The sequence below is a fragment of the Oncorhynchus masou genome, chromosome 10, assembly GCF_036934945.1.
Source record: "Oncorhynchus masou masou isolate Uvic2021 chromosome 10, UVic_Omas_1.1, whole genome shotgun sequence".
Lineage (NCBI taxonomy): Eukaryota > Metazoa > Chordata > Actinopteri > Salmoniformes > Salmonidae > Oncorhynchus > Oncorhynchus masou.
The window spans coordinates 47,142,524-47,214,612 of NC_088221.1; the positions used below are offsets into that span (position 1 = coordinate 47,142,524).

General features: G+C 41.7%; 3 protein-coding genes and 1 pseudogene across 3 annotated transcripts; 2 read left to right on the plus strand and 2 right to left on the minus strand.

Moving 5' to 3' along the window:
• Positions 1-7,048: 7,048 nt before the first annotated feature.
• On the minus strand, positions 7,049-8,069 carry LOC135546882 (trace amine-associated receptor 13c-like). The gene has a single exon (XM_064975444.1). It carries the CDS (start codon positions 8,009-8,011, stop codon positions 7,049-7,051), a length of 963 nt encoding a protein of 320 aa, XP_064831516.1. The 5' UTR covers positions 8,012-8,069.
• A 15,168-nt stretch (positions 8,070-23,237) lies between these two features.
• On the plus strand, positions 23,238-24,200 carry LOC135546883 (trace amine-associated receptor 8c-like). Its single transcript, XM_064975445.1, has one exon. The coding sequence runs from the start codon at positions 23,238-23,240 to the stop codon at positions 24,198-24,200; it is 963 nt and encodes a 320-aa protein (XP_064831517.1).
• A 22,235-nt stretch (positions 24,201-46,435) lies between these two features.
• Positions 46,436-51,052, plus strand: LOC135546885 (trace amine-associated receptor 3-like; annotated as a pseudogene).
• Positions 51,053-53,993: 2,941 nt separating this feature from the next.
• LOC135546886 (trace amine-associated receptor 6-like) lies at positions 53,994-54,828 on the minus strand. The gene is made up of 2 exons (XM_064975446.1): positions 54,172-54,828; positions 53,994-54,005 (listed from the first exon to the last, which is right to left on the minus strand). Exons 1-2 carry the CDS (start codon positions 54,826-54,828, stop codon positions 53,994-53,996), a joined length of 669 nt encoding a protein of 222 aa, XP_064831518.1.
• Positions 54,829-72,089: the final 17,261 nt, after the last annotated feature.

Genomic DNA, 72,089 nt, shown 5'->3' on the forward strand with positions numbered 1-72,089 from the left:
ATTGCCATCTTCGCAGCCGATGTGAGTACGACCTTTAAACAGATCAACATTCACAAGGCCACAGGGCCAGACGGATCACGAGGATGTGTACTGCAAGCATTGGTAACCAACTGGCAAGTGTCTTCACTGACATTTTCATCTTCTTCCTGTCCGAGTCTGTAATGCCAACATGTTTAAGCAAACCACCGTAGTTCCTGTGCCCAAGAACACTAAGGTAACCTGCCTAAATGACTAACAACCCGTAGCACTCTTGTCTGTAGCCATGAAGTGCTTTGAATAGCTGGTCATGTCTCACATCAACATCATTATCCCAGAAACCCTAGACCCACACCAATTTGCCTTCCGCTCCAACAGATCCAAAGATAATGCAATCTCTATTGCACTTCACACTGCCCTTTCACACCTGGACAAAAGGAACACCTATGAGAATGCTATTCATTAACTACAGTTCAGTGTTCCACACAATAGTGCCCTCAAAGCTCTTCACTAAGCTAAGAACCCTGGGACTAAACACCTCCCTCTGCAACTGGATCCTGGACTTCCTGATGGGATGCCAACAGGTTGTAAAGGCAGGTAACAACACATCCACCACACTGATCCTCAACACAAAGGCCTCTCAGGGGTGCGTGCTCAGTCCCCTCCTCTACTCCCCTTTCACTCATGACTGCACAGCTTGGTATGACTCCAGCACCATTAAGTAGGCCTGACCACCGACAACAAAGAGACAGCATATAGGGAGGAGGTCAGTCTGTGTGATTAAAGGACAACAGCCTCTCCCTCAACGTTATCAAGACAAAGAAGATGATTGTGGACTACAGGAAAAAGAGGACCGAGCACACCCCCATTGTCATCGACTGGGCTGCAGTGGAGCAGGTTGAGAGCTTCAAGTTCCTTGGTGGCCACGTCACCAACAAACTAACATGGTCCAAGCACGCCAAGACAGTCATGAAGAGGGCACGACAAAACCTATTTTCCCCCTCAGGTGACTGAAAATATTTGGCATGAGTCCTCAGATCCTCCAAACGGTTCTACAGCTGCACCATAGAGAGCATCACTGCCAGGTATGGCAACTTCTTAGCCTCTGACCGCAAGGCACTACAGAGGGTAGTGCGAACGGCCCAGTACATCACTGGGGCCAAGGTTCCTGCCATTCAGGACCTCTATACCAGGAGGTGTCAGAGGAAGGCCCTAAAACATGTCAGACTCCAGCCACCCTAGTAATAGACTGTTTCCTCTGCTACCGCAGGGCAAGCGGTACTGTAGCACCAAGTCTTGGTCCAAGAGGCTTCTAAACAGCTTCTAATCTCAAGCCATAAGACTCATGAACATCTAATCAAATAGCTACCCAGACTATTTGCATTGTCCCCCCCCCCCCTTTTACACCGCTGCTACTCTCTGTTGTTATCATCTATGCATAGTGACTTTAATTACTCTACCTACATGTACATACTGTATTACCTCAACTAACCGGTACCACCCTGTCTCGTTATTGTTATTTTACTGCAAGTTATAAATACTTGTTACTTTTATTGATACTTTTACTTATTCTTATACTTATTCTTCTTGTTACTTTTTGTTATTTCATATTCATATTTTTTTAACTGTATTGTTGGTTATGAGCTTGTAATTAAGCATATCACTGTAATGTCTACACATGTTGTATTCGGGGGATGTGACTAATAAAATTTGATTTGACATTCCAAATATTGTAAATTGAAACCTAGCTGTGAACCTAATGTCTCATTTTGTCTACCCGCAGGGAGACTGGTGTCAGGCTGGAGCGGCAGCTGCCACGGCTGTGTAGAGAAACATCTGTTCTCCAACATGTCCGTCCTGCAGCCAGTGGAGCAGCTTTCTCTGGCACAGTAGGAAATGAAGATCCAGTGGAAACCAAGGCTCCTCCTGGTCCCACAGCCCTCAGCATGTCCCTGTACAAGTTCCACAAGACCAACCGCAGACTGTTGCTGTCCCAGTAGGTGCAACTGGAACCACTCTAAAACATTTCCTGTAAAATGTACAGTAACTTACAGGAAGCAATTAGCCAGTAAGTTACTGTAATTTATTTTACAGTACAGTGACTGTAATCAATTTTATGGTAATACAAATGTTACTGTAGCCTACTTTACAGTATATTACTGGATTTGCCTATGTAGCTTCATATTACCCAGTGTTCTTTGCAAGTTTTCATTTTTACATTTTGGTCATTTAGCGGACGCTCTTGTCCTTAGTAACATACAGTCAGTGCATTCAACCAAGATTGATAACAAATAACGCATATCAGTCATAGAAAGTAAAACATTTCTGTAACCATTACTGATAATGTTGTTTTCGTTAATTAAGGATATTGTGGTTTTCAAAATAATTGTAATTACAACACTATCTTATGATATACAGTGTACTTGGAAAGTATTCAGACCTCTTGACTTTGTCCACATTTTATTAAGTGCCCCATGGTGGCTGTGGGGTTATAGTATGGGCAGGCATAAGCTACGGCAACAAACCAATTCCATTTTATCGATGACAATTTGAATGCACAGAGATACAGTACGAGATCCTGAGGCCCATTTTAGTTCCATTCATCCGCCGCCATCGCCTCATGTTTCAGCATGATAATTCACACCCCCATGTCGCAATGATCTGTGCACAACTCCTGGAAGCTGAAAATGTCCTAGTTCTTCAGTGGCCTCATACTCCCCAGACATGTCACATATTGATCAGTTTGGTATGCTCTGGAATGATGTGTACGGGAGCATGTTCCAGTTCCAGACAATATCCAACAGCCATTGATAAGGAGTGGAACAACATTCCACAGGACCTTATATTTCACATTTATTTAACTAGTCAAGCCAGTTAAGAACAAATTCTTATTTACAGTGACGGCCTACACCAGCCAAACCTGTGCCAATTGTTCACCGCCCTATGGGACTCCCTGGCAGACATATCAGTGTGGATGACGGATCACCACCTCAAGCTGAACCTCGGCAAGACGGAGCTGCTCTTCCTCCCGGGGAAGGACTGCCCGTTCCATGATCTCGCCATCACGGTTGACAACTCCATTGTGTCCTCCTCCCAGAGCGCTAAGAACCTTGGCGTGATCCTGGACAACACCCTGTCGTTCTCAACCAACATCATGGCGGTGGCCCGTTCCTGTAGGTTCATGCTCTACAACATCCGCAGAGTACGACCCTGCCTCACACAGGAAGCGGCGCAGGTCCTAATCCAGGCACTTGTCATCTCCCGTCTGGATTACTGCACCGCTGTTGGCTGGGCTCCCTGCCTGTGCCATTAAACCCCTACAACTCATCCAGAACGCCGCAGCCCGTCTGGTGTTCAACCTTCCCAAGTTCTCTCACGTCACCCCGCTCCTCCGCTCTCTCCACTGGCTTCCAGTTGAAGCTCGCATCCGCTACAAGACCATGGTGCTTGCCTACGGAGCTGTGAGGGGAACGGCACCGCAGTACCTCCAGGCTCTGATCAGGCCCTACACCCAAGCAAGGGCACTGCGTTCATCCACCTCTGGCCTGCTCGCCTCCCTACCATTGAGGAAGTACAGTTCCCGCTCAGCCCAGTCAAAACTGTTCGCTGCTCTGGCCCCCCAATGGTGGAACAAACTCCCTCACGACGCCAGGACAGCGGAGTCAATCACCACCTTCCGGAGACACCTGAAACCCCACCTCTTCAAGGAATACCTAGGATAGGATAAGTAATCCTTCTCACCACCCCCCTTAATGATTTAGATGCACTATTGTAAAGTGGCTGTTCCACTGGATGTCAGAAGGTGAATTCACCAATTTGTAAGTCGCTCTGGATAAGAGCGTCTGCTAAATGTTGTGATACAGCCTGGATTCGAACCAGGGTGTCTGTAGTGACACTTCTAGCACTGAGATGCAATGCACCACTCGAGAGCCCAATCAACACTGCAAAGGAGATGTTTTTCCCTGCATGAGGCAAATTGTGTTACATGAGATACTGACTCTTTTTCTGATCCACCCCTCTGCTTGTACACTTCATGACCAAAATAATGTGGATTCCTGCCTGTCCAACATCTCATTCCAAAATCATGGGCATTAATGTGGAGCTAGTCCTCCTTTGCAGCTATTACACACTCCACTCTTCTGGGAAGGCTTTCCACTAGATGTTGGAACATTGCTGCGGGGACTTGCTTCCATTCAGCCACAAGTTAATTTGGCCATTGATGTTGGGCGATTAGGCCTGGTTTTCAGTCGGCGTTCCAATTCATCCCAAATGTGCTCGATGGGGTCGAGGTCAGGGCCTGTGCGGTCCGGTCAGGTTCATCCACACAGATCTCAAAAAAAAAAATCTTTATGGACCTCACTTTGTCTTTGTCTTTTTCATGCTGAAACAGGAAAGAGCATTCCCCAAACTGTTGCCACAAAGTCTAGAATGTCATTGTATGCTGTAGTGTTAAGATTTCCCTTCACTGGTACTAAGGGACCTAGTTCAAACCATGAAAAACATCCCCAGACCATTATTCCTCCTCCACCAAACTTTACAGTTGGCACTATGCATGGGGCAGGTAGAGTCCTCCTGGAATCCACCAAACCCAAATTCGTCCATCGGACTGCCAGAGAGTGAAGCGTTACTCATCACTCCAGAGAAGGTGTTTCCACTGCTCCAGCGTCCAATGACGAAGTGCTTTACACCACTCGAGCCAACACGGCATTGTGCATGGTGATCTTAGGCTTGTTTTCGGCTGCTCGGCCAAGGAAACCCATTTCATGAAGTTCCCGATGAACAGTTCTTGTGCTGACGTTGATTCCAGAGGCAGTTTGGAACTTGGTAGTGAGATGTGCAACCGAGTAAAGAGGATTTATACTCGCTACGTGCTGGAGCACTCTGCCTTCCCGTTCGGTGAGGTTGTGTGGCCTACCACTTAGCGGCTTAGTCATTCTTGCTCCTAGACGTTTATTTTTCAAAACAACAGCTCTTACAGTTGACCGGGGCAGCTCTAGCAGAGCAGAAACTTGATGAACTGACTTGTTGGAAAAGTGGCATCCTATGAAGGTGCCAATGTTTGTCTATGGAGATTGCAAGGCGGTGGGCTCAATTTTATACACCTGTCAGCAACGGGTGTGGCTGTAATAACCAGTTCAACTAATTTGAAGGGGTGTCCCCATACTTTTTTATATACAGTATATCGGGGACCAACAGATGCATATCTGTATTCCCAATCATGTGAAATCCATTGATTAGGGCCTGACACATTTATTTCAATTGACTGATTTCCTTATATGACTGTAAATCAGTAAAATATTGCATTTATATTTTTGTTCAGTATAGAATCAATTAAGTTATCCCTTTGTCACAGATTGTGAATTATACTGCCTTCCTCTGGCTACTGCAAATATTGAAGTAATCCCTGTCCTCTATTTCACTCTGCAGTGTCCATATCAAAAGTGCTTAAATCCAGCAATTTGGATATGAGATTTTATTTAATATGGGGAGACCTTATAGAATGTCAGCTTTTATTTGAGGGTATTTTCATACATGCAGTGCATTCGTAAAGTATTCAGAAACCCTGGCTTTTTTTGTGAAATTGTTAGATATTGTTATATATTGCTGCACTGTCGGAACTAGATGCATAAGCATTTCGCTACACCCACAATAACATCTGATAAACACATGTATGTGACCAATACCATTTGATTTGATTACTAATGAGTGACTACAATCCACACTTTGGTTTTGCTGGTCACTGTCAACAAACAAGAATGTCATCATTTACAGACAAACACATGACTTCCTTCAGCACACTACCACAACAGTTTGACTGTTTTGGAATAAAATGTTCAATATATTTCCTTTAACATCCTCTGTGTTGTGTGCTTATTGTTTAACCATTGATATGTTCTAAGTCATTTTGGGATCTTAAGGAGCATCAGGTACTGCTGGAATGTACCAATGGCATGTCCATCTTCTTGTGATAAATTACACTGGTCACTGTTCAAAACATTTATAAAGAATTAAGAAAGTCTGAATAGTCCTCACTTTAGATTAGAGACTGGAAAACTACTTTACTAATGATCAGTAAATGGTTTATAAGGATATTTATTAAACATCTGATGAGAGATCATATAAATCATTATTACATACTATAAAAGTTGTTTATCAATGTGTGAATAACTAGCTTATTAAAACTAATGTGGGAGTAATGAGACAATAATGATGTGTAGTCAAAATAAACATTCTTTAATACAACGTGTAATTATAAAGTGTTATTCATTCTGACTCTACAGCAACTGAGAGAGCTGCTCTGGCCTGACCCCTGACCTGGCAGCAGTGATGTAGTGAGAGTGGTGGTACTGTTCATAACCAGTATGTTGAAATTGAAGTGTCTACTGTGGTTTCCAGCACTGTTGTGCTTAATCATTAATGCATATAGTAGTAATTTATACATTTGATAAAAGCTACCTGACTATCATTTAACTAGTTTGGGAGTAATGATTTATAAATGGTGAACAAACTGTAACTTCTTTACACATGTTTTATTACTGACTGTTATTATAAAGTGTTACCCATAATTGTATATTCTTACATTTTACCATCAACTACTTCCACAATACAGCAGTTATTTAGATCTGGACGTTATCTGATTAGCAGTATTGTACATTTCAACTTCACTTCACTTGATGAAGACGTTGTGTCACTATTGAGCCACTAGAGGGAGATGTTAAACAACATATAGAATGACTCATGACGACCTCAAAATGTACTATTAGAACACTTACATACTACTCCTCATTAAATAACATGGAACAACCACACACACTTTGGTATTTGGAATGTACAACCCAAAATGACTACAATGTATTTTATTAAACAAGTTTATTCCTTCTTAAGCCTTCTCCAAGTCCTTCAAATCCAATCCAGCCAAATCATTCTATATCAAACCCACATGTACCTATGATGAAAACACTGAGATGAGTCATGTCAGTGTATTGTTACATGAAAGAAAAACTTGCAACAATTGTATAACAAAACTATATTAAACATATGTATGTCAAACTAGGGAATAAAAACATATAAACTATGAATGATTTAATTTGAAAGATAAAATAAGTTTAGCTGTCACGTTGAACCATGGATAAAGGAAAGCATAAATGATTGGATTAATTAAGGAATTAACAAGTCCCAGAAAATTGATTACATATGATAATAAATTATCACTTAAAATAGAAAAAAAGAAGAAAGTAAATAGAGATGGAATCCAACAAATTAGATAGTTGAAAACAACAATAGCTAGAGTTTTTGCTGCTTTTCTCTCAGACTTACTTGCCTGTACAGTTTTAACACCAGACACTCTGGGAGCCTCTTTTGAAAATACCTTTCTGGCCTGTGATCTGGCCACAACAAAGATTTTCATATAAAGCGTTATAATAACGGAGCACGGGACAACCATTGTAATTACAAGATCAGTGATATTAACCCAGACTGACCCTTGAACAGTAGTACATTCTTTCAAACACCTACTTAGTACCTGTACATTTACAAAAAACTGTATATTAGCAGCACGGTATATGATACAACAACACCAGGTGATGGATATACAACACGTGATTCTTGTTATTGTTATTTTAGAGTGGTACAATAAGGGATCACACACAGCAACATAACGGTCAATAGATATCAAGACCAAATTGCCCAGAGTTAAAGAAGTCCATAAAGAAGCAAAGTAGGCATGAAACACACAGAAAAATTCTCCAAAACCCCAGCATGGTTCCATTAATGCTACAGTCATTGCTGGTATCACAATCAGACCCACCAGGAGATCTGACACAGCCAGAGAGAGGATGAGCAGGTTGGTTGTAGTGTGGAGCTGCTTGAAGTGAGAGATGGAGATGATCACCAGTAGGTTCAAAAATACTGTAACTGCTGAAATCAATGAGAAGAAGATGTACAGTGTTATGTAGATAGATGTCGATAGAAAAGCCTTTCTGCAAGAAGAGTTTCTGTCCTGAAAACAATATTGAACATCTTCATGTTTCTCCATTTGTAATAAAAAGTAAAAATGCTGAGGTCCTGCTCCTGCTTGGTCCTGTGTGTGACCCTGTCAGGTCCACCTTCTGACAAACTCTGAGCTCTGCCTCTCTATTTATCCCTGAGTTACTGACAGAAACTCCCCTCCCCAGAGTCTCTGCACACACACACACACACACACACACACACACACACACACACACACACACACACACACACACACACACACACACACACACACACACACACACACACACACACACACACACACACACACATATACCAACACCACCACCAGCAAAACATACACAAGTGAGCACAGAAATTAACAAACAGTTGGTAAAACAAATCATTTGTGAAATCATGATGTAATATATGACAGGATTGGATGTTGCTGTGCCCACCTAGCCTGTCATTCAACATTACTGATAGTTAGAGATGAGAGATATGGTACTTTTACTCAACTAAGCATTTTAATGGGGAAAATATAGTAGCGGTGATGTTTTGGTCCATCAAATGCTATTTTAGACTAACTGGTTTGGGTGATGTCAGTGCTTAGTTTGGAACATATTCCACAACCTCAGGACACATGATGGCACGACACATGTCAGCTGGCCAGTGTGTAGGAAAGTTGACAGTAGGGAAGTTGATGTGATAGCATAAGTTCATGGTGTACACGCTTATAGCAAATGTAATCAAAATTGTCTCATTCCATAGACTTAAAAAATGTGCATCTGAACTGAATTATTAATACACTACAAAACCAAATCAAAATGTATTGGTCACATACACATATTTAGCAGATGTTTTTGCGTGTTTAGTGAAATCCCTTGTTCCTGTCACGGTTGTCCTCCTCTTCATCTGAAGGGGAGAGGCGAGAAGGATCGAAGGACCAAAATGCGGTGTGGTATGTGTTCATCATGAATTTTTAATTAAAGAAAAACACTGAACACTGAAACACTATACAAAAACAATAAACGAAATAACAACCGTGAAGCTAATGAGAACTCTGCCGAAACAAGCAATCAACATAGACAATCACCCACATGCAACCCAGGCTACCTAAGTATGATTCTCAATCAGAGACAACTAATGACACCTGCCTCTGATTGAGAAGCATACTAGGCCGAAACATAGAAATCCCCAAATCATAGAAAATCAAACATAGACTGCCCACCCCAGCTCACGCCCTGACCATACTAAATAATGAATACAAAACAAAGGAAATAAAGGTCAGAACGTGACAGTTCCTAGCTCCAACAGTGCAGTAATATCTAACAATTCCCAACAGTACACACAAATCAAAAGTAAATGAAGGGAATAAAGAAATATATAAATATTAGGAAATGCAATGTCTGAGTGGTGTTGACAAAAAATACAGCAGAATACAGTATGTACATATGAAATGTGAAAAATAGTATATTAACATTATTAATGTGATGGGTGTTCAATTTAAAGTGACCAGTGATTCCATGTCTAAATACATAGGGCAGCATCCTCTAAGGTGCAAGGTTGAATTACTGGGTGGTAACCGGCTAGTGGTGGCAATTTAACAGTCTGATGGCCCTTAGGTAGAAGCTGTTTTTCAGTCTCTTGTCCCAGCTTTGATGCACATGTACTGACCTCGCCTTTTGGATGATAGCGGGGTGAACAGGCTGTGGCTCGGGTGGTTGATGTCCTTGATGATGTCTTTTTGGCCTTCCTGTGACATTGGGTACTGCAGGTGTCCTGGAGGGCAGGCAGTGTGCCCCCGGTGATGCGTTGGGCAGACCGTACCATCCTCTGTAGAGCTCCGCGGTTGTGTGCGGTGCAGTTACCGTACCAAGTGGTGACAAAGCCGGAGGGGATGCTCTCAGTTGTCCCCAAACCACACACATTCCTGGGTCGCTTGTCTTTTCAGTTCGCTGCAGCTAGCGACTGGAACGAGCTGCAACAAACATTCAAACTGGACAGTTTTATCTCAATCTCTTCATTCAAAGACTCAATCATGGACACTCTTAATGACAGTTGTGGCTGCTTTGTATGATATATTGTTGTCTCTACCTTCTTGCCCTTTGTGCTGTTGTCTGTGCCCAATAATGTTTGTTCCATGTTTTGCGCCGCTACAATGTTGTGCTGCTACCATGTTGTGCTGCTACCATGTTGTTGTCATGTTGTGTTGCTACCATGTTGTTGTCATGTTGTGCTGCTTCCATGTTGTTGTCATGTTGTGTTGCTACCATGCTGTTGTCATGTTGTGTTGCTACCATGTTTTTGTCATGTTGTGCTGCTTCCATGTTGTTGTCATGTTGTGTTGCTACCATGCTGTTGTCATGTTGTGTTGCTACCATGTTTTTGTCATGTTGTGTTGCTACCATGTTGTTGTCATGTTGTGTTGCAACCATGTTGTTGTCATGTTGTGTTGCTACCATGCTGTGTTGTCATGTGTTTCTGCCATGCTATGTTGTTGTCTTAGGTCTCTCTTTAGGTGTTGTTGTGTTGTCTCTCATGCCGCGATGTGTGTTTTGCCCTATATATATATATATATATATATATATATATATATATATATATATATATATATAGATTCACTACCGTTCAAAAGTTTGGGGATACTTAGAAATGTACTTGTTTTTGAAATAAAAGCATATTTTTTGTCCATTGAAATAACATAAAATTGATCTGGAATACTGTGTAGACATTGTTAAAACCACTTACAGATAGGGGGCAGTATTTTCACTTTGGATGAATTGTGTGCCCATAGTGAACTGCATCAAAAATCTATCCTATATTGCTAATATATGCATATTATAATTAATATTGGATAGAAAACACTCTGAAGTTTCTAAAACCGCTTGAATTATGTCTGTGAGTATAACAGAACTCACAGGGCAGGCAATCTTCCAAACAAGTTTTGAAATCCTGAAAGTTGGGGCAACTTTGACGTCATCGCCCCCTCCTTTCCCAACAAGTTATGGATCTAGAAACACTTCCTACGTCTTCCACTAGATGTCCTCATTCAGTAGAAAGTGTAATGGAGCATTTGCTGTGAACTTTGACCTAATGGGAAGGAAAGTAGTTGGTGTCGCAAAAGGATTCCATTTTGTTGAGGCGCGTTTGCGTTTGAGTGCTTCGGCTGTTCCAATCAGCCCCAGATGAAAACGAATGATCCGGTTGGAATGCTATTGGATCTATATGATTATAACATCCTGAAGATTGATTCTGCACTTAGTTTGACCAGTTTCTTCGACCTGTGATATGTCATTTGGAAGTTTTGATGCAAAGTTATCCTGACCAGAAGTCATTTTTTGATCTGAAAGTGGTAGCAAATGCTGCTACTTGGACACTAAATCAAAATCAAATCAAATGTATTTATATAGCCCTTCGTACATCAGCTGATATCTCAAAGTGCTGTACAGAAACCCAGCCTAAAACCCCAAACAGCAAGCAATGCAGGTGTAGAAGCACGGTGGTTAGGAAAAACTCCCTAGAAAGCCCAAAACCTAGGAAGAAACCTAGAGAGGAACCAGGCTATGTGGGGTGGCCAGTCCTCTTCTGGCTGTGCCGGGTAGAGATTATAACAGAACATGGCCAAGATGTTCAAATGTTCATAAATGACCAGCATGGTCGAATAATAATAAGGCAGAACAGTTGAAACTGGAGCAGCAGCACGGCCAGGTGGACTGGGGACAGCAAGGAGTCATCATGTCAGGTAGTCCTGGGGCATGGTCTCGGGGCTCAGGTCCTCCGAGAGAGAGAAAGAAAGAGAATTAGAGAGAGCATATGTGGGGTGTCCAGTCCTCTTCCGGTTGTGCCGGGTGGAGATTATAAAAGAACATGGCCAAGATGTTCAAATGTTCATAAATGACCAGCATGGTCGAATAATAATAAGGCAGAACAGTTGAAACTGGAGCAGCAGCACGGCCAGGTGGACTGGGGACAGCAAGGAGTCATCATGTCAGGTAGTCCTGGGGCATGGTCCTAGGGCTCAGGTCCTCCGAGAGAGAGAAGCAGAGAATTAGAGAACACACACTTAGATTCACACAGGACACCGAATTGGACAGGAGAAGTACTCCAGATATAACAAACTGACCCCAGCCCCCCAACACATAAACTACTGCAGCATAAATACTGGAGGCTGAGACAGGAGGGGTCAGGAGGCACTGTGGCCCCACCCGAGGACACCCCCGGACAGGGCCAAACAGGAAGGATATAACCCCACCCACTTTGCCAAAGCACAGCTCCCACACCACTAGAATTGAACATTATTGAATTGAACATTATGAAACAAAACAATTTATTGTTGAATGTCCATCTGATCATTTATCACTCCAGTGCTAATCTGCAAAATTGTAATTATTCGCCTACCTCCTCATGCCTTTTGCACACAATGTATATAGACTCGCCTTTTTTTGTACTGTGTTATTGACTTGTTAATTGTTTACTCCATGTGTAACTCTGTGTTGTCTGTTCACACTGCTAAGCTTTATCTTGGCCAGGTCGCAGTTGCAAATGAGAACTTGTTCTCAACTAGCCTACCTGGTTAAATAAAGGTGAAATAAAAAAAAATAAAAAAATAGGACTCCTTGCACTACATTCTGATGAAAGATCATCAAAGATAAGGGAATATTTATGTTGTAATTTTGTATTTCTGTTGACTCCAACATGGCGGAGAAATATTGTTACGTCTGAGCGCCATCTCAGATTATTGTAATGTTAGGCTTTTTCCATAACGTAAAAAAATAAAATAAATGTGACACAGCGGTTGCATTAAGAACCAGTGAATCTTTAATTATATGTAGAACATGTATTTTTAGTCAAAGTTTATGATGAGTATTTCTGTTATCTGGCGTAGCTTTCTATAATTCCTCCGGATATTTTGAGGATTTTCTGAACATGGCGTCAATGTAAACCGAGATTTATGGATATAAAATGCATACTATCGAACAAAACATAAATGTACTGTGTAACATGTCATATGACTGTCATCTGATGAAGATTTTCAAGAGGTTGGTGATTGATTTTATTTTATTTTTTTCTTTGGTTTGGTGGTGGTCTAACATAAATATATGTTCTGTTTTCGCCGTAAAACATTTTACAAATCTGACACGCTGGGTAGATGAACAAGGTGTTTATCTTTCATTTGAGGTATTGGACTTGTTAATGTGTGGAGGTTAAATATTTCTAAAGAATATTTTTGCATTCCCTGCCCCACCTTTTCAGCTCAACGGGGGGTGGAGTTCCCGTAGGGGAACCCATCACCTCAACAGGTTTTAACTGACTTACCTAGTTAAATAAAATTACTTTTTGGAAAGGCACACACCTGTCTATATAAGGTCCCGCAGTTGACAGTGCATGTCAGAGCAGAATCCAAGCCATGAGGTCGAAGGAATTGTCTGTAGAGATCCGAGACAGGAAAGAGTCGAGGCACAGATCTGTGGAAGGGATTAAAACTTTTCTTCAGCATTGAAGGCCCCCAATAACACAGTGGACTCCATTCTTAAATGGAAGAAGTTTGGAACCACAAAAGCTGAACTGGCTAGAGCTGGCTGCCCGTCCAAACTGAGCAATCGGGTAGAAGGGCCTTTGTCATGGAGGTGACCAAGTACCTGATGGTCACTCTGAGAGAGCTCCAGAGTTCCTCTGTGGAGATGGAAGATCCTTCAAGAAGGACACCATCTCTGCAGCACTCCCACAATAAGGCCTTTATTGTAGAATGGCCAGACTGAAGCCACACCACTGTAAAAGGCACATAACGGCCTTGGAGTTTGCCAAATGGCACATAAAGGACTCTTTTGGCACCTAAATGGCACCTAAAGGAAACCAAAAATGAACTCTTTGGCCTGGATGCCAAGCATTGCGTTGGGAGGAAACCTGACACCATTCCAACGGTGAAGCATACTGGTGGCAACATCATGCTGTCGGAATGTTTTTCAGTGTAAGCGACTGAGAGACTAGTCAGGATAAAGGGAATGATGAACAGAGCAAAGTACAGAGAAATCCTTGATGAAAACCTCCTGAGGTCCTTTGCACTCAGGACCTCAGACGGGGTCAAAGGTTCACCTTCCAACAGATCAATGACCCTAAGCACACAGCCAAGACAATGCAGGAGTGGCTTCGGGACAAGTCTCTGAATGTGCTTGAATGGCCCAGCAAGAGCTCGGACTAGAACATGACCGAACGTCTGTGGAGACACCTGAAAATAGCTGTGCAGCGACGCTCCCCACACAATCTGACAGAGCTTGAGAGGATCTGCAGAGAAGAATGGGAGAAATTCCCCAAATACAGGTGTGCCAAGCTTGTAGCATCATACCCTGTATTAGATGGCTAAGATGCTTCAACAAGGTACAGAGTAAAGTGTCTGAATACTTAGGGCTCGACAGAGGGTGGTGCGGTCTGTCCAACGCATCACCGGGGGCACCCTGCCTGTCCTCCAGGACACCTACAGTACCCAATGTCACAGGAAGGCCAAAAAGATCATCAAGGACAAGGACTGTTCACCCCACTATCATCTGTATGGCTAGGTCAGTACAGGTGCATCAAAGCTGGAACCGAGAGACCGAAAAACAGCTTCTATCTCAAAGCCATCAGACTGTTAATTAACCAGCTGACTATCACCATGTTACTCAACCTTGCACCTTAGAGGATGCTGCCCTATGTACATAGACATGGAATCCCTGGTCACTTTAATAATGAAACACTAGTCACTTTAATAATGTTTACATACTGCTTTACTCATCTCATATGTATATACTGTATTCTAGTGTATTTTTTGTCAATACCACTCAGACATTACTTGTCCAAATATTTATATATTTCTTAATTCCCTTCTTTTACTTTTAGATTTGCGTGTATTGTTGTGAATTGTCAGATACTACTACAATGCTAGGAAGGAAAGTATTTCACTACACCGGCAATAACGTCTGCTAAATATGTTTATGTGGCCAGTACAATTTGATTCTAATTTGAGACCTGAATATAGCTGTGCAGCGATGCTCCCCATCCAATCTGAAAGAGCTTGAGAGGATCTGCAGAGAAGAATGGGAGAAAATCCCCAAATATAGGTGTGCCAAGCTTGTATCCAAGCTTATTGATTCTCCTGCATTTCCCGTGGTACTGGGCCTACCCTGGTTGTCCTGTCACTAACCCTCTATTTTGTGGCAACAGAGGGCTCTCAAGTAGTGCTCAGGGAGGTGTGTGGGGTTTCCATCGGTGAGACTACGGTGGAAGGTCCAGACCAGGTCTCCACCGTGCACATCCCCTCAGAATATGCTGATTTGGTTCTAGCCTTCTGTAAGAAGAGGGCGGCTAAATTACCACCTCATCGACGGGGATTGTGAGATAAATCACCTGGTAGATGCAGCTCTTCCCAGGAGTCACGTGTATCCTCTGTCACAGGAGGAGACGGTGGCTATGGAAACATATGTCTCTGAATCCCTGGGGCAGGGATACATTCGGCCTTCCACTTCACCTGTATTGCCTATCGAGGGATCAATCAGATCACTGTGAGGTACAGCTACCCGCTACTTTTCATCGCCAGTGCAATCGAGTCAATGCACGGGCGCGCTTCTTCACAAAATTGGATCTCAGGAGCGGTTAACACCTGGTGCGTATCCGGGAGAGGGCCGAGTGGAAGACAACATTTACCTCAGGGCACTACGAGTGCCTTGTCATGCCGTACGGGTTGATGAATGCTCCATCAGTCTTCCAGGCCTTTGTTGACGAGATTTTCCGGGACCTGCTCGGGCAGGGTGTAGTGGTGTATATCGACGACATTCTGGTATACTCCGCTACACACGCCGAGCATGTGTCCCTGGTGCGTAGGGTGCTTGGTCGAACTTTCTCCTTCCTAGGGTACCGCATTTCCACTTCAGGGTTGGAGAAGGAGAGTGACCGCATTTCAGCCGTGTGTAATTGGCCGACTCCCACCACGGTAAAGGAAGTGCAGCGGTTTTTAGGATTTGCCAACTATTACCGGAGGTTTATCCGGGGTTTTGGTCAGGTAGCAGCTCCCATTACCTTGTAGTAAAACGCCAAATGGATCTACCTCCTGGTCCTCTTCCTCTGTCTCACCCACCAAGGGTAGAGACAGAGATGACCTCGCCTACTGAAATACCGGATTGGGCAAAGCCACCAGAAGACGACTCAAGCCAACCAACTACTGAACCTGACTGGTGTCAGGAAGAATCACCCTCTGCCTCAAGTGACACCTCTGAATGGGAACAGCTGATAGACTCATTGCTGATAGAGTAAGGGCACTGTCATAAACAAAGGCCCATATATGCACTGTAAGAAAAGTATTTCCTGTTGTAAGATATGTCATCACCCTCTCTGCTCTGGGGGAATGGGAGGAGCAGCAGATCGGGTGCAGAGAATCAAAAGGTATATAAAGTGACATTTGCCATTACTTTGGCGCTGACTTCTTGAATTCTGAATTCATTTAGACAACCATTTGACTTCGGGTAAATTGACACCTGACTCAAATTACTTAAAAGATTCTAACTTGTTGGATCTGAGAAGTGACTCTCCAATATACCGTTTAACTATCGATCAGCTGTTTTGTCGCTTTGCGCCAGGTACGTGGGTGCTGATGCAAATATATCCAGAGAGTTCTCTGTAGCCTCTCGATTGAGCTCAGCATCTCGACCTCGTTGCGAGCCACTGACACTGCGGTAGTTCAACGGGGTTGAGAGGCACTCCAGTCCTTAAGGTTATCCCTTGCTTTCTCTTATGGATGTTTGAATTGACCCTGTGGTTTTGCGCCAGGTATGTGGGTGCTGATGCAAATATATCCAGAGAGTTCTCTGTAGCCTCTCGATTGAGCTCAGTATCGCAACCTCGTTGCGGGACACAGACTTTCTTGATATTCCATTTGGGGCAGGGAATCACCAGCGGGTTCTCTCATCCGAGCCAAACTTGAATCTCTCAATTTAGTAAAGCACCGACTCCAAGTCAACCTCTCAGCCAGTAGAGGGGAGTCGCTACTAACTAAATTCTAAAAGAACTCTGCTCCTGATCTTGTGGGTTTCCTCGTCATCTCTCAAAGGTAATTAAATAACTATTATAAGTATTTAATATAGAGATAAATGTTATCATTGTACCAGGCATTTTATAAGAGCATTAAGTCAATTGCATGTTTTTGATTAACGCTGTGTGTGACCGAGTAACAATTGTGTATTTTGGAGTGTGTTTGATTGTAAAAGACAAAAAACAGAGTGTTTTCAAAAATAAACGGTAGTCTTATTTTGTCTCGAGTAAACGGTTCTCCCAAAGACAGTTAACGGCACGGGAGATAACAACTCTGACACTCCCCGCTACCGGGACACTGGAAACGGAGATCAGTGTTCGATGACAGAATGAGTTACCATTAAAAGACAAGGAGGAAGGTGTGTCCAGTAGTGAATCATTTAATTGTCTTATCGATCTATCTAAGTTTTATTTTCCAAGCGATACATAGCCGACGGGCAGAGTAGTGAGACTAAGTTGACTAAAGGTCTTCACACTTTAAACTAGATACATCACAGAGGGGAAACACTCAACCACAGGGAAATTATATAGAGACTGGTAGGACTAGTGCTTAATAATAACTCAAGGACCAATTAGTGGTGAAACAAAGAGTCTAGAGGATAAAGGTGGGGTTCACACATCCCAGCTAGAGCTAGACCGTTGAGAGTGACAAGGCAAAAGACCTCTCTATGCGGACAACGCTTCGATATAGAAAGAGAGGCAGGGCTACGCGAGCGGTCCTGGTTATACCGAGATAACCTGAAGTACCTATAGTGCCCTGTCCAATCCAGGGAACGGGACGCTAACCACCTCTAGCACCCCGCTGCCGGCCAAGGGGCGGGGCTGAAGGTTTCGTATCGCGACAACCTCACTGCTGAAGGAGGGACCGGTGCGGCTGCAGTGGTCGGCTGAGGCGGACAGGGATTATGATCATCTGATGGCTCTGTTGACCCTGGCTCCCGTACTGGCTCATCCGGATCCCTCTTTGGCATTCATAGTGGAGGTGGACACGTCCGAGGCTGGGATAGGAGCCGTGCTCTCTCAGCACTCGGGCACGCCACCTAAGCTCCACCCTGTGCTTTCTTTTCGAAGAAGCTCAACTCTGATCAAATATCAAATCAAATCAAATTTTATTTGTCACATACACATGGTTAGCAGATGTTAATGCGAGGTAGTGAAATGCTTGTGCTTCTAGTTCCGACAATGCAGTAATAACCAACAAGTAATCTAACTAACAATTCCAAAACTACTGTCTTATACACAAGTGTAAGGGGATAAAGAATATGTACATAAAGATATATAAATGAGTGATGGTACAGAGCAGCATAGGCAAGATACAGTAGATGGTATCGAGTACAGTATATACATATGAGATGAGTATGTAAACAAAGGACATAGTTAAAGTGGCTAGTGCTACATGTATTACAGAAAGATGCAGTGGATGATATAGAGTACAGTATATGCATATACATATGCGATGAATAATGTAGGGTATGCAAACATTATATTAGGTAGCATTGTTTAAAGTGGCTGGTGATATTTTTTACATCATTTCCCATCAATTCCCATTATTAAAGTGGCTGGTGTTGAGTCAGTGTGTTGGCAGCAGCCGCCCTTGTCCAGAGCAACTTAGCGCCATTATTAAAACCTCTTGATACTCCCCATCCCGGATCCGGGATCGTGAATAAAGCCTCAGGCTCATTAGCATAGCGCAACGTTAACGATTTCTGAAAATCGCAAATAAAATGAAAATAATGCGCCTGCTCTCAAGCTTAGCCTTTTCTTACCAACACTGTCATCTCAGATTTTCAAAATATGCTTTTGAACCATAGCAAATCACTAATTTGTGTAAGAGTATGCTAAGCTAGCTTAGCATTTTGAGTAGCATTTAGCACGCAACATTTTCACAAAAACCAGATAACCAAATAAATAAAATCATTTACCTTTGAAGAGCTTCGGATGTTTTCAATGAGGAGACTCTCAGTTACATAGCAAATGTTCAGTTTTTCCTGAAAGAATCTTTGTGTAGGAGAAATCGCTCCGTTTTGTACATCACATTTGGCTACCGAAACGAACCGAAAATTCAGTCACCAAAACGTCAAACTTTTTCAGAATTAACTCCATAATATCGACCGAAACATGGCAAACGTTGTTTGGAATCAATCCTCAATGTGTTTTTTCACATATCTCTTCATTGATATATCGTTCGTGGAAGCCTGTATTCTTCTCTGAATTCTGTGGAAAAATACTTGCAGCTGACTTTTGCGCACCAATTTTGGCGCAGGACACCGGGCGGACACCTGGTAAATGTGGTCTCTTATGGTCAATCTACCAATGATATGCCTACAAATACGTCACAATGCTGCAGACACCTTGGGGAAATGACAGAAAGGGCAGACTTACTCCTCTCGCATTCACAGCCATATAAGGAGGCAATGGAAAACAGAGCCTCAAAAATCCTGCTCATTTCCTGGATGCCGTCTCATCTTGGTTTTGCCTGAAGCTCACGTTCTAGGGCACGCACCGAAAATATCTTTGCAGTTCTGGACACGTCAGAGTGTTTTCTTTCGAAAGCTATCAATTATATGCATAGTCGAGCATCTTTTTGTGACAAAATATCTTGTTTAAAACGAGAACGTTTTTCATCCAATGAAATTGAAATTGCGCCCCCAGAGTTTCAACAGGTTAAGATGTTGGTTATCCACTCAGGATACCACGGTTCAGATCCCTCCTGTGAGTCATGATTCAGTGGTGGGATTCTTGACCTGTGCAGGGTAGACTAGTTTAGGGGTGAGGGTTGTACTGAGGCTGAGGCCTAATGGAAGTTGTAATCACACAAATGACAATAGAGCTGTACTTAGGTTCACTTTGAATGTTTATGCTGTATTGGGGCCTTATTAGGGCCCTGGAGGAAATACTTAGTGTGTCTCCAACACCTTTAATTGGTAGAATTCCTTAGAGTTTTGGACGTCACTCACAGAACAAAGATTGAGTGGTGCTGATGTAATATGAAATCACAGTGTACTAGATGTATGTGTGTGTATGTGTGTGTGTGTGTGTGTGTGTGTGTGTGTTCTTGTTCGATACCTTTAATTGTTAGAGTTATGTGTCTTTATTACAGAGCCTTGCATGTTTGTGCTAACACGTCTTTCTGGAATCTGAGACAATAACAAACTATGCAAACAATATGATTGAGTCAGAATACTGTGCAAGGTGATGTCACACATTATGTGTCCCAATGATGTAACTGTCTCCCTCAACTTGAATCATTATTTCATAATTCAGTTCAGATGGATATTGTACAAGTCTATGGAATGTTCCTATGGTATGCCATGAGCGCATACTGCATTAAGATATGCCATCTTTTCAACTGTCCGACAGTCAATTTTCTTATGCACTGGCAAAATGACATATGCCGTGAGGTTTCCTGTAGTTTTACCAGGTCATCCTTCCGCATCTTATTTCATTGTCTTGACTATAGGAAGTCTAAAGAAATTCAGAATGAGAGTTTGTGTTTGAGTGGCATCTAACAATCACCAATAGTTTCCTTTCTTATGATAGCTAGCTTGTGGTTGAACATTTTTCAGAAACAAAACCTCAGTTTGGAGCTCCACCTATGCAAAATAGTTGATTGGTTTGAGTGGCAACCTGTCACCAGTTCCCTGAACCTTTATAAAACCTTATGAAAGGGTTCTTTATGGCACCATGAATGTTTCAATTAGAACCATACGATCATGGTTCTTTATACCTTTAACTTTCTCTTCTTGAAAAACATATTGAAAAAATGATTTAATCTTAAATTCCTATTACTAACAACTCAAATGGGAATTTCCAATAGTTTATTCTCAACTTTATGTTCATTTTGGAAATAACTGAAGTCTACCAGGTAGTTCATTAATATCAAGATAGTCATATCAGCTATGCCATATTACAATGTTCAGACTACATTTGGAGATAATATATGTCACATGTTTCAAGTAAACTAGGCATATGTCGCGGGTCACTATGTCGCGGGTCACAGGACAGCCATTTGAACGTAAACTTTTTTACCAAATGCGTTCTCGAACATGTGAACTTTCATGTGCCTACTTGGTTTCGCCACAGAAAAATCTCCCGCCTGTTCAGCGCAGCCAGAGCCTTTCTCCACTCCTGCGCTGCCGGAGTCTCCTGCCGGTTTAGCGCAGCCCGAGCTGTCAGTCTGCATGGAGCAGCCAGAGCTGTCAGTCTGCATGGAGCAGCCAGAGCTGTCAGTCTGCATGAATCAGCCAGAGATGTCAGTCTGCATGGAGCAGCCAGAGCTGTCAGTCTACATGGAGCAGCCAGAGCTGTCAGTCTGCATGATGCAGCCAGAGCTGCCAGTCAGCATGGAGCAGCCAGATCCGCCAGTCAGCATGGAGCAGCCAGATCCGTCAGTCAGCCAGACTCTTCCAGATCTGCCAGTCAGCCAGACTCTTCCAGATCCGCCAGTCAGCCAGACTCTTCCAGATCCGCCAGTCAGCCAGACTCTTCCAGATCCGCCAGTCAGCCAGACTCTTCCAGATCTGCCAGTCAGCCAGACTCTTCCAGATCTGCCAGTCAGCCAGGATCTGCCAGAACTGTCAACCAGCCAGGATCTGCCGGATCCAAATACCTGGCTGATCTTCCTCTCAGTGCTGGGCTTCCTCTCAGTGCTGGGCTTCCTCTCAGTGCTGGGCTTCCCCTCAGTCCCGAGCTGTCTCTGCCCCGAGGTGCCCCTCTGCCCCGAGCTGCCCCTCTGTCCCGAGCTGCCCCTCTGTCCCGAGCTGCCCCTCTGTCCCGAGCTGCCCCTCAGTCCCGAGCTGCCCCTCAGTCCCGAGCTGCCCCTCAGTCCCGAGCTGCCCCTCAGTTCCGAGCTGCCCCTCAGTCCAGTGGGATTCTGGGTGAGGACTTCTAGACCATGGTTGGCGGCGAAGGTGGACTATCCTAGGACGCGAGGAGGGGGGACAAAGACATTTATAGAGTGGGTTCCACGTCACGCGCCGGAGCCGGAGCCGCCACCATGGACAGATGCCCACCTGGACCCTCCCTATTGTTTTGATGTGCGTCCGGGAGTCCGCACCTTAGGGGGGGGGGGGTTCTGTCACGCCCTGGTCTATATTTATTATGTTTATCTTCATTTATTGGGTCAGGTCAGGGTGTGACATGGGTTTATTTGTGGTGTGTTTCGTCTTGGGTTTGTGTGGGGTGTATAGCATAGTCTATGGCTGCCTGAGGCGGTTCTCAATCAGAGTCAGGTGATTATCGTTGTCTCTGATTGGGAACCATATTTAGGTAGCCATATTCTTTGAGTGTTTTCGTGGGTGATTGTTCCTGTCTCTGTGTTTAGTTTCACCAGACAGGCTGTATAGTTTTTTCACGTTTCCGTCTGTTGTTTTTGTTCATGTTCAGTTATTTCACGTCTAGTCTACTTTCATTCAATAAACATGAGTAACCATCACGCTGCATTTTTGTCCGCTCCTCCTTCAACAGAAGAAAGTCGTTACACAAATTCATAGCGTTTTGCCTTTGTAGGGCAGCATCAACTTAATCATTCAGTTCAGATCAACATTTTTATAGTCTATGGAACGTTCCTATGGAATGCCACTATTTTGATTACATTTGCTATTAGCATGTACACCATAAACTTATGCTATCTCATCAACTTCCCTACTGTCAAATTTCCTAAACACTGACCAGCTGACATGTGGCCTGCCGTCATCTCTCCTGTTGTTGTGGAATATGGTCCAAACTGAGCACTGACATCACCTAAACCAGTTAGTCTGCACATGTATCATATTTCCATTGAAAAATAGCCTTTGAGTGACCAAAACATCACTCATAACATGTTTCCCCAATAAAATGTTAGGTTGAGTAAATGTTCCCTTTCTTTCATCTCTAACCATCAGTAAGGTTGAAGGACAGGCGAGGTGGGCACAGAAACATCCAATCCTGGCATCCATTACATCATGCTTTCACAACTGATTTGTTTATCCAACCGGTTGTTTAATTCTGTGCTCACATGCGCACGCGTGTGTGTGTGTGTGTGTGTGTGTGTGTGTGTGTGTGTGTGTGTGTGTGTGTGTGTGTGTGTGTGTGTGTGTTTGCAGAGAGAACCTGGGGAGTGGGGAGTGTCTGTCAGTAAATCAGGGATAAATATAGAGGCAGAGCTCAGAGTTTGTCAGAAGGTGGACCTGACAGGGTCACACACAGGACCAAGCAGGAGCAGGAGTGCTCAGCATTTCTATATGTTATTACAAATGGAGAAACATGAAGATGTTCAATACTGTTTTCAAGACGGAAACTCTTCTTGCAGAAAGGCTTTGCTATCGACATCTATCTACATAACACTGTACATCTTCTTCTCATTGATTTCAGCAGTTACAGTATTTTTGAATGTACTGGTGATCATCTCCATCTCTCACTTCAAGCAGCTCCACACTCCAACCAACCTGCTCATCCTCTCTCTGGCTGTGTCAGATCTCCTGGTGGGACTGATTGTGATACCAGTAATGACTGTAGCAATATTGGAATCATGCTGGGGTTTTGGGGAATATTTCTGTGTGTTTCAATTCTTCATTATTTTTTTATGTACTTCTTTATCTCTGGGCAATTTGGTCTTGATATCTATTGACCGCTATGTTGCTGTGTGTGATCCCTTATTGTACCACTCTAAAATAACAATACCAGGAACTATCTGTTGTATATCCATTACCTGGTGTTGTTGTATCATATACGATGCTGTTATTATACAAAACTTTGTAAATGTGCAGACACCCAGTAGGTGTTTAACAGAATGTGTTGTTGTTGAAGGAATAACATGGGTTAATATAATGTACATTGTTTTTATATTGGTTGTCCCGTGCTCTATTATTATAACACTTTATATGAACATCTTTGTGGTGGCCAGATCACAGGCCAGAAAGGTATTTTCAAATGAGACCAACAGTGAGTCTGGTGTTAAAACTGTCCAGGCAAATAAGTCTGAGAGAAAAGCAGCAAAAACTCTTGCTATTGTTGTTTTCACCTATCTCCTTTCTTGGATTCCATCTCTATTTATTTACTTTGTTGTTTCTGTTATAGGTGATCATTTAATATCATATTTCACCAGTTATCTGGCACTTTTTAATTCCTTAATTAATCCAATAATTTATGCTTTTTTTTATCCATGGTTCAAAGTGACAGCTAAACTTATTTTAACTCTGAAGATAAGACGTTTATAGTTCCTATAATATGATTTCCTAGTTCGGCAAACATTTGTTTGATATAGTTTTGTTCTACAATTGTTGTAATTATTTCATGTAACAATACAGTGACATGACTCAGCTCACTGTTGTCATCATAGGTACATGTGGTGTTGATACAGAATGATGTGTCTGGATTGGAATGACTTGGAGAAGACATAAGCTTGGTTTATAAAAGACATTGTAGTCATTGTGGATTTTGTTCTCCAAATACCTAAGGCTGTGGTTGTTCCATGTTAATGATAAATAGTATGTTAGTGTTCTAATAGCACATTCTGAGGAGTCATGAGTCATTCTATATGTTGTTTAACATCTCCATCTAGTGGCTCAATTGGGACACAACGTCTTCCCCAAGTGTTAAATTGAAATGTACAATACTGCTTATCAGATAACGTCCTGGTCTAAATACCTTTTTTGGAAGTAGTTGATGTTAAAATGTAAGAACATCCAATTGTGGGTAACACTTTATAATAACATTCAGTAATAAACCATTTGTAAGGCATTTACAGTTTGCTCACCATTTGATATTAAGGCCTCATTTGTGAAATGTTACTCAGCTTGGTATTCTCACATTTATAGATATTGGTTAACACACTAAATAGTTTCTAATGGATTAGTAAATAGTTTATTCATAATTAATATATCAATACTACCATATTTATTTTTGTAAGCTCGTTATTCACACATTTTTAAAACAACTTTTATATTATGTAATCCTGTTTCAGGAGATAATTCATCAGATGTTTAATGAGTGAACTTATAAACCATCTACTGATCATTAGTAAAGTAGTTTTGCAGTCTCTAATCTAAAGGGAGGACTATTCATACTTTATAATACTTTATAAATGTTTTGAACAGTGACCAGTGTAATTTATCACATAAAGATGGACATGCTATTGATAGATATTCCAGCAGTACCTGATGCTCCTTAAAGATTCAAAATGACTTAGATTATATCAATGGTTAAAAAATAAGCACAAAACACAGAGAATGTTAAACAAAATATATTGAACATTTTATTCCAAAACAGTCACAGTGTTGTAATAGTGTGATGAAGGAAGTAACGTGTTTGTCTGAAAATTATAACATTCTTGTTTGTTGGCAGTGACTGATTGCACTCATTAGTATCAAATAAAATACAATTTTATTGGTTAAAAACATGTGTTTAGCAGATGTTATTGCGGGTGTTACAAACTGTTTATGCACCTAGTTCTGACAGTGCAGCAATATCTAACAAGTAATATCTAACAATTTCACAACAAATACCTAATACACACAAATCTAAGTAAAGCACAGGAATTAAGAATATTTGAATATATGGATGAGCAATGTCAGAGTGGCACAGACAAAGATCAGTTCAGAGAATGCTTATAGGGTAAGGGAACCAATATCTAATATACTGAACATTATGTTTCAAGGGTTATTACCTTCAATATACTACAAAATCAATTAAAAATCCAATTGTATTTGTCACATACAGATGTTTAGCAGATGTAATTGCAGGTGTAGTGAAATGCTTTTGTTCCTAGCTCCAACAGTGCTGAAGTATCTAACAATTCACAACAATACACACATATATGAAAGTTAAATAATGGAATTAAGAAATATATAAACACTTGGACAAGAAATGTCTGAGTGGTTTTGACAAAAAATACAGTAGAATACAGTATTTACATATGAGATGAGTAAAGCAGTATGTAAACATTACTAAAGTGACTAGTGTTCCATTATTAAAGTGACCAGTGATTCCATGACTATGTACACAGGGCAGCGTCCTCTAAGAGGATGCTTTCTGCGTTCTGAGCCCTCTCCTGTACTACCTGTTCACCCACGACTGCGTGGTCACGCACGCCTCCAACTCAATCATTAAGTTTGCGGACGACACAACAGTGGTAGGCTTGATTACCAACAACGACGAGATGGCCTACAGGGAGGAGGTGAGGGTCCTCGGAGTGTGGTGTCAGGAAAATAACCTCACACTCAACGTCAACAAAACTAAGGAGATGATTGTGGACTTCAGGAAACAGCAAATGGAACACCCCCCTATCCACATCGATGGAACAGTAGTGGAGAGGGTAGCAAGTTTTAAGTTCCTCGGCATACACATCACAGACAAACTGAATTGGTCCACTCACACAGACAGCATCGTGAAGAAGGCGCAGCAGCGCCTCTTCAACCTCAGGAGGCTGAAGAAATTCGGCTTGTCACCAAAAGCACTCACAAACTTCTACAGATGCACAAACGATAGCATCCTGGCGGGCTGTATCACCGCCTGGTACGGCAACTGCTCCGCCCACAACCGTAAGGCTCTCCAGAGGGTAGTGAGGTCTGCACAACGCATCACCGGGGCAAACTACCTGCCCTCCAGGACACCTACACCACCCGATGTTACAGGAAGGCCATAAAGATCATCAAGGACATCAACCACCCGAGCCACTGCCTGTTCACCCCGCTATCATCCAGAAGGCGAGGTCAGTACAGGTGCATCAAAGCTGGGACCGAGAGACTGAAAAACAGCTTCTATCTCAAGGCCATCAGACTGTTAAACAGCCACCACTAACATTGAGTGGCTGCTGCCAACACACTGACACTGACTCAACTCCAGCCACTTTAATAATGGGAATTGATGGGAAATGATGTAAATATATCACTAGCCACTTTAAACAATGCTACCTTATATAATGTTTACATACCCTACATTATTCATCTCATATGCATACGTATATACTGTACTCTATATCATCGACTGCATCCTTATGTAATACATGTATCACTAGCCACTTTAAATATGCCACTTTGTTTACATACTCATCTCACATGTATATACTGTACTCGATACCATCTACTGCATCCTTATGTAATACATGTATCACTAGCCACTTTAACTATGCCACTTTGTTTACATATTCATCTCACATGTATATACTGTACTCGATACCATCTACTGTATCTTGCCTATGCTGCTCTGTACCATCACTCATTCATATATCCTTATGTACATATTCTTTATCCCCTTACACTGTGTATAAGACAGTAGTTTAGGAATTGTTAGTTAGATTACTTGTTGGTTATTACTGCATTGTCGGAACTAGAAGCACAAGCATTTCGCTACACTCGCATTAACATCTGCTAACCATGTGTATGTGACAAATAAAATTTGATTTGATTTGATTTGATTTAAGATGCAGGGTTGAGTAACATGGTGGTAGTCGCCTTGTGATGAATATTTAACAGTCTGATGGCTTTGAGATAGAAGCTGTTTTTCGGTCTCTCGGTCACAGCTTTGATGCACCTGTACTGACCTTGCCTTCTGGATGATAACGGGGGGAACAGTCCATGGCTCAGGTGGCTGATTTCCTTGATGATCTTTTTGGCCTTCCTGTGACATCGGGTACTGTAGGTTTCCTGGAGGGCAGGCAGGGTGCCATCGGTGATGTGTTTGGCAGACTACACCATCCTCTGGAGAGCCCTAAGTATTTAGACCCTTTATGCTGTACCTCATTGAAGCCTCTATGCCAGCGATTACAGGGTATTTGGGGTGTTTCTCCCATTCTTCTCTGCAGATCCTCAAAAGCTCTGTCAGGTCGAATGGGGAGCGTCTCTGCATATCTATTTTCAGATCTCTCCACAGACATCAGATCAGGTTATACTCTGGGCTCTGGCTGGGCCATTCAAGCACATTCAGAGGCTTGTTCCGAAGCCACTCCTGCATTGTCTTGGTTGTGTGCTTACAGTCATTGTTCTTTTGGAAGGTGAACCTTTGACCCAGTCTGAGAACCTGATAGCTCTGGAGCAGGTTTTCATCAAGGATCTCTCTGTTCTTTGCTTCGTTCATCTTTCCCTTAATCCTGACTAGTCTCTCAGTCCCTGCCACTGAAAAGTTTCCCACAGCATGATGCTTCCACCACCATGCTTCACCGTATGATATGGTGCCAGGTTTCCTCCAGATGCGACGCTTGGCATTCAGGCCAAAGAGTTCAATTTTGGATTCATCAGACCAGAGTATCTTGATTCTCATGGTCTGAGAGTCCTTTAGGTGCCATTTGGCAAACTCCTAGGTTGTTATGTGCCTTTTACTGTGGAGTGGCTTCCGTCTGGCCTGATTGTTGGAGTGCTGCAGAGATGTTTGTCCTTCTGGAAGGTTGTCCCTTCTCCACAGAGGAACTCTGTTAACATCGGGTTCTTGGTCACCTCCATGACCAAGGCCCTTCTACCCGATTGCTCAGTTTGGCCGGGCTGCCAGCTCTAGGAAGAGTCTTTATGATTTAAACTTCTTCCATTTAAGAATGATGGAGGCCACTGTGTTTTTGGGGTCCTTCAGTGCTGTAGAAATGTTTTGGTATCCTTCCCCAGATGGTGCCTTGACACAATCCTGTCTGGGAGCTCCATGGACAATTCCTTCCAGTCTTGGTTTCTGCTCTGACATGCACTGTCAACTGTGGGACCTTATATAGACAGGTGTGTGCCTTTCAAAATCATGTCCAATCAATTGAACCTACCACAGATGTACTCCAATCAAGATGTAGAAACATCTCAAGGATGATCAATGGAAACAAGATGCACCTTAGCTCAATTTCGAGTCTCATAGCAAAGTATCTGAATTCTTATGTAAATAAGGCATTTCTGTTTTTCAGTTTTAATACATTTGCAAAAATGTATAAAAAAGCTGTTTGTGGGGTTTGTGTGTAGATTGATGAGAGATAAACAAGTGTTTAATACATTTTAGAATACTTTTAAAATAAGCCAGGGGGTGTGAATACTTTCCGAATGCACTGTATGTATGAAAATACCCTCAAATAAAAGGTGACATTCTATAATGTCGCCTCATATTTTACATTTACATTTACATTTAAGTCATTTAGCAGACGCTCTTATCCAGAGCGACTTACAAATTGGTGAATTCACCTTCTGACATCCAGTGGAACAGCCACTTTACAATAGTGCATCTAAATCATTAAGGGTGGGGGGTGGTGAGAAGGATTACTTATCCTATCCTAGGTATTCCTTGAAGAGGTGGGGTTTCAGGTGTCTCCGGAAGGTGGTGATTGACTCCGCTGTCCTGGCGTCGTGAGGGAGTTTGTTCCACCATTGGGGGGCCAGAGCAGCGAACAGTTTTGACTGGGCTGAGCGGGAACTGTACTTCCTCAATGGTAGGGAGGCGAGCAGGCCAGAGGTGGATGAACGCAGTGCCCTTGCTTGGGTGTAGGGCCTGATCAGAGCCTGGAGGTACTGCGGTGCCGTTCCCCTCACAGCTCCGTAGGCAAGCACCATGGTCTTGTAGCGGATGCGAGCTTCAACTGGAAGCCAGTGGAGAGAGCGGAGGAGCGGGGTGACGTGAGAGAACTTGGGAAGGTTGAACACCAGACGGGCTGCGGCGTTCTGGATGAGTTGTAGGGGTTTAATGGCACAGGCAGGGAGCCCAGCCAACAGCGAGTTGCAGTAATCCAGACGGGAGATGACAAGTGCCTGGATTAGGACCATAAACATATGGTCTCACATCCAAAGTGCTGGAGTAAAGAGCCACATTTCTTAAAATGTTTTCCTGCAGAGTGAAACAGGGGACATCAATTGCTTTCAGTATGTGCAGATGTGACAGGTTAAAGGAAATATTCATAGCCTGTTATACATTAAAAAGTATTAGTAAGTTCATAGTATGTGAGGATCTTAAAACATCTAAGGTTAAAAAGTTCATGCATTCAGTAATTAGTTGATAGAGATTGAAAACATTCATAATTGTGTTAAAGTTCATATCCGTCAAGCGTACAAAGGGTACGAATTGTGAGAGTAATGTGTAAACATTATATTGATTACTTTATTTTGTGGTGCCTAAAAGTGTTAATCTGTGATCTACTAAATCCTCTTAATCTATGAGCCGGAGATCGATTGCTCTGGTCTCCACCCATATTCCTGGGGAAATCTGGGTCTTTTCTAAAAGTTGAAATGAGAAAACAACACCATATCACTCTCGTGATGATTTCTCCCCTGTTTTCAGGTACTTTATTGATGATAAAAAGAGTAATTTAAATGTTATAACTCGCTAACATGTCAAGAGTGTTAAGGTGTGTCTCAGTAACATCTGGAGGAAGTTAGTGTTAAGTTTGAAGAGAGAAATATGAGCCCTGCTCGGTTGTAGTGAAGAATAGCATCGTGCTGAGAGTACCTGCCATTTTATGTCTATTGTGAATGAACATGTGCGTTGTTAATAAGATATTTTGCTGTGTTATTTGTATAATGGCTTTTCTGTTGTTTTGTAATGTGTGACTTTTGTAAAGATTGAACTAAAAGTTGAATTGAGAAAACAACACCGTATCACTCTCGTGATTATTTCTCATAACACAGATGCCAAAGGATAGCAATACAATTCACAATCTGTTACAGAGGGATAACTTGACTTATTCTATACTGAAGAAAAATATAAATGCATGAGTTTACTGAGTTACAGTCATATAAGGAAATCAGTCAATTGAATTATATCCTTCCTGTTTGGCCCTGTGCAGGGGATGTCATCGGATGGGGCCACATTGTCTCCTGACCCCTCCAGTCTCAGCCTCTGGTATTTATGCTGCAGTAGTTTATGTGTCGGGGGGATAGGGTCAGTTTGTTATATCTGGAGTACTTCTCCTGTCCTATCCGGTGTCCTGTGTGAATTGTGAATTTAAGTATGCTCTCTCTAATTATCTCTTTCTCTCTTTCTTTCTCTCTCTCAGAGGACCTAAGCCCTAGGACCATGCCTCAGGACTACCTGACATGATGACTCCTTGCTGTCCCCAGTCCACCTGGCCGTGCTGCTGCTCCAGTTTCAACTGTTCTGCCTGTGATTATTATTATTTGACCATGCTGGTCATTCATGAACATTTGAACATTTTGTCCATGTTCTGTTATAATCTCAGCCAGAAGAGGACTGGCCACCCCTAATAGCCTGATTCTTCTCTAGGTTTCTTCCTAGGTTATGGCCTTTCTTGGGAATTTTTCTTAGTCACCGTGCTTCTACACCTGCAATGCTTGCTTTTTGGTGTTTTAGGCTGGGTTTCTGTCCAGCACTTTGAGATATCAGCTGATGTAAGAAGGGCTATATAAGTACATTTGATTTGATTTGAACAGTGTTAAGAAATGAATACACCTTATGAATCAAGTCCCCCCCTCCCCCATTTTGAAAAAGTCGTAAGTATTTGGCCAACTTCTCTTGTAGCGTATTACAGGTAGTAACCCTTTCAGCATAATGTTCAGTTAAATGATGTATGTAGATATTGTTTCCCTTACCCTGTAAGCAGTCTATGAACTGCTCTAATGAGTGACTGCAACAATCCCTCACCTACCGTTTTAGGGGGAGAGCAATTCTTTATGAGGTCATTATTTCTCATCATTGTACCGACAGATATAGCCCATTGAATATCACCGTAGAATAGGCATAAAATGCATCCTCCAATTGCAACATCTGCCTATGCCAAAGCACAGTTCTTTTGTCTCAAGAAAAATGTATATTTGTAATGCCGTCGCAGACAGTTAGGCATACCTAATTTCAAAATAGGCCATCACTGTCAATGGTGAATGATAAATCTTCATGTTTTACAGGTGAAATGTTCTAACTGCATGTCACGGTTTTCTTCCCGGGAAGGAGAGGCGGACAAAAAAGCAGCGTGGTTCGGGTTAAACATGTTTAATCAAGAAGAATACCGAGAAACCACCTCAAATATAGAAAACAATAAATGTGAAAACCGAAACAGTTCTGTGTGGTGAAACAAACACAGACACGGAAACAACCACCCACAAAACCCAACACAAAACAGGCTACCTAAATATGGTTCCCAATCAGAGACAATGACTAACACCTGCCTCTGATTGAGAACAATATCAGGCCAAACATAGAAACAGACAAACTAGACATCCAACATAGAATGCCCATTCAGTTCACACCCTGACCAAACAAAACATAGAAACATACAAAGCAAACTATGGTCAGGGTGTGACACTGCATGCCAATAATTTCATGTCAATCTGTTTCATGGGAATATGCATATAGATCTTCTTGAATTATTATATTTGAATATTTACTTAGTGTTTTGTTTTCGTGGAATTTTGTGGTAATTAACTATAATTAATTTAGAATTGATTAGAATAACATTTCCAGACATATTTTTACTCGTTATATTCTCCCCCGCACTATGACGGTACTACATCCCTGTACTCTCTAAACATTTGAGGTTCAACAAGGGTTCTTCTAAGATCCTCCAAGTTCTTTCAAGAACATCAGGGTATTTGGCACTGAAAATGGCCCCCAAAAGGTTCTTCCAAGAACCCCATGGGAGGTGGGGTTCACCGAGGAACCTCCTTAGTTGGTGGGGGTTCTTGCTGGAACATAACTGCCCAACTGAAACATATGGATTTTAATTTGAAAGGACAGCATGTGCAGCCACTTAACAGAAAAATGTAAAGATCTCCTCAGTTTAAGGTAAGGTTTGTCCCATGTATGATCAAAATTGATATTGTTTTATGATGATACCATCTATCTTTTCATAGCAAATATTTCTAAAACCGAGATTGGACACAATTCAATGGATATGAATCAACAGAGGTAAGAATATCTATACTAGAATAATTATGTTGAAGGCTAGATGTATTGGGTGCAGATGAATGAGCTGCTCACCTTTGTGTCTGTGTTTGAAGGTATCAGGAGGAATATAAAGGTATGTCTATTGGTATGTTATGCAGATCACATTTACCATCCTCCTCCATTAAATATTCAATGAATATCCCATAGGCTATGAGGTAAACTCCCAGCAGAGCCCAAAGTCCAATGGGTATATCCTGTGGCGTGTTGATGTTAATGTGTTGACTATTTAACAATGGTGAAAGCCCTCAATGGGGCTGCCCATGACTAAACAGGCCTCCCCATCAAAATCCATCCTTAAGAAAGAGATAGCTATTTTTTGGCACAGGCTGCATTTCAATCCACCGCATCCACCGATGTCGCTTCTGCGGCCTAGCTACAGCGGTGTTTGTCAGGCCAGGAGACATCCCGAAAATCGGTCTTTTCATTACAATGTCAATTACAATTTCATTACGGTTTGGACTACAAACTAATATAACCCCACCATCGATAACTAAGACTCTCACAAACACCTACATTGCAGAGAGATTTGCAGAATTGTTTTATCTGTAACTTTTCAGTGATTGGTTGATCCATTTTATACTACACAAAGATAACTGTTTTCCAAACTAATCCAATCTACTAGTAATTGGATTTATAGCACCTGTTACTGAGAGTGTTCAGTGCTGTTGAATAAAATGACGAACACTTACCACACTGTATATTGGTCTGATCCTTCCTACTCCTCAGACAAAGAGGCGATCCGTTAGAGAAGTAAAATGGCTGTGGAGAAGAAGGCGGATCTATGTGTCCCCAACCGATTATGTTTGTTTATTTAAGTTGTTTGTAACTTGTTTTTTTACTTGTTTTGTTCAGAGAGATGGTACCGCTACCATCTCTTATGACCGAAAATAACTTCTGGATATCAGGACTGCGATGAGTAGCACTCTTGTCTGTAGCCATGAAGTGCTTTGAATAACTGGTCATGTCTCACATCAACATCATTATCCCAGAAACCCTAGACCCACACCAATTTGCCTTCCGCTCCAACAGATCCAAAGATAATGCACTCTCTATTGCACTTCACACTGCCCTTTCCCACCTGGACAAAAGGAACACCTATGAGAATGCTATTGAACTACAGTTCAGTGTTCCACACAATAGTGCCCTCAAAGCTCTTCACTAAGCTAAGAACCCTGGGACTAAACACCTCCCTCTGCAACTGGATCCTGGACTTCCTGATGGGCTGCCAACAGGTTGTAAAGGCAGGTAACAACACATCCACCACGCTGATCCTCAACACAAAGGCCTCTCAGGGGTACGTGCTCAGTCCCCTCCTGTACTCCCCTTTCACTCATGACTGCACAGCTTGGTATGACTCCAGCACCATTAAGTAGGCCTGACCACTGACAACAAAGAGACAGCATATAGGGAGGAGGTTAGAGTCCATGTGATTAAAGGACAACAGCCTCTCCCTCAACGTTATCAAGACAAAGAAGATGATTGTGGACTACAGGAAAAAGAGGCCCGAGCACACCCCCATTGTCATCGACTGGGCTGCAGTGGAGCAGGTTGAGAGCTTCAAGTTCCTTGGTGTCCACGTCACCAACAAACTAACATGGTCCAAGCACGCCAAGACAGTCATGAAGAGGGCACGACAAAATACATTTTCCCCCTCAGGTGACTGAAAATATTTAGCATGGGTCCTCAGATCCTCCAAAAGGTTCTACAGCTGCACCATAGAGAGCATCCTGACTGGTTGCATCACTGCCAGGTATGGCAACTGCTCGGCCTCTGACCGCAAGGCACTACAGAGGGTAGTGCGAACGGCCCAGTACATCACTGGGGCCAAGGTTCCTGCCATTCAGGACCTCTATACCAGGAGGTGTCAGAGGAAGGCCCTAAAAAATGTCAGACTCCAGCCACCCTAGTAATAGACTGTTTCCTCTGCTTCCGCACGGCAAGCGGTACTGGAGCGCCAAGTCTTGGTCCAAGAGGCTTCTAAACAGCTTCTAACCTCAAGCCATAAGACTCATGAACATCTAATCAAATGGCTACCCAGCCTATTTGCATTGTTCCCCCCCCCTTTTACACCGCTGCTACTCTCTGTTGTTATCATCTATGCATAGTGACTTTAATTACTCTACCTACATGTACATACTGTATTACATCAACTAACCGGTACCACCCTGTCTCGCTATTGTTATTTTACTGCAAGTTATAAATACATGTTACTTTATTGATACTTTTACTTATTCTTATACTTATTCTTCTTGTTACTTTTTGTTATTTCTTATTCATATTTTTTAACTGTATTGTTGGTTAGGGGCTTGTAATTAAGCATATCACTGTAATGTCTACACATGTTGTATTCGGGGGATGTGACTAATAAAATTTGATTTGACATTCCAAATATTGTAAATTGAAACCTAGCTGTGAACCTAATGTCTCATTTTGTCTACGCGCAGGGAGACTGGTGTCAGGCTGGAGCGGCAGCTGCCACGGCTGTGTAGAGAAACATCTGTTCTCCAACATGTCCGTCCTGCAGCCAGTGGAGCAGCTTTCTCTGGCACAGTAGGAAATGAAGATCCAGTGGAAACCAAGGCTCCTCCTGGTCCCACAGCCCTCAGCATGTCCCTGTACAAGTTCCACAAGACCAACCGCAGACTGTTGCTGTCCCAGTAGGTGCAACTGGAAACACTCTAAAACATTTCCTGTAAAATGTACAGTAACTTACAGGAAGCAATTAGCTAGTAAGTTACTGTAATTTATTTTACAGTACAGTGACTGTAATCAATTTTATGTCAATGAATTTTATGGTAATACAAATGTTACTGTAGTCTACTTTACAGTATATTACTGGAATTGCCTATGTAGCTACATATTACCCAGTGTTCTTTGCAAGTTTTCATTTTTACATTTTGGTCATTTAGCGGGCGCTCTTGTCCTTAGTAACATACAGCCAGTGCATTCAACCAAGGTTGATAACAAATAACGTGTTTCACAGACATAGAAAGTAAAACATTTCTGTAACCATTACTGATAATGTTGTTTTAGTTAATTCAGGATATTGTGGTTTTCAAAATAATTGTAATGACAACACTATCTTATGATATACAGTGTATTCGGAAAGTATTCAGACCTCTTGACTTTGTCCACATTTTGTTAAGTGCCCCATGGTGGCGGTGGGGTTATAGTATGGGCAGGCATAAGCTACAGACAACAAACCAATTCCATTTTATCGATGACAATTTGAATGCACAGAGATACAGTACGAGATCCTGAGGCCCATTTTAGTTCCATTCATCCGCCGCCATCGTCTCATGTTTCAGCATGATAATTCACACCCCCATGTCGCAATGATCTGTGCACAACTCCTGGAAGCTGAAAATGTCCTAGTTCTTCAGTGGCCTCATACTCCCCAGACATGTCACATATTGATCAGTTTGTTATGCTCTGGAATGATGTGTACGGGAGCATGTTCCAGTTCCAGACAATATCCAACAGCCATTGATAAGGAGTGTAACAACATTCCACAGGACCTTCTATTTCACGTTTATTTTACTTGGCAGCCAGTTGAGAACAAATTCAACACTGGAAAGGAGATGTTTTTCCCTGCATGATGCAAATTGTGGTTACATGAGATACTGACTGTTTTTCTGATCCACCCCTCTGCTTGTACACTTCATGACCAAAATAATGTGTATTCCTGCCTGTCGAACATCTCATTCCAAAATCATGGGCATTAATATGGAGCTAGTCCTCCTTTGCAGCTATTACACCTTCCACTCTTCTGGGAAGGCTTTCCACTAGATGTTGGAACATTGCTGCGGGGACTTGCTTCCATTCAGCCACAAGTTCATTTGGCCATTGATGTTGGGCGATTAGGCCTGGTTTTCAGTCGGCGTTCCAATTCATCCCAAATGTGCTCGATGTGGTCGAGGTCAGGGCTCTGTGCGGTCCGGTCAGGTTCCTGCACACAGATCTCAAAAAAACATTTCTTTATGGACCTCACTTTGTGCACGTTGGCTTTTTCATGCTGAAACAGGAAAGAGCATTCCCCAAACTGTTGCCACAAAGTCTAGAATGTCATTGTATGCTGGAGTGTTAAGATTTCCCTTCACTGGCACTAAGGGACCTAGTTCAAACCATGAAAAACATCCCCAGACCATTATTCCTCCTCCACCAAACTTTACAGTTGGCACTATGCATGGGGCAGGTAGAGTCCTCCTGGAATCCGCCAAACCCAAATTCATCCATCGGACTGCCAGAGAGTGAAGCGTGACTCATCACTCCAGAGAAGGTGTTTCCACTGCTCCAGCGTCCAATGACAAAGTGCTTTACACCACTCGAGCCAACACGGCATTGTGCATGGTGATCTTAGGCTTGTTTTTGGCTGCTCGGCCAAGGAAACCAATTTCATGAAGTTCCCGATGAACAGTTCTTGTACTGACGTTGCTTCCAAAGGCAGTTTGGAACTTGGTAGTGAGATGTCCAACCGATGAAAGAGGATTTTTACTCGCTACGTGCTGGAGCACTCTGCCTTCCCGTTCGGTGAGGTTGTGTGGCCTACCACTTAGCGGCTTAGTCATTGTTGCTCCAAGTCGTTTCTTTTTCAAAACAACAGCCCTTACAGTTGACCGGGGCAGCTCTGGCAGAGCAGAAACTTGACGAACTGACTTGTTGGAAAGGTGGCATCCTATGAAGGTGCCACATTGATAGTCACTTAGCTCTTCAGTAAGACCATTCTACTGCCAATGTTTGTCTATGGAGATTGCAAGGCGGTGGGCTCAATTTTATACACCTGTCAGCAACGGGTGTGGCTGTAATAACCAGTTCAACTAATTTGACCAATAAAATGTGATTTGATTTGATTTTGTAGTGTAAAAACCCTTGAAACGTAATGTTCAGTTAAGATTTCGATGTTGGTTCCCTTACCCTGTAAGCAGTCCATAAACTGCTCTTAGTCTGTGCCACTCTGACATTGCCCATCCATATATTCATATATTCTTAATTCCAGTCTCTTACTTAGATTTGTGTAAATTAGGTATTTGTTGTGAAATTGTTAGATATTACTTGTTAGATATTGCTGCACTGTCAGGACTAGATGCACAAGCATTTCACTACAACCACAAAAACATCTGCTAAACACATGTTCATGTGACAAATAACATTTGATTTGATTACTAATGAGTGACCGCAATCCACACTTTGGTTTTGATAGTCACTGCCAACAAACAAGAATGTTATTATTATCAGATAAAGATGTTAGCATCCTTAAGCACACTACTACAACAATCTGACTGTTTTGGAATAAAATGTTCAATATATTTCCTTTAACATCCTCTGTGTTGTGTCCATTGATATGTTCCAGGTCATTTTGAGAACTTTAGGAGCATCAGGTACTACTGGATTATCTACCAATAGCATGTCCATCTTTATGTGATAAATTAAACTGGTCACTGTTCAAAACATTTATAAAGAATTAAGAAAGCGTGAATAGTCCTCACTTTAGATTAGGGACTGGAAAACTACTTTACTAATGATTAGTACATGGTTTATAAGATAAGAAAGTGTGAATAGTCCTCACTTTAGATTAGGGACTGCAATACAACTTTACTAATGATCAGTTAATGGTTTATACGTAAATTTATTAAACATCTGATGAGAGATCATATAAATCATTATTACATACTGTAAAAATAGTTTATCGATGTGTGAATAAAACTGGAAACACTTTTCTCCCTCACTAGCTTTAAGCACCAGCTGTCAGAGCAGCTCACAGATTACTGCACCTGTACATAGCCCACCTATAGCCCAAACAACTACCTCTTTCCCTACTGTATTTATTTTATTTATTTTGCTCTTTTGCACCACATTATTTTTATTTCTACTTTGCACATTCTTCCTTTGCAAATCTACCATTCCAGTGTTTTACTTGCTATATTGTATTTACTTTGCCACCATGGTCTTTTTTTGCCTTTACCTCCCTTATCTCACCTCATTTGCTCACATTGTATATAGACTTGTTTATACTGTATTACTGACTTTATGTTTGTTTTGCTCCATGTGTAACTCTGTGTCGTTGTATGTGTCAAACTGCTTTGCTTTATCTTGGCCAGGTCGCAATTGTAAATGAGAACTTGTTCTCAACTTGCCTACCTGGTTAAATAAAGGTGAAATAAAAATGTTTAAAAAGATAAATAACTAGCTTTCTAAAACTAATGTGGGAGTAATGAGACATTCATGATGTGGAGTCAAAATAAACATTTTACATTCATTATTACAAAGTGTTATTATAAAGTGTTACCAATCTATATATTAATTCAGACTCCACAGCATCTGAGAGAGCTGCTCTTGTGTGACCCCTGGCCTGGCAGCAGTGATGTAGTGAGAGTCGTGGTAGTGAGAGGAATGGTACTGTTCTTACCCAGCATGTTGAGGTTGAGCTGTCTGATGTGGTCTCCTGCACTGTTGTGCTTAATCATTAATGCATATACTAATGATTAGTAAATAGTTTATAAGGATATTCATTAACCATCTTATGAATGATCTTATGTATCATTATTACAGACATTATTACATGCACATACTAGTAATTTACACATGTGAGAATACCTACCTGACTAACATTTAACACATTTGGGAGTAATGATTAATAAATGGTGAACAAACTGTAAATTCCTTACAAATAGATTATTAAGAACATTATAAAGTGTTACCCATATTTGCATATTCTTAAATTTGACCATTAACTACTTACACAATAAATACACCATTGAGATAGACTTGGATGTTATCTGATATCATGCATATTGTACATTTACATTTTACGATATGTGTTGAAGGCATTGTGTCCCAATTGAGCCAATAGAGGGAGATGTTGAACAACATATAGAAAGACTCATGACGTTTTCAAAATGTACTTTTAGAATACTTACAAACTATTCAGCATTAAATAACATGGAACAACAAAAGACTTTGGTATTTGGAGTGTACAACTACAATGTATTTTATTAAACAAGTTTAATAAAATAGTTTATAAAAAAGTTTATTCCATCTTATGCCTTCTCCAAGTCCTTCAAATCCAATCCAGTCAAAACATTCTGTATCAACACCACATGTACCTAAACACTGAGCTAAGTCATGTCAGTGTATTGTTACATGAATGAGATACTTACAACAATTGTATAACAAAATGATATCAAACTTATGCTTGAACTATGAATGCCTTAAATTCAGAGATAAAATAAGTTTAACTGTCACTTTGAACCATGGATATGTTCTGGGATTCCTCCAATGGCATTGAGGAGTACACCACATCAGTCACTGGCTTTATCAATAAGTGCATTGAGGACGTCGTCCCCACCGTGTCCATATGTACATACCCCAACTAGAAGCCATGGATTACAGGCAACATCCGCACTGAGTTAAAGGCTAGAGCTGCCGCTTTCAAGGAGCGGGACTCTAACCTGGAAGCTTATAAGAAATCCCGCTATGCCCTTTGACGAACCATCAAACAGGCAAAGCTTCAATACAGGACAAAGATCAAATCGTACTACATCGGCTCTGGCTCTTGTCGGATGTGGCAGGGCTTGCAAACCATTACAGACTACAAAGGAAAGCACACCCGAGAGCTTCCCAGTGACACGAGCCTACCAGACGAGCTAAACTACTTCAATGCTCGCTTCGAGGCAAATAACACTGAAGCATGCATGAGAGCATCTGTTCCTGGAAGACTGTTTGATAACGCTCTCCGCAGCTGATGTGAGTAAGACCTTTAAGACCTTTAAACTGGTCATCATTCACAAGGCCACAGGGCCAGACGGATTACCAGGACGTGTACTGCAAGCATGCTCTGACCAACTGGCAAGTGTCTTAACTGACATTTTCATCCTCTCCTGAGTCTGTAATACCAACATGTTTTAAGCAGACTACCATAGTGCCTGTGCCCAAGAACACTAAGGTAACCTGCCTAAATGACTACCAACCCGTAGCACTCTTGTCTGTAGCCATGTCCTTTGAAAGGCTGGTCATGGCCCACATCAACACCATTATCCCATTATCCCAGAAACCCTAGACCCTCTCCAATTTGTCTACCGCCCCAACAGATCCACAGATGATGCAAGCTCTATTGCACTCCACACTGCCCTTTCCCACCTGGACCAAAGGAACACCTATGTGAGAATGCTTTTCATTGACTACAGCTCAGCGTTCAACACTGTAGTGCCCTCAAAGCTCATCACTAAGCTAAGGACCCTGGGTCTAAACACCTCACTCTGCAACTGGATCCTGGACTTCCAGACGCGCTGCCCCCAGGTTGTAAGGTAACAGCACATCCACCATGCTGATCCTCAACACAGGGGTCCCTCAGGGGAGCGTGCTCATTCCCCTCCTGTACTACCCGTTCACCCATAACTGCACGGCCAGGCACGACTCCAACACCATCATTAAGTAGGACTGAACAACGATGAGACAGCCTATAGGGAGGAGGTCAGAGACCTGGCCGTGTGATGCCAGGACAACAACCTCTCCCTCAAAGTGATCAAGACAAAGGAGATGATTGTGGACTACAGGAAAAAGAGGACTGAGCACTTCCCACATTTTCATTGACGGGCTGCAGTGGAGCAGGTTGAGAGCTTCAAGTTCCTTGGTGTCCACATCACCAACAAACTAGCATAGTCCAAGCACACAAAGACCATTGTGAAGAGAGCACGGCAAAACCTATTCACCCTCAGGAGACTGAAAAGATGTAGCATGTTTCTACAGCTGCACCATCGAGAGCATCCTGAGTGATTGCATCACTGCCTGGTATTGTAACTGCTCACACTCTGACCGTAAGGCACTACAGAGGGTAGTGCGAATGGCCCAGTACATCACTGTGGCCAAGCTTCCTGTCATCCAGGACCTCTATACTAAGAGGTGTCAGAGGAAGGCCCTAAAAATTGTCAGACTCCAGCCACCCTAGTCATAGACTGTTCCCTCTAATACTGCACGGCAAGCGGTACCATGAGTGCCAAGTCTTGGTCCAAGAGGCTTCTAAACAGCTTCTACCCCCCAGCCACAAAACTCATGAACATGTAATCAAATGGCTACCCAGACTATTTGCATCCCCCCTTTACACCGCTGCTACTCTGTTGTTATCTATGCATAGTCACTTTAACTCTACCTACATGTACATATTACCTCAAATAACTTGTACCCCCCTGTATATTGTCTCGCTATTGTTGTTTTTTTGCTGCTCTTTAAATACTTGTTACTTTTATTTGTTATTCTTATCTGTATTTTTTTAAACTGAATTGTTGATTAGGGGCTCGTAATTAAGCATTTCACTGTAATGTCTGCACCTGTTGTATTCGGCTTATGTGACTAACACAATTAGGTTTAAATTCAGAATGTCAAATCAATCTGTGAACCGAATGTTTTGTCTGTCCCTTGCAGGGAGACTGGTGTCAGGCTGGATCGGCAGCTGGAGCGGCAGCTGCCACGGCTGTGTGGAGAAACATCTGTTCTTCAAAATGTCCGTCCTGTATATTACTGGAATTGCCCATGCAGCTACATATTACCCAGTGTTCTTTGCAAGTTTTCATTTTTACATTTTGGTCATTTAGCGGGTGCTCTTGTCCTTAGTAATGTACAGTCACTGCATTCAACCAAGGTTGATAAAAAAGGACACATATCAGTCATAGCAAGTAAAACATTTCTGTAACCATTACTGAAAGTGTTGTAATAGTTAAGGATGTATTGGTCTTCAAAATAATTTTAATTACAACACTATCTTATGATATACAGTGTACTTGGAAAGTATTCAGACCTCTTGACTTTGTCCACATTTTGTTAAGTGCCCTATGGTGGCGGTGGGGTTATAGTATGGGAAGGCATAAGCTACGGCAACAAACCAATTCCATTTTATCGATGGCAATTTGAATGCACAGAGATACCGTGACGAGATCCTGGGGCCCATTGTAGTGCCATTCATCCGCCGCCATCACCTCATGCTTCAGCATGATAATTCACGCATGTCCGTCTTCAACATCTGTAAACAATTCCTGGAAGCTGAAAATGTCCCAGTTCTTCAATAGCCTGCGTACTCCCCAGACATGTCACATATTGAGCATGTTTGGGCTGCTCTTGGTTGACGTGTATGGGAGCATGTTCCAGTTCCCGACAATATCCAACAACTTTGCACAGCCATTGAAGAGGAGTGGGACAACATTCAACAGCCTTTAAAAAAAACAACATTTTATTTAACTAGGCAAGTCAGTTAAGAACAAATTCTTATTTACAATGACGGCCTACGCCGGCCAACCCCGGACGACCCTGGGCCAATTGTGCGCCGCCCTATGGGACTCCCAGTTTTTGATACAGCCTGGATTCAAATCATAGGCCTAATGAATTAATTTCAATTGACTGATTTCCATACGACTGTATTCAGTAAAATCTTGTGTTTATATTTTTGTTCAGAATGGAATAAGTCAAGTTACTCCTCTGTCACAGATTGTGATTGATGATGCCTTCCTCTGGCTACTGTACATAGTGAAAGCAATACCTGTCCTCTGTTTCACTCTGCAGGAAAATGTTTAAAGAAATGTTGCTCTTTACTTTGGATATGAGGTCAAATGTTTAAGATGAGGCGACATTATAGAATGTCACCTTTTATTTGAGGGTATGTTAATTAATACACACAGTGCATTCGGTCGACACATCAGTCTACACACAATACCTGACAAACAGGTTTTTAAAATTGTTTATAAAAATAAAAACATACCTCATTTACATAAGCATACAGACCCTTTGCTATGCAACTCGAAATTGAGCTAAAGCACATCCTGTTTCCATTGTTCATCCTTGAGATATTAATACAACTTGATTGATTTTGGCTCCTGAATGGCGGAGCGGTCTAAGGCACTGCATCTGGTTCAAATCCAGCTGTATCACAACCGGCCGTGATTGGAAGTCCCTTAGGACGGTGCACACCTGGCATAGCGTCGTCCGGGTTTGGCCGATGGAGGCCGTCATTTGTAAATCATTTATTTTTAACTGACTCTACTAGTTATAATGTTTAGTTTTTTTGTTGATAAAGGCACACACCTCTCTATATAAGGTCCCACAACTGACAGTGCATGTCAGAGCAGTAACCAAGCCATGAGGTTGAAGGAATTGTCTGTAGAGCTCCGAGACAGAATTTTCGAAGGACCGATCTAGGGAAGGGTATGAAAAATTTCAAGAACACAGTGGACTCCATCAATCTTAAATGGAAGAAGATAGGAACCGCAAAGACTCTTCATAGAGCTGGCAGCCCGGCCAAAATGAACAATTGGGTAGAAGGGCCTTGGTCATGGTGACCAAGAACATGAGAGTTCCTCTGTGGAGATGGGAGAACATTCCAGAAGGACAAATCTCTGCAGCACTCCAACAATAAGGATTTTTTTGTAGAGTCGCCAGATGGAAGCCACGCCACAGTAGAAGGCACCTGACAGCCTTGGAGTTTGCCTAAAGGACTCTCAGACCATGAGAAACAAGATTCTCTGGTCTGAAGAAACCAAGATTGATCTCGTTGGTCTGAATGCCAACTGTCACGTCTGGAGGAAACCTGGCACCGTCCCTACGGTGAAGCATGGTGGTGGCGCATCATGCTGTGGGGATGTTAATCAGCAGCAGGGACTGAGTGACTAGTCTGGATTGAGGAAAAGATGAACGGAGCAAGGTACAGAGATCCTTGATGAAGTCCTGATAGCTCTGGAGCAGTTTCTCAGACTGGGTCGAAAGTTCACCTTCCAACAGAACAACGACCCTAACACACAGCCAAGACAACGCAGGATTGGCTTCGGGACAAATCTCAATGTCTTTGAGTGGCCCGGACTTAAACCCGATCGAACATCTCTGGAGAGATCTGAAAATAGCTGTGCAGCGACACTCCCCATCCAACCTGACAGAGCTTGAGAGGATCGGGACAAACTCCCCAAATACAGGTGTGCCAAGCTTGTGGCATCATACCCTGTAATCCTTGGCAAAGGTGCTTCAACAAGGTACTGAGTAAAGGTTCTGAATACTTATGACTCTCCAGAGAGTGGTGTGGTGTGGTCTGCCCAACAATCATCAAGGACATCAACCACCCGAGCCACGTCCTGTTCACCCCGCTATAATCCAGAAGGTAAGGTCAGGACAGGTGCATCAAAGCTGTGACTGAGAGACTGAAAAACAGCTTCTATCTCAAAGCCATCAGAATGTTCAATATTCATCATTAGCCGACTACCACCATGTTACTCAACCCTGCACCTTCGAGGATGCTTCCCAGTGTACATAGACATGGAATCAATGGTCACTTTATTAATGTTTACATACTGTTTTACTCATCTCATATGTAAATACTGTATTCTACTGTATTTTGTCAATACCACTCAGACATTGCTTATCACAATATTTATATTTTTTAATTCCATTCTTTTACTTTTTATTTGTGTGTATTGTGAATAGTTAGATACGACTGCACTGTTGGAGCTCGGAACAAAAGTATTTGCTTCAGCCGCAACATCTTAGTAGGAAAGAGAGAAACAATGGCCGCATTTGTCTTTTAAGCACAAGACTCCAGCTGACAACTGACGCAATGTTGTCGCTCAGGCTCATTTCTTTTTTAAAGCCTGAAACTATGTATTGTGACACTAGACACATTTGGGAAGCCATAGAAAAAGGAATCTGGTTGATATGTCATTCACTGCTCAATAGGGACGCATAGGAACGCAGAGCTTTCTAAATAAGAGTCGCTTTCTGATCGGATTTTTCTCAGGCTTTCGCCTGCAATATCAGTTCTGTTATACTCACAGACAATATTTTTACAGTTTTGGAAACTTTAGAGTGTTGTCTATCCTAAGCTGTCAATTATATGCATAATCTAGCATCTTGTCTTGACAAAATAGCCCATTTACTTTGGGAACGTTCCTTTTCCAAAAAAGAAAATAGTGCCCCCTAGTTTCAACAGGTTAAGGCAGGCAGGGGTTAATAGTCCAGAGAAGTGGGGGAAAGGTACAGGATGGCAGGCAGGCTCAGGGTCAGGCAAGCAGGCTCAAAGACAGGACATGCAAGGGTCAAAACCAGTAGGGCAAGAAAAAGAGAGACTGGTGAAAAGCAGAGACAAACCGCTGGTTGGCTTGAACAAACAAGACAAACAGGCACAGATAGAGAGAAAACACTGGTATAAATACACAGAGGATAATGAGGAAGGGAGACACCTGGAAGGCGGTGGACACAAATCACAAAGACAGGTGAAACAGATCAGGGTGTGACACAAACAGGAAAAATGTCAGTATAGAGACAAAGTGGAGTCGCAATTCAGCGGATCAGACAAGTGATGTATAAATAAATCAGTTCAGATTGACATTTTGATGGTCTATGGAAAGCTCCTATGGAATGCCACTATTTTGATTGCATTTGCTACTAGCATGTACGCCATAAACTTATAGTATCTCATCAACTTCCCTCCTGTCAACCTTCCTACACACTGACCAGCTGACATGTGGTAGCTCAGGGATAAATAGAGAGGCAGAGCTCAGAGTTAGTCAAAAGGCGGACCTGAGAAGGTCACACACAGAACCAAGCAGGAGCAGCAGGACCTCAGCGTTTGTTACAAATGGAGAAATATGAAGATGTTCAATACTGTTTTCAAGACGGAAACTCTTCTTGCAGAAAGGCTTTGCTATCGACATCTATCTACATAACACTGTACAACTTCTTCTCATTGATTTCAGCAGTTACAGTATTTTTGAACCTACTGGTGATCATCTCCATCTCTCACTTCAAGCAGCTCCACACTCCAACCAACCTGCTCATCCTCTCTCTGGCTGTGTCAGATCTCCTGGTGGGACTGATTGTGATACCAGTAGTGACTGTAGCATTGTTGGAATCATGCTGGGGTTTTGGGGAATATTTCTGTGTGTTTCAGATCTACATTACTTTTTATGTACTTCTTTATCTCTTTGTAATTTGGTCTTGATATCTATTGACCGTTATGTTGCTGTGTGTGATCCCTTATTGTACCACTCTAAAATAACAACAACAATAATGATGTGTTGTATATCCATTACCTGGTGTTGTTGTATCATATACCGGGCTGCTATTGTAAAACACTTTGTCAATGTACAGGTACCCAGTCGGTGTTTGAAAGAATGTTTTATTGTTGACGGAATAATCTTGGTTAATATAATTTACATTGTTATTACAATGGTTGTCCCTTGCTCTATTATTATAACACTTTACATGAAAATCTTTGTGGCAGCCAGATCACAGGCCAGAAAGGTATATTCAAAAGAGGCTGCCAGTGTGTCTGGTGTTAAAACTGTACAGGCAAATATGTCTGAGAGAAAAGCAGCAAAAACTCTGTCTATTGTTGTTGTCAACTATTTCATTTGTTGGATTCCATCTCTATTTATTTACTTTTTTTCCTCTTTTTTAATTGACATTTTATTATCATATTTCATCATTTTTATGCCACTTGTTAATTCTTTTATCAATCCAATAATTTATGCTTTATTTTATCCATGGTTCAAAGTGACAGCTAAACTATTATTAAATTTGAAGATAAGACGTTCATAGTTCCTATAATTTTATTCCCTAGGTTGGCAAACATAGGTTTGATATAGTTTTGATCTACAATTGTTGTATTTATTTATTTCATATAGCAATGCTCTGACATTACTTATCTCAGTGTTGTCGTCATAGATACAAGTGGTGTTGATAGTGAATGATTTGTCTGGATTGGAATGGAATGACTTGGAGAATGCATAAGATTGAATAAGCTTGTTTTATAAAAGACATTGTAGTCATTGTGGATTGTGTTCTCCAAATACCTAAGGCTGTGGTTGTTCCATGTTACTTAATGATAAATAGTATGTAAGTGTTCTAATAGTACATTCCGAGGACGTCATGAGTCATTCAATATGTTGTTAAACATCTCCCTCTAGTGGCTCAATTGTGACCCAAAGTATTCATCAAGTGCAGTAAAGTTGAAGTGTACAATACTGCATGATATCACACAACGTCCTGATCTAAATAACTGCTGTATTGTGGAAGTAGTTGAAAATGTAAGAATATGCAATTATGGGTAACACTTTATAATAACATTCAGTAATGAACCATTTGAAAGGCATTTACAGTTTGTTCACCATTTAAAATTAAGGCCTCATTTGTGAAATGTTATTCGGCTAGGTTTTCACACCTTTATAAATAACTACTACAGTATATACATTAGTTATTCAACACAACAGAGCATGAGACCACAGCAGACACTTCAACCTCAACACACTGGGCATGAACACTTCCTCTACTCTCACTATGTCACTGCTACCAGGTCAAGGGTCACACACGAGCAGCTCTCTCAGAAGCTGTTTACTCTGAATGAATATAGAGAATGGGAAACACACTAAATAGTTTCTAATGGATTAGTAAATAGTTTATTCATCATTCATGTATCATTACTCCCACATTTGTTGTCGTAAACTGGTTATTCACACATTTATTAACAACTTTTATAGTCTGTAATAATGATACATAAGATCATTCATAAGATGTTTAATGAGATAACATCCTCTGTGTTGTGTGCTTATCGTTTAATGAACTTATAAACTATTTACTAATCATTAGTATTTGCATTAATGATTAAGCACAACAGTGCTTAAGAGACCACAGCAGATACTTCAACATCAACGTACTGGGTATGAACAGTACCACTACCCTCACTACAATGACTCTCACTACATCTCTGCTGCCAGGTCAGGGGTCACACTAGAACAGCTCTCTCAGATGCTGTGGAGTCAGAATGAATGTAGAGATTGGTAACACTTTGTAATAATGAATGTAGAATGTTTATTTTGACTCCACATCATTAATGTCTCATAACTCCCACATTAGTTTTATAAAGGTAGTTATTCATACATTGATAAACTTTTATAGTATGTAATAATGATTTATATGATCTCTCATCAGATGTTTAATAAATGAACGCATAAACCATTTACTAATCATTAGTAAAGTAGTTTTGCAGTCACTAATCTAAAGTGAGGTCTATAGACTGAGGTCTATAGTATATAGTCTATATACTTCCGGCCCGTCCTTGGACACTGTGCTATCAAACCTCCAAACGAGCTTCAATGCCATACAACACTCCTTCCGTGGCCTCCAACTGCTCTTAAACACTAGTAAAACCAAATTCATGCTTTTCAACCGATCGCTGCCTGCACCCGCATGCCCGACGAGAATCACCACCCTGGATGGTTCCAACCTTGAATATGTGGACACCTATAAGTACCTAGGTGTCTGGCTAGACTGTAAACTCTCCTTCCAGACTCATATCAAACATCTCCAATCGAAAATCAAATCAAGAGTCGGCTTTCTATTCCGCAACAAAGCCTCCTTCACTCACGCCGCCAAACTTACCCTAGTAAAACTGACTATCCTACCGATCCTCGACTTCGGCAATGTCATCTACAAAATTGCTTCCAACACTCTACTCAGCAAACTGGATGCAGTTTATCACAGTGCCATCCGTTTTGTCACTAAAGCACCTTATACCACCCACCACTGCGACTTGTATGCTCTAGTCGGCTGGCCCTCACATATTCGTCGCCAGACCCACTGGCTCCAGGTCATCTACAAGTCCATGCTAGGTAAAGCTCCGCCTTATCTCAGTTCACTGGTCACGATGGCAACACCCATCCGTAGCACGCGCTCCAGCAGGTGTATCTCACTGATCATCCCTAAAGCCAACACCTCATTTGGCCCCCTTTCATTCCAGTACTCTGCTGCCTGTGACTGGAACGAATTGCAAAATCCCTGAAGTTGGAGACTTTTATCTCCTCACCAACTTCAAACATGTGCTATCTGAGCAGCTAACCGATCGCTGCAGCTGTACATAGTCTATTGTAAATAGCCCACCCTTTTTCACCTACCTCATCCCCACACTGTTTTTATTTATTTACTTTTCTGCTCTTTTGCACACCAGTATCTCTACCTGTACATGACCATCTGATCATTTATCACTCCAGTGCTAATCTGCAAAATTGTAATTATTCGACTACCTCCTCATGCCTTTTGCACACAATGTATATAGACTCCCCTTTTTTCTACTGTGTTATTGACTTGTTAATTGTTTACTCCATGTGTAACTCTGTGTTGTCTGTTCACACTGCTAAGCTTTGTCTTGGCCAGGTCGCAATTGCAAATGAGAACTTGTTCTCAACTAGCCTACCTGGTTAAATAAAGGTGAAATAAAATAAAAAAATTAAATAATTCAGACTTTCTTAATACTCTATAAATGTGTTGAACAGTGACCAGTGTAATTTATCACATAAAGATGGACATGCTATTGGTAGACATTCCAGCAGTACCCGATGCTCCTTAAGATCCCAAAATGACCTGGAACATATCAATGGTAAAACAATAAGCACACAACACAGAGGATGTCAAAATAAATATATTGAACATTTTATTCAAAAACAGTCATACTGTTGTATTAGTGTGCTGAAGGAAGTAACATGTTTATCTGAAATTAATAACATTCTTGTTTGTTGGCAGTGACTACCGAAACCAAAGTTTGGATTGTAGTCACTCATTAGTAATCAAATCAAATCAAATGTTATTGGTCACAAACACGTGTTTATCAGATGTTATTGAGGGTGTAGCACAATGCTTGTGCATATAGTTCCGCCAGTGCAGTAATATCTAACAAGTAACAATCTAACAAATTCACAACAAATACCTAATACACACAAATCTAAGTAAAGGACTGGAATGAGCAATGTCAGAGCGGCGCAGACTAAGAGCAGTTCATAGACTGCTTACAGGGTAAGGGAACCGATCTATAAATACATCATTTAACTGAACATTACATTTAAAGGGTTACTTCATTTAACGACTGACATCTGTGTTTTTTACGACTGACATCTGTGTTACGACAGATGGCAAAACCTTCCTCCTTCCTTCAACTGCCCTTGGTGCTCCATGGGGCAGCAGTACCAGTCCCCTTCATCATCATCCTGCCTGACCAGACTCAGTTACTCCCAACTTGCTCCTCATGGAGATAAGCGACAGATCTCTGCCCCAAACCATCTATGCTGACAGTGATGTCAGTGGTGGACAGTGCTGGTGCCATAGCCAAATCCTGGCTGATCACTTCTGGGCCAACATCAAACCCTACCTCAGACTGGTGGCCAATCTGATTCCCATGTCTGATGTCAAGGATGACCCAGATTAAACCAGGCGAGAGCATTTGTGGAGCAAGAGCATAGTCTTTTAATTTGTCACGATTGTCATGGGATTGAAACACCTGAAGTCGGTATGCTTTGTTTATTGTGGGGTGCATTGGCAGAGAAACCAGTTGCTGGAAAATGTTGTTGTCTGTAGCCAACTCTGACCCTAGTGTAGGCCTCATGATACAGACAGAGAGAGTGAGCTGGTTCTTAGTGGTCGGCGAACCCTCAACCTTCTGGCCCGTAGCCCTACATGATGTTGTATGCAACACAAAAGCATCCTGAAGTGGCAAAGTCGATATCTACATTTTTAGGGTCGCTACAGTTATTTTTGGTTGTGGTCGTACACATTATGTTGGAGAATTGTGATTGAGAAATTGTGAACTGTCCCTAATTACTTGAGGTTCTTTTGAGATCATTGATTGATACAACTGAACGAGAAATCACATTTCTCAGTCACATTTTCTTCTGAGATAGCAACACCACAGAAATGGAAAACAACATCAAGAGATGATTGGGTCAGAGTGCAGTGTGGTTGTTCTGATGTCTGACAAAAGGTATTTGTCCCCATGATGTAACTGAGACAAAGTCTGCTCTAATGAGTGACTGCAATCCACAATTTGGTTTTGGTAGTCACTGCCAACAAACAAGATTGTTATTATTTTCAGACAAACACCTTACTTCCTTCAGCACACTACTACAACTGTGTGACTGTTTTGGAATAAAATGTTCAATATATTTCCTTTAACATCCTCTGTGTTGTGTGCTTATCGTTTCCCATTGATTTGTTCTAGATAATTTTGAGACCTTAAGTAGAATCAGGTAGTATTGGATTGTCTACCAATGGCATGTCCATCTTTTTGTGATAAATTAAACTGGTCACTGTTGAAAACATTTATAAAGTATTAGAAAGTGTGAATAGTCCTCCCTTTAGATTAGAGACTGCAAAACGACTTTACTAATGATCAGTAAATGGTTTATAAGTTCACTCATTAAACATCTTATGAATTATCTTATGAATCATTATTACAGACTATAAAAGTTGTTAATACATGTGTGAATAACTAAAACAAATGTGGGAGTAATGATACATGAATGATGAATAAACTATTTACTAATCCATTATGAAACCTTTATGACAAAGTGTTATTGCAAAATGTTAGCAATCTCTATATTCATTTTGACTCAACAGCATCTGAGACATCTGCTATTGTGTGACCCCTGACTTGGCAGCAGAGATGTATTGAGAGTAGTGGTAGTGAGAGTAGTTATTGTGTTCATAACCAGTATGATGAGGTTCAAGTGTCTTCGGCGGTCTCCTGCGCTGTTGTGTTGAATCGTTAATGGATATAGTAGTGTTTATACAAATGAGAATACCTAGTTTATTAACATTTAAATAAAGGTGGAGTAATGATTAAGACATGGTGAGCAAGCTGTAAATGACTAACAGATGGTTTATTACTGAAATTATAAATTGTTACACACTATTGCACATTCTTGCATTTTACCCTTAACTACTTACACCATACACCATTGAGATAGACTTGGACGTTGTCTGATATCATGCAGCACTGTACATTTCATGTACTGCTGGAACATCTACCAATAGCATGTCCATCTTTTTGTGGTAAATTAAACTGGTCACTGTTCAAGTATTAAGAAAGTGTAAATAGTCCTCCCTCTACATTAGGGACTGGAAAACTACTTTACTAATGATTAGTACATGGTTTATAAGATAAGAAAGTGTGAATAGTCCTCACTTTAGATTAGGGACTGGAAAACTACTTTACTAATGATTAGTAAATGGTTTAAACGTTTATTTATTAAACATCTTATTAATTATCTTATGAATCATTATTACAGACTTTAAAAGTTGTTTAAAAATGTGTGAATAACTAGCTTTCTAAAACAAATGTGGGAGTAATGATACATGGATGATCAAAAAACGATTTACTTATCCATTATAAATCCTTCGTTACAAAGTGTTATTATAAAGTCTCTCTACAATCTTTATATTCATTCTGACTACACAACCTCTGAGAGAGCTGCTATTGTGTGACGCCTGACCTGGCTGCAGTGATGTAGTGAGAGTTTGGTAGTTTCTGCTGTTGTCTCCTGCGCTGTTGTGCTTAATCATTAACACATATTGTAGTTATTTATACATTTGAGAATACCTAGTTTACTAACATTTCATTAAAGGTGGAGTAATGATTAATACATGGTGAGCAAGCTGTAAATGACTTACAGATGGTTTATTACTGAAATGATAAAGTGTTACCCATAATTGGATGTTCTTACATTTTTCCATCAACTACTTCCACAATACAGCAGTTATTTAGACCAGGACGTTATCTGATATCATGCAGTATTGTACATTTCAAATTTACTGCACTTGATGAAGACGTTGTGTCCCAATTAAGCCACTAGAGGGAGATGTTAAACAACATATATAATGACTCATGACGTCCTCAGAATGTTATATTAGAACACTAACATACTATTTATCATTAACATGGAACAACCACAGCCTTAGGTATTTGGAGAACACAATCCACAATGACTACAATGTTTTTTTTATAAAACAAGCTTATGGAGAACACAATCAACAATGACTACAATGTCTTTTAGAAAACAAGCTTCTCCAATTCATTCCAATCCAATCCAGACAAATCATTCTGTATCAACACCACATGTACCTATGATGACAACAGTGAGCTGAGTCATGTCACTGTATTGTTACATGAAATAATTACAACACCTGTGGAACAAAACTATATCAAACAAATGTTTGCCGAACTAGGAAATCATATTATAGGAACTATAAACGTCTTATCTTCAGAGTTAAAATAAGTTTAGCTGTCACTTTGAACCATGGATAAAAAAAAGCATAAATTATTGGATTAATTAAGGAATTAAAAAGTGCCAGATAACTGGTGAAATATGATATTAAATGATCACCTATAACAGACAAAAATAAGAAAAGAAATAGAGTTGGAATCCAAGAAAGGAGATAGTTGAAAACAACAATAGACAGAGTTTTTGCTGCTTTTCTCTCAGACTTATTTGCCTGGACAGTTTTAACACCAGACACACTGGCAGCCTCTTTTGAAAATACCTTTCTTGCCTGTGATCTGGCCACCACAAAGATGTTCATATAAAGTGTTATAATAATAGAGCACGGGACAACCAATATAAAAACAATGTACATTATATTAACCCATGTTATTCCTTCAACAATAACACATTCTGTTAAACACCTACTGGGTGTCTGCACATTTACAAAGTTTTGTATAATAACAGCATCGTATATGATACAACAACACCAGGTAATGGATATACAACAGATAGTTCCTGTTGTTGTTATTTTAGAGTGGTACAATAAAGGATCACATACAGCAACATACCGGTCAATAGATATCAAGACCAAATTGCCCAGAGATAAAGAAGTACATAAAAAAGTAATGTAGAAATGAAACACACAGAAATATTCCCCAAAACCCCAACATGATTCCAATATTGCTACAGTCATTACTGGTATCACAATCAGTCCCACCAGGAGATCTGACACAGCCAGAGAGAGGATGAGCAGGTTGGTTGGAGTGTGGAGCTGCTTGAAGTGAGAGATGGAGATGATCACCAGTACATTCAAAAATACTGTAACAACTGAAATCAATGAGAAGAAGATGTACAGTGTTATATAGATAGATGTCGACAGCAAAGCCTTTCTGCAAGAAGAGTTTCTGTCTTGAAAACAGTATTGAACATCTTCATGTTTCTCCATTTGTAATAAAAAGTAAAAATGCTGAGGTCCTGCTCCTGCTTGGTCCTGTGTGTGACCCTATCAGGTCCGTCTGTCAGGTCCAACAAACTCTGAGCTCTGCCTCTCTATTTATCTCTGAGTTACTGACAGAAACTCCCCTCATCAGCGTCTCTACACACACACACACACACATGAACAAACGGTTGGATAAACAAATAATTAATGAAAGTATGATGTAATGTGATATGGGATTCAATGTTGCTGTGCCCAGCTGGCCTGTCCTTCAGCTGTACTGATAGTTAGAGATGAGAGAAAAGGTACATTTTCTCCAATTGAAATCAAATGATATTTTTCAACAGCGCCGATCAGGTGTTGAATTACAGTGAAATGCGTACTTACAAGCCGTTAACGAACAATGCAGATATAAGAAAAAAAATATTTTAAGTGAATAATAGATAAGTGAAAAATAACAGTAACAAATAATTAGAGCAGTAAAATAACAATATCGAGGCACAGAGACAATGTGGAGGCTATATACAGGGTGTACCGGTACAGAGTCAATGTGGAGGCTATATACAGGGTGTACTGGTACAGAGTCAATGTGGAGGCTATATACAGGGTATTACGGTACAGAGTCAATGTGGAGGCTATATACAGGGTGTACCGGTACAGAGTTAATGTGGAGGCTATATACAGGGTGTACCAGTACAGAGTCAATGTGGAGGCTATATTCAGGGGGTACCGGTACAGAGTCAATGTGGAGGCTATATACAGGGTGTACCGGTACAGAGTTAATGTGGAGACTATATACAGGGTGTACCAGTACAGAGTAAATGTGGAGGCTATATACAGGGTGTACCGGTACAGAGTTAATGTGGAGGCTATATACAGGGTGTACCGGTACAGAGTTAATGTGGAGGCTATATACAGGGGGTACCGGTACAGAGTTAATGTGGAGGCTATATACAGTGTCACGGCTTCTGCCGAAGTCGTTGCCTCTCCTTGTTCGGGCGGTGCTTGGCGTTCGACGTCACCGTTCTTCTAGCCATCATTGATCCTTTTTTGATTTTCCATTGGTTTTGTCTTGTCTTCCCACACACCTGTTTTCAATCCCATTCATTACCTGTTGTGTATTTAACCCTCTGTTTCCCCTCATGTCTTTGTCAGAGATTGTTTTATTGTCAGTATAGTGTGATTGTTGTATAGGTGCGCGTCGGGTCCTCGTACCCATGTTTGGTTTGTTTGTACATTTAGTGTTATGGAACATACTCGTGGAACTTTATTAAAAGACTCCATTTTACACTCCGTTTGACTCTCCTGCGCTTGACTTCCCTGCCACCTATTACACCTATGCTTGACATACAGGGTGTACCGGTACAGAGTAAATGTGGAGGCTATATATAGGGTACACCGGTACAGAGTCAATGTGGAGGCTATATACAGGGTATTACGGTAGAGAGTCAATGTGGAGGCTATATACAGGGTGTACCGGTACAGAGTTAAAGTGGAGGCTATATACAGGGTGTACCGGAACAGAGTAAATGTGGAGGCTGTATACAGGGTGTACCAGTACAGAGTTAATGTGGAGGCTATATACATGGGGTACCGGTACAGAGTTAATGTGGAGGCTATATACAGGGTGTACCGGTACAGAGTAAATGTGGAGGCTATATACAGGGTATACCGGTACAGAGTTAATGTGGAGGCTATATACAGGGGGTACCGGTACAGAGTTAATGTGGAGGCTATATACAGGGGGTACCGGTACAGAGTTAATGTGGAGGTTATATACAGGGGGTACCGGTACAGAGTCAATGTGGAGGCTATATACAGGGTTTACCGGTACAGAGTCAATGTGGAGGCTATATACAGGGAGTACCGGTACAGAGTCAATGTGGAGGCTATATACAGGGGGTACCGTTACAGAGTTAATGTGGAGGCTATATACAGGGGGTACCGGTACATAGTCAATGTGGAGGCTATATACAGGGGTGTACCGGTACAGAGTCAATGTACTGGGGAACTGGTTGGTCGAGGTAATTGAGGTAATATGTACATGTAGTTAGAGTTAAGTGACTATACATAGATAATAAACAGAGAGTAGCAGCAGCGTAAAAGAGTGGGGCAATGCAAATAGTCTGGGTAGCCATTTGATTAGCTGTTCAGCAGTCTTATGGCTTGGGGGTAGAAGATGTTAAGCAGTCTTTTGGACCTAGACTTGGCAGTCCAGTACCACTTGCCGTGCGGTAGCTGAGGGAACAGTCTGTGACTAGGGTGTGTTACGCACGTCTCTATGAAGAGGGAACGCAACACCCTGCTACAACTCAACTCTCCTTTAAGTGAAAAAGGTATGGACTGTAGGTGCGGGTAAGGATGACAACAGACAGAATGTGGTACCGTTTACAAGGACTTTATTCCTTTACACGGTAATATGGGGAAAAGGGGCTGGACGGAACCAAAGCAAAGAAAGTAAATCTCAAAGCCCCCTCTCCTATCTTACCTGCCTAACCAATACTTACCTAATTTAGCACCACCTGGTGCCCTAACCAAAATACAGGGTGTGGTCCGCCCAGGTCTTACCTATTGTGCCTAGACAGTGAATATGCTACGGGTATATGTATGCCCGCGGGCCTCTTGCCTAAGCGCTCCCTAGGTGCCTTCCCGTTCCCCCCTGGGAACAAATGAAACAGGAGAACAAATAATTTCTCAAACAAACTAAGAAACAAAGGACATCAAATAAGCTCTATCTTAGCAACAAACTCACTGAACATACCAACTGCTACCAACAACTAACATAGTAAATTATCCACAGCCATCAGCCTCCTCTCTCAGCAATGATTCTCTATCACATTCAATCTCTCTGCAATGACCTCCCAGCCATTGAACCTCCTGAACAGAACACTGGCTTTTATATAGCTTCAGAATGAATGTGTAACTGGAGACAGCTGTGTCTTGACGAGGGGGCGGGGTCAGCTCTCCAATTAGCCATGGAGTTGACCAATCAGCTGCTTGAGGGGATTTCAGGAAGCCATTTCCTGAAATAAACACACAGAAATACACAAACTACAACACAAACTGGGGAACGTAACAGGGTGGCTGGAGTTGTCTGACAATTTATAGGGCCTTTTATAGGGCCTTCCTCTAACACAACCTGGTATAGAGGTCTTGGATGGCAGGAAGCTTGGCCCCAGTGATGTACTGGACCTTACTCACTACCCTCTGTAGTGCCTTGCAGTCAGAGGCCGAGCAGTTACAAATACCAGTCAGTGATGCAACCAGTCAGGATGCTCTCGATGGTGCAGCTGTAGAACTTTTTGAGGATCTGACGACCCATGCTAGTCTGATGGCCTTGAGATAGAAGCTGTTTTTCAGTCTCTCGGTCCCAGCTTTGATGCACCTGGGACCGAGAGACTGAAAAACAGCTTCTATCTCAAGGCCATCAGACTGTTAAACAGCAACCACTAACATTGAGTGGCTGCTGCCTACACACTGACACTGACTCAACTCCAGCCACTTTAATAATGGGAATTGATGGGAAATGATGTAAATATATCACTAGCCACTTTAAACAATGCTACCTTATATAATGTTACTTACCCTACATTATTCATCTCACATGCATACCTATATACTGTACTCGATATCATCGACTGCATCCTTATGTAATACATGTATCACTAGCCACTTTAACTATGCCACTTTGTTTACATACTCATCTCACATGTATATACTGTACTCGATACCATCTACTGTATCTTGCCTATGCTGCTCTGTACCATCACTCATTCATATATCCTTATGTACATATTCTTTATCCCCTTACACTGTGTATAAGACAGTAGATTAGGAATTGTTAGTTAGATTACTTGTTGGTTATTACTGCATTGTCGGAACTAGAAGCACAAGCATTTCGCTACACTCGCATTAACATCTGCTAACCATGTGTATGTGACAAATAAAATTTGATTTGATTTGATTTGCTAAATCTTTTCAGTCTCCTGAGGGTGAATAGACTTTGTCGTGCTCTCTTCATGACTGTCTTAGTGTGCTTGGACCATGATAGTTTGTTGGTGATGTGGACACCAAGGAACTTGAAGCTGTCAACCTGCTCCACTACAGCCACGTCGATGAGGACGGGGGCATGCTCGCTCCTCCTTTTCCTGTAGTCCACAATCTTCTTTGTCTTGATCACTGGCACCACACGTCCAGGTCTCTGACCTCCTCCCTATAGGCTGTCTCATATTTGTCGGTGATCTGGCCTACCACTGTTGTGTCATCGGCAAATTTAATGATTGTTGGAGTTGTGCCTGGTCATATGTTCATGCAGACATAAGTGAACAGGGAGTACAGTAGGGGACTGAGCGCGCACTCCTGCGCCCCCTGTTTTGAGGATAAGCGTTGCGGGATGTGTTGTTACCTACCCTTACCACCTGGGGGCGGCCCGTCAGGTAGACCATTCTGAGCAATATTAATGGGAAGATATAGTATGGGTGAGGATTTGGTCACTTAAAGGTTTTTAAACATGGGAAGTAGGGTAACTGTGCAGACTAACTGGTTTGGGTGATGTCAGTGCTCAGTTTGGAACATAATCCACAACCTCAGGAAACGAGACGGCACGACACGTCAGCTGGCTGGTGTTGGAAAGCTGATAATAAGGAAGTTGATGAGATGGCATAACTTTATTGTGTACATTCTTATAGCACATTCAATCAGAATTAATAGTGGGATTCCATAGGAACATTCCATAGACATTTAGAAATGTCCATCTGGACTGAATTATGAACCACACTTCTTCAAGTCAAGGGACCCTTTGTCTCAGTTACATCATGGGGACAAGTACTTTTTGTCAGACATCAGAACAACCAAGATGTATTCTGACCAATTCACCCATTGATGTTTTTTTAATGTGACTAAGAAATATGATTTCCAGTTCGGCTCAGTTGTATCGATCAGTGATCTCAAAAGCACTTAGGGGCAGTTCAAAATGTACTGGGAATATTTTCATTGAACCTCCCCTTGTACTGTAAAAGCAAATGTACACACCCTCCCCCCTCATTGAATTAACTCTAAATAATGCTTAGAAACGTGGTTATTGACATTGACACTTCAGCATACATTTGTGGCACAGTCGATGCCCCGCAGGGCTACGGGCCAGAAGGTTGAGGGATCGCCGACCATCACTGACAAGCTCAATCTCCTTTCATGTTTCATTAGGCCTACAACATGATGAGATCTGGCTGCAGGCAATTAAAATCTAGGGGGATATTAGATATCCAACATTTTGATCCCAATCATATACAATGCATGGAACGCAACATAAGTTTTCACCAATAGTTTTCTGTGCCAATGCATCACACAACTAAAAACAAAGCATACCGACTTTGGCGCTTCAATATCATGGCTTGCATTTTCAACATCACAATAATCATACTTTGACAATAGCGACAAACAGAACATACATCCCTCCTTCTCAGCCTTACCAGTATCGAAGGCTTAGCTTTAAAATCTGTAAGGTTCATTGAATAGTACCCGCAAAACACCAGTCTCAACGTCAACAGTGAAGAGGCGACTGTGGGATGCTAGGCAAAGTTCCTCTGTTCAGTCCACTTTTGCCTATCTTAAAACTTCTTAGGGCTGAAATCCCGTTAACGGGATCTATATGACAACAGCCAGTGAAAGTGCAGGGCGCCAAATTCAAAACAGCAGAAATCTCATAATTAAAATTCCTCAAACATACAAGTATCTTATACCATTTTAAATGTAATCTTGTTGTTAATCCCACCACAGTGTCCGATTTCAAATAGGCTTTACAGCGAAAGCACCACAAATGATTATGTTAGGTCAGAGCCAAGTCAGAAAAACAATGCCATTTTTCCAGCCAACGAGATGAGTCACAAAAAGCACAAATAGAGATCAAATTAATCACTAACCTTTGATGACCTTCATCTGATGACACTCATAGGATTTCATGTTACACAATATAAGAGTGTTTTGTTTGTAAAGTTCATATTTATATAAAAAAATCTGAGTTTACATTGCCGAGGTATTGTCAGTAGTTCCAAAATCATCCGGTGATTTTGCAGAGAGCCACATCAATTTTGCAGAGAGCAAACCATGCAATAATCTGAGAAAGGCGCTCAGACAACAAATACATATATGCGCCATGTTGGAGTCAACAGAATTCAGAAATAACATTATAAATGTTCACTTACCTTTGAAGATCTTCATCAGAATGCACTCCCGGGAATCCCAGTTCCACAACAAATGTTTGATCTGTTCGTTAATGTCCATCATTTATGTCCAAATAGCTACTTTTGTTAGGGCGTTTGGTAAACAAATCAAAACTCACGAAGCGTGTTCACTAGTTGCAGACAAATTGTCCGTAGAAACATGTCAAACAATGTATAGAATCAATCTTTAGGATGTTTTTAACATAAATCTTCAATAAGGTTTGAACCGGAGAATTCCTTTGTCTTCAGAAAAGGAAAGGAAAGGGAGCTACCTCTCATGTGAAATGAGCGTGACTAGCCCGTGGCTGCTGGCAGACCTCTGACTCATTCCCCTCTCTTTCAGCCCCCCTTTACAGTAGAAGCCTCAAACAAGTTTCTAAAGATGGTTGACATTTAGTGGAAGCCTTAGGAAGTGCAACATAACCAATATCCCACTGTATCGTCAATAGTTAAAAAAAACTACAAGCCTCAGATTTCCCACTTCCTGTTTGGATTTTTTCTCAGGTTTTTGCCTGCCATATGAGCTCTGTTAAACTCACAGACATCATTCAAACAGTTTTAGAAACTTCAGAGTGTTGTCCATCAAAATATTCTAATTATATGCATATATTAGCAACTGGGACTGAGGAGCAGGCAGTTTACTCTGGGCACCTCTGGGCACCTTATTCATCCAAGCTACTCAATACTGCCCCCAGCCATAAGAAGTTTTTCATTTTTTCTTTTTATTTGACTGTCTGAGATATGGCTTTTTCTTTGCAACTCGGCCAGCATCCCGGAGTCACCTCTTCACTGTTGACGTTGAGACTGTTTTTTTGCGGGTACTATGTAATGAAGGATCATCAAAAGTCGTGATATAAATTCTCGGACAACCCAAAGATTCCTAGATGCCCTTCCAGACTCCCCCCGCCTACCCAAGGACGTTAGAGTACAAAATCAGTTAACCATGTTACGGTTTTCTTCCGTCGAAGGAGAGTCGGACCAAAATGCAGCGTGGTAATTTTCATACATGTTTAATAAAGATGAAAAAACGAACAATACAAAAACAACAAACGGACTGTGAAAACCTAGACAGCCTATCTGGTGACAACAAACACAGAGACAGGAACAATCACCCACGAAACACTCAAAGAATATGGCTGCCTAAATATGGTTCCCAATCAGAGACAACGATTAACACCTGCCTCTGATTGAGAACCACTCCAGACAGCCATAGACTTTGCTAGATACCCCCACTAAGCCACAAACCCAATGCCTAACAAAAACCCCAAGACAAAACACACCACAATAAACCCATGTCACACCCTGGCCTGACTAAATAAATGCAGACAAGCACAATATACTTCAACCAGGGCGTGACAAACCACCTAACTGAGGAACTCAATTTAACCTTGCGCAATACCCTAGATGCAGTCGCACCCCTAAAAACAAAAAACATTTGTCATAAGAAACTTGCTCCCTATACAGACAATACCCGAGCTCTGAATCAAGCTTCCAGAAAATTGGAAAGAAAATGGCGCTACACCAAACTGGAAGTCTTCCGACGAGCTTGGAAAGACAGTACCATGCATTATCGAAGAGCTCTAACTGCTGCACGATCATCCTATTTTTCCAACTTAATTGAGGACAATAAGAACATTCCCAAATTTATTTTTGATACTGTCGCAAAGCTAACTAAAAAGCAGCATTCCCCAAGATATGATGGCTTTCACTTCAGGAGCGATAAATTCATGAACTTCTTTGAGGAAAAGATCATGATCATGTGAAAGCAAATTACGGACTCTTCTTTAACAATGCGTATTTGTCCAATGCTCAGATGTCCTGAGTCTGCGCAACTCTGCCAGGTCCTAGGATCAAGGGAGACACTCAAGTTTTTTAGTATTATATCTCTTGACACATTGATGAAACTAATCATGGCCTCTAAACATTCAAGCTGCATTCTGGACCCTATACCAACTAAACTATGGAAAGATCTGGTTCCTGTGCTTGGCCCTCCTATGTTGAACAAAATAAACGTCTCTCTATCCACCGGATGTGTACCAAACTCACTGAAAGTGGCAGTAATGAAGCCTCTCTTGAAACAGCCACACCTAGACCCAGAAAATACTAAAAACTATCAGCCTATATCGAATCTCCCATTCCTCTCAAAAATTTAAGAAAAAGCTGTTGCGCAGCAACGCACTGCCTTCCTGAAGACAAACAATGCATTCAAAACACTTCAGTGTGGTTTTTGACCCCATCATAGCACTGAGACTGCACTTGTGGTGGGAAATTGGTGGTGGTAAATGACCTCTTAATGGCATCAGGCCGAGGCTCTGCATCCGTCTTCGAGCTCCTAGACTTTTGTGTTGCTTTTGATACAATCTATCATCACATTCTTTTGGAGAGATTGGAAACCCAAATTGGTCTAAACGGACAAGTTCTGGCCTGGTTTAGATCTTATCTGTCGGAAAGATATCAGTTTGTCTCTGTGGATGGTTTGTCCATGGACACATCAACTGTACATTTCGGTGTTCTTCAAGGCTCCATTTTAGGACCACTATTTTTTCACTATATATTTTACCACTTGGTGATGTCATTCGGTCACATAATGTTAACTTTCACTGCTATGCATAGTTTTGGTCATTGTGTATAGTGAGTAGTTGTGTGTTGTGAGTCTTGGTCTGTGTTCTTGCCTACGGCTGCTAGAATCTTGACTAGAACCAAAAAAAGTGATCATATTACTCCAGTGCTCGCCTCTCTACACTGGTTTCCTGCTAAGGTAAGGGCTGATTTCAAGGTTTTACTGCTAAACTACAAAGCATTACATGGGCTTGCTCCTACCTATCTTTCCGATATGGTCCTGCCATACATACCTACACGTACGTTATGGTTTCAAGATGGCCTCCTTACTGCCCCTAGAATTTCTAAGGAAACAGCTGGAGGCAGGGCTTTCTCCTATAGAGCTCCATTTTTATGTAATGGTCTGCCTATCCATGTGAGAGATGCAGACTCGGTCTCAACCTTTATGTCTTTATTGAAGACTCATCTCTTCAGTAGGTCCTATGATTGAGTGTAGTCTGGCCCAGGAGTGTGAAGGTGAATGGAAAGGCACTAGAGCAACGAACTGCCCTTGCTGTCTCTGCCTGGACGGTTCCCCTCTCTCCACTGGGATTCTCTGCTTCTAACCCTATGACAGGGCCTGAGTTACTGGCTTACTGGTGCTCTTCCATGCCGTCCCTAGGAGGGGTGCGTCGCTTGCGTGGGTTGAGTCACTGACGTGATCTTCCTGTCTGGGTAGGCGCCCCCCCCCCCTTGAGTTGTGCCGTCGCTGAGATATTTGTGGGCTATCCTCGGCCTTGTCTCAGGATGGTAGGTTGGTGGCTGAAGATATCCCTCAAGTGGTGTGGGGGCTTTGGCAAAGTGGGGTGGGGTTACATGGGGGTAAAAAGTGGGGTTAAATCCTGCCTGTTTGGCCCTGGCCAGGGGTATCATCGGACGGGGCCACACACTCCAAACCCCTCCTGTCTCAACCTCCAGTATTTATGCTGCAGTAGTTTATGTGTCGGGGGGCTAGGGTCACTCTGTTATATCTGGAGTGTTTCTCCCGTCTTATCTGGTGTCCTGTGTGAATTAAAGTATGCTCTCTCTAATTCTCTCTCTCTTTTTCTCTCTTTTTCTTTCTTTCTTTCTTTCTTTCTTTCTTTCTTTCTTTCTTTTTCTCTCTTTCGAGGACCTGAGCCCTAGGACCATGCCTCAGGACTACCTGGCCTGATAACTCCTTGCTGTCCCCTGTCCACCTGGCCATGCTGCTGCTCCAATTTCAACTGTTCTGCCTGCAGCTATGGAACACTGACCAGTTCACCGGACGTGCTACCTGTCCCAGACCTGCTGTTTTCAACTATCTAGAGATAGCAGGAGCAATAGAGATACTCTGCATGATCAGCTATGAAAAGCCAACTGACATTTGCTCCTGAGGTGCTGACCTGTTGCACCATCGACAACCACTGTGCTTATTATTATTTGACCCTGCTGGTCATATGTGAACATTTGAACATCTTAGCCATGTTCTGTTAAAATCTCCATCTGGCAGAAATGGCCATGTCACGTTGGTGATGTTTTGTCCATTTGAAATAAGCAGCCCCCCGCCATCTGGTGGAATTTTACCGAACAGCGGGAAAATAAATTGTAATAATAAAACGAAAAACAAATGTCTGAGAGACTTATTTCGATGACTTCCCTGTAGATCTGGCCCTTGGGCCCGGCTCCAGTACGTCGATGTATTTTAAAAACATTTGCGGACATCTAGTACATTCACTACTACTAGTCTCACTACAACTGCTCTCACTACTACTACTCATACTCTCACTACCACTACTCTCACTACCACTGCTCTCACTACTACAACTCCTACTCTCACTACCACTACTCTCACTACCACTCCTCCAACTCTCACTACCACTACTCTCACTACCACTACTCCTACTCTCACGACCACTACTCTCACTACCACTACTCTCACTACTACTAGTCTCACTACAACTGCTCTCACTACTACTACTCATACTCTCACTATCACTGCTCTCACTACCACTACTCTCACTACCACTACTCTCACTACCACTGCTTTCACTACCACTGCTCTCACTACATCACTGCTGCCAGGTCAGGGGTCACACGAGAGTCTTTTGGCTTTTGGCTAGATATGTCTATATTGACCCTGGATCATGTTATATATGTGTTGATCCTGGATCATGCTCCATGAAATCAGGATGTGCCAACTCAGAGAGGCCAGGAAAAACAAATGTAATTTCAGTTCTGTACTTGTGAAAATGTCTTGTTATTTGTCAAGAACACTACAGAGAGGGTGTAGGATTGAGACTTGAGTGAGTTTAGGGGGAGGTTTAGTCTGAAAACCTGAAAACCCTCTTCATGAGTGTCTTTATCAATGCCACAACCCCCCCCACCCCCCACCCCCATATGCTATTTGACTAAAATGCAAAATGTGTAGCAGAGGTGAGTCAGACTCATGGTCTCCTGATGACACGTGTTTGGGGTAAGAGGCTGAGGCCTCGTGGAAGTTGTGCTCATTTAACCGGTGTGAAATGGCTAGCTAGTTAGCGGGATGCACGCGAATGGCATTTGATTTGGTGACGTCACTCTCTCTGAGACCTTGAAGTAGTTGTTGCTTAATCTTCAATTGTCACGGCTTTTGTGGAGCGATAGGTAACGATGCTTCGAGGGTTATGTGTGCAGAGGGTTCCTGGTTCGAGACCAGGTAAGGGTGAGGGGAGGTACAGAAGGAACACTGTTACACTCACACAAACGACAATAGAGCTTTACTTAGGTTCACTTTGAATGTTTATGCTGTATTGGGGCCTTATTAGGGCCCTGGAGTAAAGCATTTGTGTGTCTCCAACACCTTTAATCGGTAGAATTCCTTAGAGTTTTGGACCTCATTGTTCCTGAGCCTTGGATACATTGGATAAAAAGGACCCTCTGGTGTCAGAAACTTTAAAAAGTAAAACCAACATCATTAAAGAGTTGTTCACTTCCCCGGTAGAGACAATATAGTCTCAGTGACATCAGTCACAGAGAACAGATTGAGTTTTGCTGATGCAATATGCCCTTTGGGAATCATGAGAACTGGAGAGGTGAAATGACAGTGTACGAGATGAATGTTTGCATGTGTGTGTGTGTGTGTGTGTGTGTGTGTGTGTGTGTGTGTGTGTTTGTGTGTTTGTTTGTGTCTGGCTGACTTTGTGTGTGTGTGTGTGTGTGTGTGTGTGTGTGTGTGTGTGTGTGTGTGTGTGTGTGTGTGTTCTTGTTTTACACCTTTAATTGGGAGAGTGACGTGTCATTATTACAGAGCCTTGCATGTTAGTGCTAACAGGTCCCTCTTGAATCTGAGGTAACTAATTAGACAAAAAATATGATTGGGTCAGAATACTGCAGAGTGATCTCTGACGAACATTACAGTGCCTTGCGAAAGTATTCGGCCCCCTTGAACTTTGCGACCTTTTGCCACATTTCAGGCTTAAAACATAAAGATATAAAACTGTAGTTTTTGTGAAGAATCTACAACAAGTGGGACACAATCATGAAGTGGAACGACATTTATTGGATATTTCAAACTTTTTTAACCATATGGGGCTACGGGTTCCCAACTAGGAACCCCCCCACCCCCCTTCAGCCCCCCCTTCAGCCCAAACGGTGGCGCAGGGAATATTCTTAAAAATATTTAACCTCCACACATTAACAAGTTCAATAGCTTAAATGAAAGATAAACACCTTGTTCATCTACCCAGCATGTCAGAATTTTAAAATGTTTTACAGCGAAAACATAGCACATATTTATGTTAAACCACCACTAGGAAAACATACAATATGTAGCCACATTTAATATGGAACGGACATTGAATGAGACAGGAACAGCGTCAGCACAGAGAAATAACAATCAAAACAGCAGCGAGGAACAGAGATGGGGAACTGACAAATATAGGGGAGGTAATAAACAGGTGATAGAGTGAGTCCAGGTGAGTCCAATATCGCTGATGTGCGTGACAAGGGAAGGCAGGTGTGCAGAAATGGTGGTGGCAGGAGTACGCAATGCAGGGCAGCCTGGCGCCCTCGAGTGCCAGGGAGGAAGAGCGGGAGCAGGTGTGACACATATAATGTGTCTATGTAATGTATCTATTTAATGTGTCTGAATCTATGTAATGTGTCTGTATCTATGTCGTGTACAGTGGGGAGAACAAGTATTTGATACACTGCCGATTTTGCAGGGTTTCCTACTTACAAAGCATGTAGAGGTCTGTAATTTTTATCATAGGTACACTTCAAATGTGAGACAGAATCTAAAACAAAAATCAAGAAAATCACATTCTATGATTTTTAATAAATTCATTTGCATTTAATTGCATGACATAAGTATTTGGTCACCTACCAACCAGTAAGAATTCTGGCTCTCACAGACCTAAGAAGAAGCCCTCCTGTTCTCCACTCATTACCTGTATTAACTGCACCTGTTTGAACTCGTTACCTGTATAAAAGACACCTGTCCACACACTCAATCAAACAGACTCCAACCTCTCCACAATGGCCAAGACCAGACAGCTGTGTAGGGACATCTGGGATAAAATTGTAGACCTGTACAAGGCTTGGATGGGCTACAGGACAATAGGCAAGCAGCTTGGTGAGAAGGCAACAACTGTTGGCACAATTATTAGAAAATGGATGAAGTTCAAGATGACGGTCAATCAACCTCGGTCTTGGGCTCCATGCAAGATCTCACCTCGTGGGCCATCAATGATCATGAGGAAGGTGAGGGATCAGCCCAGAACTACATGGCAGGACCTGGTCAATGATCTGAAGAAAGGTGGGACCACAATCTCAAAGAAAACCATTAGTAACACACTACGCCGTTAGGGATTAAAATCCTGGAGAGCACGCAAGGTCCCCCTGCTCAAGCCAGCGCATGTCCAGGCCCGTCTGAAGTTTGCCGCTTTCAAGGAGCGGGGCACTAATCCGGACCCTTATAACAAATCCCGCTACGCCCTCAGATGAACCATCAAACAAGCAAAGCTTCACAACTGCCATGGTCCAAACACACCAAGACAGTCGTGAAGAGGGCACAACAAAACCTTTTCCCCCTCAGGAGACTGAAAAGACTTGGGGTGGTTCCCCAGAACCTCAAAAAGTTCTACAGCTGCTCCATCTAGAGCATCTTGACCGGTTGCATCACTGCCTAGTATGGCAATCGCTGGGCATCTGACTGTAAAGCGCTACAGAGGGTAGTGCGTAGGTCCCAGTACATCAGTGGGGCCAAGTGTCCTGCCATCCAGGACCTATATAATAGGCGGTGTCAGAGGAAAGCCCATAAAATTGTCAGAGACTCCAGTTACCCAAGTCATAGACTGTTTTCTCTGCTACAGCACAGCAAGCAGTACCGGAGCACCACGTCTAGAATCAAAAGGCTCCTTAAACAGCTTCTACCCCCAAGCCATAAGGCTGCTGAACAATTAATCTCAAAATGCCACCAGGCATTTACATTGACCCCCCCCCCCCCTCCATTTGTTATGTCCTCCTCTGCTACTCAGTGTTTAATATCTAAGCAGTCACTTCACCACTAAATACATTTACAAATGACCTTAATAAACCCGTACCCCCCCCCCCACCATTTTATTTCACCTTTATTTAACCAGGTAGGCTAGTTGAGAACAAGTTCTCATTTGCAACTGCGACCTGGCCAAGATAAAGCATAGCAGTGTGAACAGACAACACAGAGTTACACATGGAGTAAACAATTAACAAGTCAATAACACAGTAGAAAAAAAGGGGAGTCTATATACATTGTGTGCAAAAGGCATGAGGAGGTAGGCGAATAATTACAATTTTGCAGATTAGCACTGGAGTGATAAATGATCAGATGGTCATGTACAGGTAGAGATACTGGTGTGCAAAAGAGCAGAAAAGTAAATAAATAAAAACAGTATGGGGATGAGGTAGGTGAAAAAGGGTGGGCTATTTACCAATAGACTATGTACAGCAGCAGCAATCGGTTAGCTGCTCGGATAGCACATGTTTGAAATTGGTGAGGGAGATAAAAGTCTCCAACTTCAGGGATTTTTTGCAATTCGTTCCAGTCACAGGCAGCAGAGTACTGGAATGAAAGGGGGCCAAATGAGGTGTTGGCTTTAGGGATGATCAGTGAGATACACCTGCTGGAGCGCGTGCTACGGATGGGTGTTGCCATCGTGACCAGTGAACTGAGATAAGGCGGAGCTTTGTTTAAAGTATTAGAAAGTATGAATAGTCCTCCCTTTAGATTAGAGACTGCAAAACGACTTTACTAATGATCAGTAGATGGTTTATAAGTTCACTCATTAAACATCTGATGAATTATCTCCTGAAACAGGATTACATAATATAAAAGTTGTTTTAAAAATGTGTGAATAACGAGCTTACAAAAATAAATATGGTAGTATTGATCAATTAATTATGAATAAACTATTTACTAATCCATTAGAAACGATTTAGTGTGTTAACCAATATCTATAAATGTGAGAATACCAAGCTGAGTAACATTTCACAAATGAGGCTTTAATATCAAATGGTGATCAAACTGTAAATGCCTTACAAATGGTTTATTACTGACTGTTATTATAAAGTGTTACCCACAATTGGATGTTCTTACATTTTTCCATCAACTACTTCCACAATACAGCAGTTATTTAGACCAGGACGTCATCTGATAAGCAGTATTGTACATTTCAACTTTACTGCACTTGATGAAGACATTGTGTCCCAATTGAACCACTAGAGGGAGATGTTAAACAACATATAGAATGACTCATAAAGTCCTCAAAATGTACTATTAGAACACAGCATCATATATGATACAACAACACCAGGTAATGGATATACAACAGATAGTTCCTGTTATTGTTATTTTAGAGTGGTCCAATAAGGGATCACACACAGCAACATAGCGGTCAATAGATATCAAGACCAAATTTCCAACGATAAACGACTTGTTAAACTACATTTTTCTCTGAGCAATTGCATTACTATGAAAGAATATAATTTCATTTTTATTAGTATTATTTATTTTATATAGTCATTATGTCTCATCTGTATCAATAATGTCAATCATTTCGGAATGCACTGTACCTACTACTGCTTAATGAGGTCTATATTTATGAATATACAATATATATTTATTGGTTTCTTGTTTTGATTATTTGTGTAGAGACATTCTACTGCACTGTTGGATCTAGTAACACAAGCGTTTTGCTGCACCTCCCATAACACCTGCAGATCTGTGTATGTGAGCAATAAACTTTGCTTTGTTTTTTAATTTTTTTAATCTAGTTTGTTGTTGTTCTATCAGATTCCTGAGGGTTCTTTGAGCACTACACTGCCATATACTTGTCCATTTACATGTACATGGAAATTATTTTAGAGACGTCAGCATACAAATGCACAACACAATATATTAGATGACATACAGGAAACTGTAATGTTAGTACACAAGTCACACATTTACATATTCACATATTATTCAAAACATGCAGGGCTCTGTCATAATGACACTTATATCCCTCTATCAATTAAAGGTGTCAAACACAAACACATCTAATACATTGTGATTTGTATTTTTTTATTGTTTTATTTATTCACACAGCGTGGGTCACCATTGAGAAGTGGGTCATTTGCAAGTAAGCCTTGTGAACGTGAACATACAATAAATACATCAAGATTTATCAAAACAAACTCTCAAAATCCGGTGCCAGGCGGCTTAGCAGTTTAACAGTTTGGCCAGTAAGAGAAAGGTAGCTGGTTCAAATCCCCATGCCTACTTGGTGAAAAATTGGTCAATGTGCCCTTGAGCAAGGCACTTAACCCTAATTGTTCTTGTAAGTACCTCTGCATGATTCTTAGGGAGCATATTACATTAGCAAAACTCAACCTGTGCTCTGTCAATGGAAACAACTCTTAAATGATGATAGTTCAACATTTTTAAGTTACATTTTTTAAGTTTCTGACACCTGGTGGTGCTGTTATCACCTGTATGCAAGGCTCTGGAACAGTGAGGTCCAAAACTCGAAGGAATTCGACAAAATAAAGGTGTTGGAGACACACAAATGCTTTTACTCAAGGTGCCCAATAAGGCCCCAATACAGCATGAACATTCAACATGAACCTGAGGGCTACCACATCACGAGAGCGTCCTACTCACCTCTGCTTCACATGTTCTATTTTATTCATTTAGCTGATGGGGGGGCTTTAATAAAGATACTCATGAAGAGGTAGGGTTTCAGACAAAACCTCCTACTAACCTCACTCAAGTCTCAATCATACATCCCTCTCTATAGGGTTTGTGATAACTAACAAGACATTTTCAGAACTGTGCAGAACTGAAATTACATTTTTTTATGTGGCCTCTGGATTGGCACATCCTGATTTCATGGGGCATGATCCAGGATCAACACATGTATAATATGATCCAGGGTCAATATAGACATATCTATCATACCAAAATACTCTAATGTGACCCCTGACATGGCAGCAGTG

Coding starts and splice junctions, on each gene's coding strand:
- LOC135546882 (XM_064975444.1), bottom strand. CDS start 8,011: ATGGAGAAACATGAAGATGTTCAATATTGTTTTCAGGACAGAAACTCT.
- LOC135546883 (XM_064975445.1), top strand. CDS start 23,238: ATGGAGAAACATGAAGATGTTCAATACTGTTTTCAAGACGGAAACTCT.
- LOC135546886 (XM_064975446.1), bottom strand. CDS start 54,828: ATGGAGAAACATGAAGATGTTCAATACTGTTTTCAAGACAGAAACTCT.